The 72,089-nt window shown below is 42.5% G+C and overlaps 1 long non-coding RNA gene and 1 pseudogene across 1 annotated transcript; both read left to right on the top strand.

Moving 5' to 3' along the window:
* The first annotated feature begins 26,805 nt into the window (after positions 1-26,805).
* LOC140480232 (large ribosomal subunit protein eL39-like) lies at positions 26,806-26,961 on the top strand (annotated as a pseudogene).
* Positions 26,962-41,298: 14,337 nt separating this feature from the next.
* Positions 41,299-52,317, top strand: LOC140480231 (uncharacterized). The gene is made up of 3 exons (XR_011961222.1): positions 41,299-41,369; positions 51,724-51,880; positions 52,001-52,317. It is a non-coding gene; the product is annotated as an uncharacterized lncRNA (long non-coding RNA).
* Positions 52,318-72,089: the final 19,772 nt, after the last annotated feature.

Raw genomic sequence — 72,089 nt, 5'->3', positions numbered from 1 at the left:
GCTTAAATAAGTGCAGCTATGCCAAGGGTACCCAGCTGACTGAGTCATGCTATCTTCTGGCAGCCTCCATAAACAGGCCGGTGGTTGCCATGGATAGCCAACTCTACTAACCTCGGGGGTCTGATGGAGAGTCGCACACTGCTGCACACCATTTCACCAGTAAGTTGTCCTCAGGACCGAAGCTATGTCAACGGAGAATGGGGAATCTGGCATGCACTTCTTCACAGGGACACAGAGTGGTCCAGGAGGCAGCTGGCTAGAGGTGGAACCACATGCAGGCTCTTCAGGAGTCTATGGTCAGGACTTTTCAGAGGTGGCCAACCCTTCACCTCCATGCTACCAACCCTCCTTTGACCCTTGGAAATTCAACCCAAGGAGGCTCTACTTGTCTCTAGCAAGTAAGCTCTCAATATATCTGGGGGCAATCCAGGCACAACTGCTCCATGGGTCATCCAGCTAGGCCTGCAGGGTCAACTGGCTCCAATGTCAAACCAGCTCCCTCCACCCGAGCTGCAGAATATGGGACAGCACTAAGATGTTGGGGTGGAAAAAAGAAATCGAGAAAAAAATACCTTTAAGGGCATTTTCTTCATAGAATCACTACAGTATGGAAACAGGCCCTTTGGCCCAACAAGCCCACACTGACCATCCCAAGAGTAACCCATCTAGACTCATTCTCCTGCACTATTATCATATATTTACCCCTGACTAATGCACCTAACCTACATATCCCTGAACATTATGGACAATTTAGCACAGCTATTTCACCTAACCTACACATCTTTGGATTTTGGGAGGAAACCAGAGCACCCAGAGGAAACCCACGCAAACACAGGGAGAATGTGCAAACTCCACACAGACAGTCGCCTGAGGTTGGAATTGAACTCAGGTCCCTGGCATTGTGAGGCAGCATTGCTAACCAATTAGCCATCATGCCACCCTTGGCATGGGTGATGATGCACTATATATCACATGTAGATAAATCTAGTTGGTTTTGAACTCCTTCCCTTTGTTTGAGCCTCTGCATAGCCCTGAATGTAACTATGGCTGCACAATGCCTAACTTTCTGCCCATGTGGTATATACCATCGATCAATGTCTATGTTGCGAGCTTGCTGCAGTATGTGGGACCAAGGTGAACAAGTGTATAGAGAGCAATGGATCCTGCTGGCACCATTGTTCCTTGTGATCCAATATCCCTGTTCTTACCCTGGCCTCAATATCCAAAAGTGTTGGTTACATGAAGTAGTCAGTGATTTCTAGGGCAAGGAAGTGTGTAGCACACTTGGAGCCAATGCATTGGGATGACCTGCACGTCTGTGTCCTGTACAGTGCATGGATCTGTGTGTAATGTTGGGTCCTCTAAAGGGTCTCACAGAGATGGGTCCTGCAGCCCCCTCCCTCACAGGTTAGACCACTTAGCCATCAGCCATTTTCCTTCCCAGTGGGCTGTTTCAATTTCCAGCACATTTCAAGGTGACAGTGATTTATCTTCGGTCAATCATTTCTAGCCTCTGCCTCTACATACAGGCGAGATCCTGAATATCTAGAACTAATTGTCCTGGAAGTGGATCAGAAAGGTGCCATGAGGATGTCGATGAGTTGGAAAATATAGGATGCCATAGGTGAGGAGCGTGCTCAGCTGGTGCCCATCGATTGTGCCATGAGGTGCTGTTAGGGGCAACCTGGGGGCTCTTCACAGCCAATGGTGAGCTAAAATCACCAGCTACCCATTCTGACTGCCTGGCTGAGATTACTTGGCATGTAGTTTGCTCAGCGCCTTTGATGAAGATTGGAAGTTGCATATTAATAAGCTGAGATGTGCAGTTAATAAAGCTGTTAACAAATGATAATCCATTTAATAGATAACTTGTCATGTCCGAGCAAGATTCTTGTTTTGACACTGGCAAGTTACATGAATGTTGGAGTGAGTTATTCCCAATGACAGTGTAGGCCTTGCCAGATTTCTTGCATGGGTCTGCCACAAATCATCCCACATCACTCAAGCCCCTAAATGATTCCTCCCCTTTATTATATTTAGAATTATAGCCCTTTTTGAAAACTGAGAAGCCCTGTTCCTCAGCCTATCCCCATGTTTCCACTTTAAGCTGTCATACAGAATATGATGTTTGGAATTTTCCATACTACCAAAATGATTCCTGTCTCCAGCATTTTTGAAGATTTATTTCATTGTGCGATCAAGAAACATCACAGAAATATCAAAGCTTCATTGAGTAAAAGCCAAAAACATTCAAATCATGGAAATTTATATTGAAGAAACCTATTCGGCATTGATTCCTGTTCTGTCTGGAAAAACATTAGCTTGTGATGAAGATGTTTGCCTCTGTGCACTTACATATCTGATGTAAATATAACAGAGTGGAAATTGCACTTTTAGGAAGTCATGGGATTGGGCACTGGGAGGAGAGGCTAATTCTGGTGGAATTGTGGGATAATAAGATGGTGCTACCTCATTCAAGTTCCTACATGGAAGCTTGGATCTGTTTGACCTTAAGTGATAAAGAAGCAAGGCAACTGTTGCACCCAACTCATGAAGTAACACTGCCATCTTTCAAAATCATAATAACGAACAATTGTCTTCAGAATCCATTTAGTGGTGATTCAATACATTTTTCTTTCTTTGCTTTTGTTTTCTCACATTTTTCATACAGCTTTTCAAAAGGCTGTGCATTATCAGTACTGTTTTCACCCTTTCTAAAGCGTTTATAAATGTTTAGATTCCTATAGGTTTGTGATTTTTGTCAACGGTTTAATCTTATTGACTACCCTATCAATCCACCTTTGTCCCTAGTTATGAATAATGGAATATAATACCAAAGAAAGAAAGTTATTTTAAACCTATATAAAACACTAATTTGGCCTAAACTAGCACTGGGCAGGATGCGAAGACATTAGTGAGAATGCAGCAAGGGTCTTGAGACTGGTTCCAGGGATGAAGAACTTTAATTACTTTAAAGGTTTGGGGAAGTTGGGAGAGTACTCCAAGAAGAAGAAAAAGTTTAGAGGAGATTTGATAGAGTGTTCGAGATCATGAGGATCGTGTCAAAATGGACAGGAAGAAACTCTTCATTTTGGTGGAAGATTAGAGAATTAAATGATCTAAGATAATTGGCAAACAAAACATCAGTGTCACGAGGAAAAACTGAGCTGTTAGGATTTGATTCACTGTCTGAGAGTAAGGTAATTCGAGCCTTTTAATACCGTTGTTATCTGAAAAGGAAGAATGTGCAAGGCACAAGAAGAAGGTGGGGAGATGGGGAGGGAATCAAAGGTCCAGTACAAATACAATGGCTAAATAGTATTTTTGTTTGCTGTAACCATTGTGACTCCATGACAGGACCCTCAGACAATTGCAAGTGGAAAGCATTCAAATTATTTAGATGCTTTGACATAAGCACACGCAAGATCAGCTCTGTCCATACAGTATCTGTCATGCGCAAGATGACTTGAACAGCAATGAGATTAGTAATTTAACATAACATTTAATACTTCGGGAAAAAAAAACTTGCCATTCTGCTTTTCCAGCCCCTCAGGGAATTGTTCAATTCATGTTCTATCAGTAAGTAGTTCTATAAAGGCTAATACAGATAAACATTTCGCTGGTTCCGAACACACATTCAGAAGCAGTGGAGCATTAAAATTTCAGTATCAGCCAGCTCCCAATATGAGCCTGAAATGTTGAGGTTGTTGGGCCCAGATACGCAAATGCTGTTTGGAACCCTAAAGTTAGCCTGCATAACTTATAAGTGGGTCGGATGCACGTCCTTAATAGGGCCTGTGGTTGAAGCATCTGAATAGTTTTCACAAGAATTTGGAGTCCCAATAAAAGATCTCTGTGGAATTCTTTCAAATATAAATTTTAAAATGTTTAATAAAGGACAGAGTAAGTTGATGTTAAATGTATGCCATTACAATTTCACCTGCCTTTAAGAAACTAAGTGTAAAATTGAGTCAATAAGGAAATTGTGCTATAAACACCAAATATAATAATTTTTGTTCAAATATTGGAATTATGGTGTGTATAATGAACTCACTTGCTTAATACCAACATCTTGAAAATAATTCAACATGAAATAATTATTAAGATAATTTCTACGATCTTGATGTCTGAAGAAAATTGTCATTTCTGCTGTCATCTGACTGGACATTAACAATATTCATTCATTGGTGTGCGCTGTCAAAGGCAAGTCCTTAGTTTATTATCTGCTGATATTTCAGCCTCAGCCATTTTTCATGGTATTTATTTCTCTCAGCATTAGTTTGCCATTGTGTTCTATTTTCAAGGACAGGGAAGGGAGTTTGGTCCCAAGTGTACTTCACCTGGAACAGAAATCAAACCCATTATTGTAAACCACATCCCAGCCATGTAACTAATGGGGCTAACACACCCCAGCAAGAGTCAAGCCAATAATCTCAGCTATATTTTCTTGTGTGTGTATTTTCACAGAAAAAAAAGACATGATAAAGAACAGTGGAAAATTCTAATAGATTACCTATTAGTGGTGAATGTTAATCTGGGTATTTCCATTGTTTTTAAATTTAGATTATGAATATTAGTGAAAAGTTCAAAATTATTTGCGGCTATAAATGTTTTGTTGTAGGTTGTCAAGGAGTATTTCACAGTTTCACAGTCACTTTCAAAAGTGAACTTTTACTCCAGGTGTGATCTCATATTTGCAGAATGGAAAGGAATCTGCACAATGGTAAAATTTTAAATGAGAGCAGTGACAGAAGTGATGATGACAAGCCTTTTTAGCACAGCTAATGTGAAATAACAGAGGGAGAGATGTAGGAAGAAACTGATTACTCTCTTATTTTGATTGTCTTGTTTCTCTTTAAGTTAGGGCCCAAGCCAATAGAAAATCTTGTGCATGCATCGTAAATGCCGTACATTTGAACTTCTGTTTATGTGCAAGATCTTGTCAGTGAGAAAACCACACATCAGCTGCTAAACACTACATTTGGTTGCCCTCAGGTTTATAGACTCAGTGAACCCTTACTGTAAATATTTGTGGAAATGAACAAGAATGCTTAAGTAACATATAATGAGACAAAACATTATCTGTTTTATAAGAAATACAATAAGTAAGAGAATTCAGTAAAACAACACACACTCAGATGTGAATTGGTCTATTCAGAGGCATTTCACTATTTAACAGATACATATTATTTGGGAACTTTTACATGCTTTAACATACTTCATACATTTCAGCTCAGCTCAGTCACTGATAGCCTAGAAATTCCTTTCTGGTTAAACACTAACTTTCCTCTACATTGGCTGAGTAAATGTTGAACAGAGACTCAAAGAGTAGAATGGCTTGCTTCTATTTCTATGTAAACTTCACCTTAAACATTTTCAAAGAGCCTGTCTTCACTGCCTTTTGAAGACGAGAGTTCAAAAGACTCACAAAACAACTTTTTTTACCTCTGTCTTGTGGCAACCCCTTATTTTTAAACAGTGACTGCTGATTCTACCTTCTCTCACCACAGGAAAAATATACATCTGCTAAGTCAATGCCCCTCAACATCTTGTATGTTTGTTAAAAACATACGAAGTAGAAGCAGGAATAGGCTAATCAGCCTCCAAAACCTGTCCTGCCATTCAGCCACATCATGGCTGCTCTATCACAAGCTTCTACTCTGTTTTCAGGCCAGCTCATCATAGCCCTCAACTTTTTGGACACTTCCAGTGATCTAGCCTCTGCAACTCGCTGGGGTAGACAATTCCAGAGAGTTTTAAATGAGTTTAAAATGAGTATTCCCTTATTCTGTAACCATATTATTTAGTTCATGACTCCACCATTAGTGGAAACATCTCTCCACGTCTATACTATCAAGCCTTCTCAGAATATTCTTTTCTTCAATAAGGTCACCCCAATTCTTCCCAACTTTACTGAACAAAGGCTCAACATGTTTAGGCGTTCTTGATTAGTTAACCCCTTAATCGCAGGAATCAGCACAGTGAATCTTTTTTGAACTGCCTTCAATGCCAAAACATCCTTTCTTAAATATAGGAACCAACAGAATACACAGTACTCCATATGTAGTCTCAGCAACATCCTATATAGTTGTAACAAGACTTTCTTGTTTTTAAATTCCAACCCCCTCGTAATAAAAGGTCAAAATTCCATAAGTTTTCTTAATTACTTGCTGCACCTGCATGCTAACCTTTTATGTTTAACGCTCAGATCTATCTACACTACACTTTTGGAGTCTGTCTCTCAATTTAAATAATAATCTACATTTTGATTCTTTCTACCAAAGTGTATGACCTCATACTTTCCAACATCAAACTCTATTTGTCAAATCTTTGCCCACATTTAAAGATTCCTTGTGTCCTCATAACAACATGCCCTCCTACTTATTTTCATGTCATCAGCTAATTTATATAAATTATACACTGTCTCCTCCACCAAGCCATTAGTATAGATAACAAATAATTGGGACCATCAAACTGATCCATGTGACATTCCGCTTGTGATAACTTTCCAACCTGTAAAAGACCATCGATCCTGACTCTGTTTTCTTTGTGTTAACGAATTTTCAATCCACATGAATACATTATCCCCAATACTGTGAACTCTTGTGCAAAACACATTTATATGGTATGTTATCAAATGCTTTCTGGAAAACCAAATGCACTATCTCTACCAGCTCCCCTTTATCAACTGTGCTTGTTGTATCCTTAAAGAATATGATTTCCCTTTCACAAAGCCATTGGAACATTGGTTGATTGCATTAAGCTTTTCCAAATGTCCTGTTATGTCTTCCTTAATAATGCATAGTAACAATTTCCCAATGACTATAGCCTAATTGGCCTATAGTTTCCTGCTTTCTGTCTTCCTCCCTTCTTGAACAGGGGCATTATCTTAGTAGTTTTCAAATCCTCCAGAGCCCTCCTATAATCCAGTAACTTCTGAAATATTTTGAGCAATAACTTAAATAACTTTGCAGCATAATCTTCCTTTCATTCTCCCTTTCAATCAAGTCCCCTCTTACTCTTCTCAACACCAACAGAAACAAGGCTAGCATGTCCAACATTTCCTCATAAGATAACTCATCCATTCCAGGTTGTCGTTGAAAAATGTGGAAAAGCACAGGAGGTCAGGCAGCATCCAAGGAGCAAGAGAGTTGATGTTTCATGCCATTCCTGATGAAGGGCTTATGCCTGAAATGCTGATTCTCCTGCCCCTCGGATGCTGCCTGACCTGCTGTGTTTTTCCAGTGCCACACTTTATGACACTGACTATGCAACAGCTGCAGTCTTCACTTTCTCTATTCCAGCTAATAGTCTAGTGAACATCCTTTGAACTGCTTCTGAAACACTTACATCCTTCTTTCAGTACAGAGACAACATCATTCACAGGATTCCAGATTTGGTCTTACCAATGTCCTGCATAACTGAAAAATAAGATCTGCATTCCTGTATTTGATTCCTCTAAAAATAAATAATAACATTCTATTTGATTTCCTAACTATTTGAGCTGCCAATTAAGTAGGCTGCTTTGTTAAGGATTGTACCAAACCATGTGAAAGTTGTTGCCATTGCGTCTGTCCTGATTAATGAAATGTATTTGTGCTTATTTGATTATGAAGATTCTTTAGTAATTCCCTCACCAGAGAATTTCCAACCTCTGATCTGCTCTCATAACCTCAACATTTATACAGCTGAACTAGTTAAACTTATTGCTGGAAAAGCTCAGCAGGTCAGGCAGCATCCAAGGAGCAGGAGAATCGACGTTTTGGGCATGAGCCCTTCTTCTCCTGAAGTAGGGCTCATGCCCGAAACATCAATTCTCCTGCTCCTTGGATGCTGCCTGACCTGCTGCACTTTTCCAGCAACACACTTTCGGCTCTGATCTCCAGTATCTGCAGTCCTCACTTTCTCCTAGTTAAACTTATGTCAAGATTAGAGTGGTGCTGGAGAAGCACACAGGTCAGGCAGCATTGAAGGAGCAGGAAAATTGATGTTTAGGGCAGGAGCCCTTCACCAGAAAACCGCCTGGTTAAACATATGGTCAATTATAATCACCTGGATGTTGACAGTGGCAAAAAATTCAGAACTGGTAAAGCTCTTCACTTTCAAGGCCGTGTGACTAAGTCCTCTTTAGTTGAAGACCTTTGAGATGGACAGTTCAGTGCATTGGTTAAAAGATAGAGAAAAATAAACCAGGCTAATGTCTGGTGCTAGTGACCCAGGGACAGAACGATCTAGAGAGTTGGTTCGTCCATGTCAGTAAGCGCCAGAAAGTGGATGCTGAAAAGTTAAGTACTCTGGTAAGAAATCTGCTTTTATGTTTTTATGTTTGCTGTAAAGTTAGAGTTTAATTTGTAGTTTGGTTTCAATGTTTAGGGAAAGATAACAGCTGAAAAGAAAGAGCATCTAGTGAATGAACAAAACTTTGCTAAAAGGAAACCAATTATGGCTATGCCAGTCTGAGTGAGAAACCTGAGTGTGGAGATAGACGTCACTCTTGGCTGAAGTTGGGGTGTCTTTAACGATGTACCGAGATAAGAAAAATAGTGTGTATTTGAATTTTTTTCTGGTGTTTGTAAAGAAGTTTTTTTTCCAACCTTCTTGTCTAATGGAGTAGTTTATGTTTTTCACTTTGTTTAGTAAATATTTTATTCTTTAAGTCATTTGTGCACTGTCATCATCTTGAGAGCATGCTCAGTAACTGATCCGCATGATTTTTTGAAAAAAGGCTAAGATCGAATATTGGAAAGGAAGTGAGCCAAATGTCAGTGGGGGGACACGTGGGAGACAGTGATCATTGTATTGCAGTGTTCAGGATGGTGGCAGAGAACGACATGTCATAATCCGGACAAAGAAAAATCAATTGGCAGCGAGCTTAATTTAGTTGGGTAAGAATCGAGTTGGTAAGGATTGATTGGAACAAGAGGCTGACAAGAAAATCAATAAGGAGAGGCAATGGCCTAGTGGTACTATTGTTGGACTATTAAGTCAGCAGCTTAGTATGTTCTGGGGACCCAGACTTAAATCCTGCTAAGGCAGAAATTGGCATTTAAATAAAAAGTGAATCTGGAATTACATGTCTAATAATGACTGAATCCATTTTCAATTATTATAAAAATGCATCTGGTTCACTGATTCCTTTAGAGACAAAAATCACCTGGTCTGGCCTATATGTGACTCCAAGTCCACAACAAAGTGATAGACTCTTAAATTAGGGATGGACAATAAATGCTGGCCCAGCCAGAGCTGCTCACATCCCATGAATATTTTGTTTTAAAATTGAATAATAGGCTATCTTTAAAGGGTAGATGGCTTGGGTACAATCAAGGCATATTCTCTCAAAGGGGAAAGGTCAGACGGACAGACATCCCTAGAATATAACAGAGAAATTAAAGTGCTTACGGGGAGAAAATATAATTGAAAAGGTTTCGAGAGAAGGTGGAAAAGCAAATAAGATAAGAAAAAAAGAACTATGAGACTAGCAGCTAGCAAAAAGAGGAATCTCAGAGTCTCTGAGAAATATTTAATTGTAAAAGAGAGGTTAAAGGAACAGCTGGGCCAATTAATGACCAAAAGGGAGAAATACAGATAGAGGGAGAGGTATGGCTGTGGGGTGAATTGAATACTTTGCATCTGTCTTTACAAAAGAGGAGGATCTACCAGGCCTTGGTGACCGAGGAGGAAATCCTGTCTTGAGAAGGATTCAGTAGAAATAAGGAAAATGTTTTAGAAAGGCTGGTGGTACTTAAAGTTGAAAAAGCACCTGGATTGGTGAGATTCAGCCAAATGTTTTGAAGAAAGAAAGGGTTGATATTATAACGATGCTGCTCCTAATCTTTCAGACTTCCGCGCAGCCAACGATCCCAAAAATTACAAACATTATGCCTTGTTCAAGAAACGTTCTAAGGAAGATCCTAGCAATTAGAGAGCAGTCAGCTTAAATTTGGCAAGGGAAACATTCTAGAAATTAGTATTTGGGATAGAACTAGTAGTCATAGAATCAAAGAGTCACTGAGTTATACAGCATGGTAACAAGCCCTTCGGTCCAACTTGCTCATGCTGACCAAACATGCTAAATTAATTTATGATTTGGAGATGCCAGTGTTGGACTGGGGTGTACGAAGCTAAAAATCTCACAACACCAGGTTATAGTCCAACATGTTTAATTGGAAGCATTAGCTTTCGGAGCCGCTGCTCCTTCATCGTAACCTGGTGCGTGATTTTTAAAATTAATTTAGTCCCATTTCCCAGCACTTGGCCCAAATCCCTCTAAATATTTCTTATTAATTTGTCCATCCAGATGCCTGTTAAATATTGTAATTGCACCTGTCTCCAACACTTCCTCTGGCAGTTCATTTCGTATAAGCACCGCCCTCTGTGTGAAAAAGTTGCTGCTTAGATTTCTTTTATATCTTTCCCCTCTCACCCTAAACCTATGCCCTCTAGTTTTGGACTCCTCCATCCTGGGGGAAAAGACCTTGACTATTCACCCTAAACATGCCCCCTCGTGGTTATATAAACATTAATAAAATTACCCCTCAGCCTCTGATGCGCCAGGGAAAACAGCCCCAGCCTATTCAGCCTCTCCCTATAGCTCAAACCTTCCAACCCTGGCAACATCCTTGTAGATCTTTTCTGAGCCTTTCAAATTTAACAACTTCTTCCCTATAGCAAGGAGACAAAAACTGAATGCAGTATTCCAAAAGTGGCCTAACCAATGTCCTGTACAGCTACAGCATGACCTCCCAATTCCTATACTCAATGCACTGACCATTAAAGACAATCATACCAAATGTCTTCTTCACTACCCTGTCTAGATGCACTCCACTTTCAAGGAACTATGAACCTGCACTCCAAGGTCTCTTTGTTCAGCAACACTCCCCAGGACCTTATCATTAAATGTATAAGTCCTGCCCTATTAAAATGTAGCACCTCACATTTACCTAAATTAAACTCCATCTGCTATTCCTCAGCCCTTTGGCCCATCTAATTAAGATCCCGTTGTACTCTGAGGTAATCTTCTTGGCTGTCCACCATACCTCCAATTTTGGTGTCATCTGCAAAGTTACTGACTATACCTCCTATATTCACATCCAAATCATTTACATCAATGAGAAAAAGCAGTGGACCCAGTGTCTATCCCTGCAGCACACTGCTGGTCACAGGCCTCCAGTCTGAAAAGCAACCCTTTACCACCACCCTCTATCACTCACTGTCCAACCAATTTTGTATCCAAATGGCAGATTCTCCCTGTATTCCTTGTGCTCTAACCTTGTTAATCAGTCTACGATGTGGAACCTTATCAAACCCCCTATTGAAGTCCATATAGACAATGTCCAATACTCTACCTTCATCAATCTTCTTTGTCACTTCTTCAAAGAACCAATCAAGTCAGTGCGACCTGATTTCTCAAGCACAAAACCATGTTGACAATCTCTAATCAGTCCTTGCCTTTCAAATACATGAAAAAGTGGGTTGATGAGGAAGAGTCAGCATGGTGTTCTAAAGCGAAAACATGTTGAGTGAACTTGTTGGAGTGTTTTGAAGAGCTAACAGAAAGGCTTGATGAGGCAATGTTGTTGATGTGGTATGTATGGATTTCCAGAAATCATTTGACACAGTGCCCACACAGGCTTGTCAGGGATGCTATATAAAGTATGTCACAGTACAATAGGACAGTAGCAATATGGATAGAAAAATTGATTGTATAGTGGGAAGCCGGGAATAGTGATCAGTGGATAACATTTGTGCAGGAGAAAAGCTTGTATTTGAGTTCCCCAGGGGATAATATTGGGACACTTGTTTTTCCTAACATATATTAATTATCTGGATATAGGGGACAATGTCAAAATTTGCAGATGACATGAAACTTGGAAGAAGGATAAATTGTGGTGAGGACAATGTAGAACTCCAAAAGGACATTGACAGGTTGGTGGAATGGGTAGATAGATTGCAGATAAGGTTAAATACAGAGAAGTATGAGGTGATGCGCTTTGCTAGGAAGAACATTGAAAGACAATATAAAACGGGGGTACAATTCTAAAAGGGGTGCAGAGCAGAGGGACATTGATGTGAATGTACACAAATAATTGAAGGAGGCATGATAAGTGGAGACAGCAATTAATAAAGGATACACTGTCATTGGCTTTACTAATCATGTCATGGAGTACAAGAGCAGGGAGGTGATATTGAACTTGCATGACACACTTGTTAGTTCTCAGCTGGAACTATTGTGTACAGTTGTGAGCACCACATTATAGGAAAGATGCATTGGAGGGAATACAGTAACAATTATAAGAATGGTTCCAGCAATGACAAGCTTCAGTTATGATAATAGATTGAAAATGTTGGAACTATTCTCATTGAAGTGAAGAAGGCTAAGAGCAAATTTGATACAGGTTTTCAAAGTCACATGTGGGCTGGAGAAGGTAGATAAGAGAAACAGTTCCTGTTCATAAAAAGAACAGGGGGAAAATTAAATATGTTTAAAGTGATGTGTAAAACAAGCAAGGTGATGTAAGAAAAAAAAGTTTTCACACTGTGAGTTATTAAGGTATGGAATGCACTGCCTGGAAATGTAGTGGAGGCAGGTTCAATTGAAGTATTCAAGAGCACATTGGATGATTATTTGGACATAAATAGTATGCAAAAGTATTAGGAAAAAGCAAGAGATTGGCACTAGGTAATAATGCTCATTTGGAGAACTGATCCAACCACTTTGGGCCAAATGGCCTCTGCGACTCTGTGATAATAATCAAGGTTTCACTTCAGCATCTACATGTCCAGTATGCTTGGATCATAACACAGGTGATGCATGTATCCTTGAATCTCACCAAGTGTGCCTGCTCTCTTCCAGGATGGTTGCACAACATTATATTTGGGTGAGTCCATGCTAAAGCTTAATAATTGGCGAATGTGAGAGCAGTCAGATCAAGGCAGCATTTTATCTGGGTGAAGATGTAATGGAGTATCTGGTTGTTTTAAGTAACTCATGAGTGTCAGGGATTGCTGATGTGTGAGTTGAGAACTGAACAGCATAAGAGCTTAGTGGAATAGTGAATTGGAGATGTCAGGTGAACATAGAACATAGAACATAGAACAATACAGCACAGAACAGGCCCTTCGGCCCACGATGTTGTGCCGAACTTCTATCCTAGATTAAGCACCCATCCATGTACCTATCCAAATGCCGCTTAAAGGTCGCCAATGATTCTGACTCTACCACTCCCACGGGCAGCGCATTCCATGCCCCCACCACTCTCTGGGTAAAGAACCCACCCCTGACATCTCCCCTATACCTTCCACCCTTCACCTTAAATTTATGTCCCCTTGTAACACTCTGTTGTACCCGGGGAAAAAGTTTCTGACTGTCTACTCTATCTATTCCTCTGATCATCTTATAAACCTCTATCAAGTCACCCCTCATCCTTCGCCGTTCCAACGAGAAAAGGCTGAGAACTCTCAACCTATCCTCGTACGACCTACTCTCCATTCCAAGCAACATCCTGGTAAATCTTCTCTGCACCCTCTCCAAAGCTTCCACATCTTTCCTAAAGTGAGGCGACCAGAACTGCACACAGTACTCCAACTGTGGCCTAACCAAAGTCCTGTACAGCTGCAACATCACTTCACGACTCTTGAATTCAATCCCTCTGCTAATGAACGATAATACTCCATAGGCCTTCTTACAAACTCTATCCACCTGAGTGGCAACCTTCAAAGATCTATGTACATAGACCCCAAGATCCCTCTGTTCCTCCACCTGACCAAGAACCCTACCATTAACCCTGTATTCCGCATTCTTATTTGTTCTTCCAAAATGGACAACCTCACACTTGGCAGGGTTGAACTCCATCTGCCACTCCTCAGCCCAGCTCTGCATCATATCTAAGTCCCTCTGCAGCCGACAACAGCCCTCCTCACTGTCCACAACTCCACCTATCTTTGTATCATCTGCAAAGTTACTGACCCACCCTTCGACTCCCTCATCTAAGTCATTAATAAAAATTACAAACAGCAGAGGACCCAGAACCGATCCCTGCGGAACTCCACTTGTAACTGGACTCCATGCTGAATATTTACCATCTACCACCACTCTCTGACTTCGACCGGTTAGTCAGTTTTCTATCCAATTGGCCAAATTTCCCTCTATCCCATGCCTCCTGACTTTCCGCATAAGCCTACCATGGGGAACCTTATCAAATGCCTTACTAAAATCCATGTACACTACATCCACTGCTCTACCCTCATCCACATGCTTGGTCACCTCCTCGAAGAATTCAATAAGACTTGTAAGGCAAGACCTACCCTTCACAAATCCGTGCTGGCTGTCCCTAATCAAGCAGTGTCTTTCCAGATACTCGTAAATCCTATCCCTCAGTACCCTTTCCATTACTTTGCCTACCACAGAAGTAAGACTAACTGGCCTGTAATTCCCGGGGTTATCCCTATTCCCTTTTTTGAACAGGGGCACAACATTCGCTACTCTCCAGTCCCCTGGTACCACCCCCGTTGCCAGTGAAGACGAGAAGATCATTGCCAACGGTACTGCAATTTCCTCTCTTGCTTCCCACATAATCCTAGGATATATCCCGTCAGGCCCGGGGGACTTGTCTATCCTCAAGTTGTTCAAAATGTCCAACACATCTTCCTTCCTAACAGGTATCTCTTCTAGCTTATCAGTCCATTTCACACTCTCCTCTTCAACAATACGGTCCCTCTCGTTCGTAAATACTGAAGAGAAGTACTTGTTCAAGACCTCTCCTATCTCTTCCGACTCAATACACAGTCTCCCACCACTGTCCTTGATCGGACCTACCCTCGTTCTCGTCATTCTCAGGTTTCTCACATACGCATAGAATGCCTTGGGGTTATCCTTGATCCTATCCGCCAAGGATTTTTCATGCCCTCTCTTAGCTCTCCTAATCCCTTTCTTCAGGTCCCTTCTGGCTATCCTGTATCCCTCCACTGCTCTGTCTGAACCTTGTTTCCTCAACCTTATGTAAGCCTCCTTCTTCCTCTTTACTAGACATTCAACCTCCCTCGTCAACCAAGGCTCCCTCACACGACCATTTCTTTCCTGCCTGATCGGTACATACATATCAAGGACACGTCGTATCTGCTCCTTGAAAAAGTTCCACATTTCCACCACATCCTTCCCTGACAGCCTATGCTCCCAACGTATGCTCCTCAAATCCTGTCTTACAGCATCGTAATTTCCCTTCCCCCAATTGTAAAAACTTCCTTGTTGTGCGCACCTATCTCTCTCCATAACCAAGGTGAAAGTCACAGAATTGTGGTCACCGTCACCAAAATGTTCACCCACTAACAAGCCCACCACTTGTCCCGGTTCGTTACCGAGTACCAAATCCAATATGGCCTCCCCTCTGGTTGGACAATCTACATACTGCGTTAGAAAAGCTTCCTGGACACACTGCACAAACACCGCCCCATCCAATCTACTTGATCTAAAGAGCTTCCAATCAATATTTGGGAAGTTGAAGTCGCCCATGACTACGACCCTGTGGCTTCTGCACCTTTCCAAAATCTGTTTCCCAATCTGTTTCTCCACATCTCTGCTGCTATTGGGGGGCCTATAATAAACACCCAACAAGGTGACTGCACCTTTCCTATTTCTGACTTCAGCCCATACTACCTCCAGAGGCAGATCCCCCTCAAACTTCCTTTCTGCAGCCGTTATACCATTTCTAATTAGCAATGCCACCCCCCCTCCTTTTTTACCACCCTCCCTAATCTTACTGAAACATCTGTAACCAGGAACCTCCAACAGCCATTCCTGTCCCTCATCTATCCATGTTTCCGTGATGGCCACAACATCGTAGTCCCAGGTACCGATCCACACCTTAAGTTCACCCACCTTATTTCTGATACTCCTTGCATTGAAGTATACGCACTTGAGCCCATCTCTGTGTCCGCAAGTAGTCCCTGTCAGTGCTACCTTCTCCACAGCCTCCCTACAGTCTTGGACATCCTGACACACAGCTAGCTTACTTGCTGGACTACAAGTCCGGATCCCATCCCCCTGCCAAATTAGTTTAAACCCCCCCGAAGAGTGCTAGCAAACCTACCCCCAGGATATTGGTGCCCTTCTGGTTCAGGTGCAACCCGTCCTGTTTATACAGGTCCCACCTTCCCCAGAATGCAGTCCAATTGTCCAAATATCTGAAGCCCTCCCTCCTACACCATCCTTGCAGCCACGTGTTCAACTGCACTCTCTCCCTATTCTTTGCCTCTCTGTCACGTGGCACCGGCAACAACCCAGAGATGACGACTCTGTCTGTCCTAGCTTTTAGCTTCCAGCCTAACTCCTTGAGTTCTTGAATGACCTCCCCACCCCTCTTCCTACCTATGTCATTGGTGCCAATGTGTACCACGACTTCTGGCTGCACACCCGCCCCCTTAAGGATTCTGAAGACACGGTCCGAGATGTCTCGGACCCTAGCACCCGGGAGGCAACAAACCATCCAAGAGTCTCGCCCATGTCCACAGAACTGCCTGTCCGTCCCTCTAACTAGAGAGTCCCCTATAACTAGCGCTCTCCTCTTCTCCCCCTTTCCCTTCTGAATCTCAGAGCCACAGACCCCTTCACTGCAGCTTACACCTGCAAGGCTGTCCCCCCCACCAGTTTCCAAAGCTGTATACTTATTTTTTAGGGGAACGACCACAGGGGAACCCTGCACTGCCTGCTTCTTCCCCTTCCCACCTCTAACTGTTACCCAGCTACCTCTGTTCTCTGGCGTAACTATGTCCCTGTAGCTTCTATCGATCACCCTCTCAGCCTCTCGAATAATCCTCAGCTCATCCAGCTCCAGTTCCAGTTCCCTAACTCATTCGGTGAGGATCAGGATCTGACTGCATTTCCTGCACACGAAGTCGGCAGGAGTATCGGTGGTCACCCCTACCTCAAACATCCTGCAGGAGGAACATTCCACCGCCTGCGCTGCCATGACTGTACACTGTCTCCAAAAACAAGAGCACTGAGTCAATAACCTGTGGACTTTAAAGTTAGGTTAGAGGAGGAGGGTGGGAGGGAGGCCCTACGAAGGTAGGACCTGGGGTCTAGAACACACCCACTCAAATACTAATCACTTGCCTTCCCGCCCAGCTATGCGCTCCAACCTCACTTCCGCTGCCCGCTACAGGTAAGTAATTTTGAAACAAACTGTCTTACCTTAGCTGTAGTCTCCCGGGTTCGTTTTTCCTCGGCCGCTGCTCCCACTCAAAAAAAAAGATGAATTCATTAGCCTTGCCCACCTGCAAAACTCAGGGCAAGATGTTGGACATTGATAAAGCAAATCATGTTGCACATAGTTTGTTTGAAATATTCTTAGTTTACTCCATTTATCGCAATGAAGTCAATTAAATAAGTATAACTTTAAGCTATTTTTACATAATTTATAAGGGTTCATGTAACATATGATCACAATCTAGATTGTTTAGGTATACAAGTTAATTTGCCACATAAACTGAAGTTATCAGATTCCTAAAATTCTGCAGCATAAGATCACTGTAAACACTATCAATCCTTCCTTAGGAATTTCAGATTTTAAGATATCATAAAGTAAATGACATGAATGATAAAACAACACAGCATCAACACAATCTAATTAACTGAGAATAGTTTCGCAATTGTATTCATGTTCTCTATTTGTGTATTCCCAAAGTATCATATGGCAATAAGCAACTGCAAGAGAACTATGAAACGTATAAACATAAAGTATAACGCAGAAATTGGCCTTTCAATTCTTCATAACTTGTCCCAATTGAAAAATAGTGATGTAATCTACCTCCACATTCTTCATCTACAATCCTGTGGATTATATTATTTCAAGGGCACATCCAACTGTTTTTCAAATGTGATGTGATTCTGTCAGTCTTTCAGACAGACATCTATCGCAGTGTAGGTGAAAGTATTTCTCCTCAACTCCCCTTTAATCATTAAGCTCATTACTTTAAAGCATTACTTTGATTATTACTACCCCTTTCAACAGAAATAGTCTTATCATATCTACTTTAACAGGGTCCACAGAATTGTATACACTTTACTTGTTCCATATACTTTATTGAATTAGGTTCTGTACTAGGCAGTGGCTTGACCTAGTCAGGGGCCCTGATCCATCTATTGTCTTTTGGTCAAGGTAATTAACTTTTTGATTTTCTCAGATGTAAGCTTGAATGATTCTCATTCTGTCAGGTTTTTAATAAGATAGGAAGTGTTATTTACAACTTCTAAGAAACCAGAGTTCAAAGGGTTTCCGTTTACCACTGGAAATATTCATTGAACCAGCTGAATCCACAGGGTAGTCATCTGACTGCTGGGAGCCATTTTGTAAAACTTCTCATGTCAATTTTAAATATAAATTAACTGCCTTTACAAAATTTGCAAAGTTGCAACTGTAGAGGTTGCAACCTTACAGTCAAAATGAATCTTGCTTTGGAACATTAAACCTAAAGCTAGTTTAGTCCCACAATGCTCTCCAGGAATTAATAAACACTCATCTCAATGACATCCATTAATTTCTAACTGGATCAAGTTGTGCTTTTTTTTCACATGTTTGGTCTTTTCTCAAGAAAGATGTGAACTAGAGAATACTATGAATCAATATCCATGCTAGACTTATGAAAATACTTCAACTTTAACATTGGTTGGCGGACTTAAATTGCAAAGCAATGCAGAAAAACTGATTTATTTCAAGTTTTCTTTGGAATACCTTGAGTTTTTTTTTCAAGGAAACCTTTGAAAGGTCACTGTGGGTAGTGAAGATTTTATTTAACAAGGTTTTCTAGAAATCATACAGAGTCATTGAGTTGTGCAGCAAAGAAATAGACCCTTCGGTCCAACTTGTCCATGCTGACCTGATATTCTTAAACTAATATAGTCCTACTTACCAGCCCTTGGCCCATATCCCTCTAAACCTTTCCTATTCGTATATGCGTCCAGATCCTTTAAAATGTTGCAATTGTTCCAGCCTCCATCACTTCCTCTGGTATCTCATTCCATACATGCAGCACTCTGCATGAAAACTGACCAATAATAAATGCTTGCTTTGCTGTAGACCCTTCGTGTTCTTGAGGAGTATGTTTTGGAGATATTTAGAGTGATAAGCCTTTGTATTTCTACATCACTGATTATGTGTATAAAACAATCTTTGCATCAAGTTGAGTAAGTTTTATTTGTTAAGAATAAATGTGTTTATTAAGAAACCTGCTTGATGGATCTTTCTGTTTAAAACCTGATACAGATAAGGTACTTAGTTGGTAATCTTGGTAAGTGCAAGAAGTATTTTAATTTAACATTGTGAATTTGCAAGTAGCAGTGTTAGAGTGGCAGTACATTCCTTCAGTTTCAGTGGCAACCTTTGTTAGGAATGGAAGCTCCCCAATACATGTGGCAGTATGGGGTTTTAAACATTTTCTTTTCCTGCTCCAGTTTTGCTTTTTTGTGAAGAATCAATCTCTGGCTCATTTTAACATCAGGATTATTCCTTTTGGAATAATTTGCCAATGAAAATGAACTTTCCAGCTCATCAAGCAAACCTACATCCATAATTTAACTGCACAGTTAGACTTTTAAGGCTGTTAACCTGGTGGCAGTAACAAAGTAATGCATGTGTTTGGTTAGCAATCACAGCAGTGTTTATTTTAACTTTAGGCTTTGTCTTTTGCCAAAGCAATCAGTATTGGAATAAATTGTTCCCTCTCACCAAATTGTTGTGGAGTCACCATAGTCTTACCAGACCATAGGGGCTACTCTCATTAGAGAGAGAAGCAACTGTTGGTGATTTAACCTGAGGGCTGCTAGACCTCAGGCAAGAGAAGAGGTTGAGAAGGAGAGTCCTTCATGGTAACCTCAAACCAGTGATGTGAACTGAACCCCCGCTGTTGGCATTACTATGCTCTATAAACCAACAATCAGCCAACTGAGCTAAACTGATTCCCCGCAAAATTATATACATATTTCTCACCCATTATTATACAAATTTGACTTCTAAATATTATAATCATGGTATGTTGCTTCATGACTTGTTATACACAGATGGCAATAAGTTTGACAGTTCAACACAGCCAATCGATAATTCCAATATTGTTATTTTCTCCACCTCATATATTGTCATGCAACAGTTTGTAAATTAGCTTCTAATCTATAAATTGATGATAAACCATATTAACCACTTACTTCAAATAGACAACCTATATTTCCCCTGGATACTCTCAACAATAATTTGTAATTTGAGAAAGCACAGTAGACATGTTTCCAAATAAGTACCTCTTTATTGTTTCCAATATAAATCAACAATAGTGTGAACGTGACGAAAAAGGAAATTAACCCAAGTTTCTTCAGAAGATCATTCTAAGAAAAAAATGATCTAAGTCACTTAAGGAGATATAAGTTCATATGACCAAATTCTTGATCAAAGCAATAACTGTGAAACAGTATCTAAAGGAGGAAATGGGCAAAGGGGCTTTTAGAAATGAATTCCAATTTTAGCTGACATGATGACCACTAGCAATGGAGAAAATAGAATCATTGATACTAAAGATGCCACAATTAAAAGAGTGTACATATCTTGGAGGTATTTGGGCCTAGAATTGATTTTAAAAACGAGGAGGAGGAACAGAGCCTCAGGAGGATTTGAAAACAAGAATTTTAAAATCAAGATTTTGTCCAACCAGGCAGTAATATTTATCAGCCAGCACACAGTGGTGTGGGCTTAAAGTGAGTAAAACTCAAGCACCAGAGTTTTTGATGACCTCCTTTACAAAGGGTAAAATTTTGAAAGCTAGACAGGAATGCCACCAAAGGGAAAACAGAGATTGGTTAAGTGTCAAAGTGAAAGCAGAATAATGATTTCAGCAGATGAACTGAGGCAGCATTGGAACCATGCAATAATACAGAGGCAGACATAATTGGTCTTAAAGATGACACAGATATGTGGCTGCAAGTTCATCTCATAGTCAAATATAACAAAGTGTAAAAGTACGGTTTGGCATCAGATAGTCATCAAAGAGAGAGATACAGTTGCTAGTTACAAAATGGAGTTTTAAGCAGAGGTAAAAGACAATGATCTCTGTATTTGATTGAAATTCTGCTCATGCAGTACAGGATGCCTGATGAACAGTTTGATAAATTTAGTAAAAATGGAGGAGTTGAATGAATTGGCAGTAAGGGAGAGTTGAGTGTCAACCTTCACGTGTAAACTGATACTGATTTCAGTGTTGCTGAGAAGGATAATGTAGATGAGAAATTAGGCAATGCCAAGGTTAGATGCTTGGGGCAGATTAGAGGTAGTTCTGTAGGTGCAGAAAGATAATCCATTGAAATCGCTGTGCCAAGAGAAGGCAGACGAGTTTTGCCTGCTGGAATGCTAGTTTGCTCAGTTCATGTCTTTTCATTGCATAAATGTATGAACTTGCATTTTGTTTGTTGCAATTGAATGAATGTATGTGATTTGGCAATGGACGCAGTGTTAAAATAAATAACTCTAAATGCAATCATTATTAAATTAAATGCAATTATTAAAGAACAACCCCATGTTCCAATCTTAAACATTGATTTGCTGGTCACATGAATGGATGCTATCAGCATGGATAAATAGGTTTTATATACCTTACAAAAATTATCAAGTAAAATCAATCATGTTCATGATTTGAATTGGAATGGTGCTGATTCTTTTTCTTAGTGCCTCATCATACATTTTCCCTTTGGGGAATAGTGGAGAGTTGATAATTAACATCTTGTGAACCATGTTATGAGTATTCCAAATGTTGCCAACAAGTCTTTGGTGAATCTTAAACTGTATGGTTCAGAGATGGAAATGTTGCTACTGTACCAGAGACCTCCTTTTAATGCTGATGTTACATATAAAGAACACCATGATTTTGTGTGTTGAATGACGATTCATCTTTCATTATGAATGTACTTAATATATAGATCTTTTTCAGAAATTTACAAAAGTACAGTACAATAATAAATGAAATTTGCAACCCACCTCCTGATGGGTCCTCGGATGCTGCCTGACCTGCTGTGCTTTTCCAGCACCACTCTAATCTAGAATCTGGTTTCCAGCATCTGCAGCCCTTGCTTTTGCCTGGGTCAGAAGTAAATAATACCTGTGGGCTGGGCTCTCACTTGCCAGAGGGACAGGTTTGGGAGCAGGCATGTATGAAATTTCCATTCCCTGAAGGCACCAATGGGTTCTCCTGCCTCCAGGATTGAATGTGACTTTCAAAGGAAAGGCCAGAGGTAGGGGAGCATTGTTTGACTACCTCAATCCTTTCATAACCCCCTTACAAATCATTAAGAGCCATGTTTGGGACACAGCTGCAATCTATGCCAAGGATCTCTGCAAGACCAGTAACACTGAGCTGTCTATGTCACAGAGAATTGCATCTGTTCTATACATAGGAGCATAATGTTGTTGCATCTACCCAGGATGGTGCTGCAGATGCTTCTCCATGAAGGTGGTCACTCTCTCATATATTCAAATCTTTGCGTCATCATATGGACTCCACTATTTTCTACACACGGCTCTGCAATGCCTCAGGGATCTCTGACAATCAATAACTCATCTCCCCCTGATTTTCTAGAGAGACCTTGTTGGGTACAGCAAGGTTCAGCATCTCTGTCCAACAGAGTGTTGCCGTTGTCCATCATTCTCAGTGGGGGACTACCATAGCTGACTCTGTTCCACTGTCCTCTTGCTCACTTAAGAGGTTCTGCTCACCCAATACCACACACTCTCAGCTGGACTTCATTCAGAATGGTACCCATGTGCTTACAGTGATGGATTGTACGTGGTGGAGCAGTGTTTGGCGTTTCTCCTGCAATGAGCAATGATTGTGCTGGGATACTCTGCGCCTCTTCCATAGCCAATCTTCCAGAAAAAAAAAAGTGGAGTCGCGAATTCAGGCTACTCCATCAGTGCCTCTACACAACCTGACCCATTGATGATGGTGGTCAAAGTGCCATGATGCATGTTAGATAGGGGTTTCCTCCATATCTTTCACCTGCAAATGGTAGGGAGTGGGGTCGGCCAGCTTGTGACTGAATTTACGAAGAGCTCCCTGTGTGGCCTTCCATCCTCATCCAAATCACATGTTCATAATCAAAATGGAAATGGCTGCCACTACATCTGGATTGTGGTCTAAGTACCCTGGCTATAAGCAATTTTGAACACGTCAGTCAACATTTCAACCTAGCCCTGCTAATGACTGTGAAACACAAGTAATGTTATACAAGTTATAATGATTTAACTTGCTTGCCAAAGTTGCAATCAAAGATTTCCTAGCAAACTGCGGAAGCTGTTCACTTCACATCTTGGAATATAAAATGTCCCCTCCACCACCTGATATTCAGTGTGACCTTCTGAGGTAAAACGGGATGGGAAGAGAAGCGGCTTCCATTATTTCTGGCACACATAAAATCTGCTACTGTATGTACGCCAAAGGCTTCAGCAACATACATCTGAATGAGGACAATGATGTGCAACATCCATACAGAGACATCTCATTCTCCTCCTTGTCAAGGAGTTCCATGTCCCTACTTATGGAGGAGGCTGATCAAATGCTATTTATGTGTATGGACGGTGTCTGCTGAATGCTGAGGAGCTGCTTGGTTTCTGATATTGCCCACACAGGCTCATTTGAACTATTCCAGTGGATCCAGGGACTGTGGGTTGCTGCATTTTGGAAAGGCATATCAGGGCAGAATATATACACTCCTGGGGAGTGTTGTTGAACAAAGAGACCTTGGAGTGCAGATTCACAGTTCCTTGAAAGTGGAGTTGCAGATAGACAGGATAGTGAAGAAGGTGTTTCCTTTGTTGGTCAGAGCATTGCGTATAGAAGTTGGAAGGTCATGTTGCAGCTTTATGGGATATTGGTTAGGTCATTTTTGGAATATTGGTTCAATTCTGGTCTCCTTCCTAGAGGAAAGATGTTGTGAAACTTGAAAGAGTTCATAAAGCCAGGGTGTTGGAGGATTTGAGCGAAAGGGAGAGGCTGGATAGGCTGGGGCTATTGTCCCTGGAGTGTTGGAGCTGAGGGGGTGACCTTATAGAGGTTTATAAAATCATGAGTGGCATGTCTTGGTAAATAGACAAGTTCTTTTCCCTGGAGTAGGAGTGGAGTCTGAAATTAGACGGCATAGGTTTAGGGTGAGAGGGGAAGGATATAAAAGTGACCTAAGGGGCAACTTTTTCACATAGAGGATGCTGCATATATGGAATGAGCCACCAGAAGAAGTGGTGGAAGCTGGTACAATTACAATATTTAAAAGCCATCTGAATGGGTATATGAATAGTAAGGGTTTAGAGGGAGATGGGCCAAGTGCTAGCAAATGGGACTAGATTAATTTAGGGTATCTGGTCGGCATGGATGACTTGGACTGAACAGTCTACTTCCGTGCTGTACAGCTCTATGGCTTAAGCTGTATTGTCTCTGTGGCTTCTGCACTCAGGGATGCTACATGAATGGATGAAAAATATCTGCTTCTGAAAGTTCAAGATCAGCATGAACCTCCAGCAGGTATGGAGTCTTCTCTTACTATGAAACTTCCAGCCATAGATGCCCTCATGATCCAGTGGAGTTTCAGGAGAACCTCAGAGTCAGTCATTTCCCATTTGATACTGTGCAGATGTGAGAGGAGCACTACGCGCTGTCCAGAGTTGGAGGTGAGTCTGCTATATCATGATATGTGTCTGCAATGTAACACCTCCTTTCACTGGGGCCACTGATGACTATAGGAAGGCCCTTTACATAAGGATTCCATACAGATCATGTCTAGGTTTTTAGCAGTATAGTCCCATCAGAGGGAGCACAGGTTGATCCTTGGAATCTCTACTCTGGATAACTGGAGGATGCACCACGATTATGGGAAGGATAATGGGAGAGCTGTGAGATTCACAGCATAGTGCTCAGCGAGAACAGAAGGACGCTCTTTAAATGGAATAGCTTCTTCATGACTCAAATAAAATCAAAATCCAATAACCTTGTAAAGAAAAACACTTGTGTATGCACTTAGTGCGCAATTACCTACAGAGCTAGGAGAAAAGGTTGGATGATGTGAATAGTCTGGATAACACATGGTCAGTCACCTGAGGACACCCTTGGTTCCTTTGTCTCTTCCCAAAGTTGCACCCACTGTTCTTCTGTACAGAGAGAAAGCAGAGTATCAGTGTATGAAATAAATCACACTTGTGGACTGTCAATGAGGGATATGTGCAAGATATCAAGGTGTATATGAATGTGAGTCTTGACTGTTGCTGGCAGATCAGGAGGTGCCTGGAGGCAGAAAATAACAGAGGTACAGTTCACGAGAATACTGAGTAAGTCAATGGAGGAGTTGGCACTTGAAAGTGTGACGTGGGTTGAAAAATGTGGTGCTGGAAAAACACAGCAGGCCAGGCAGCATCCGATGAGCAGGAGAATCGATGTTTTGGGCATATATGTATATTATATATATATATATATATATACATATACACAGCACACAATATCTTCAGATTTGAAAGAGCACACACCAGACGCTCACTTAAAGGCACTGGGTGTTACAGCACAGGAAGAGGCAATCTGGCTCATCATCCACATTGGATGATCCCATTTCCCAGGATTTGACATGTGCTCCTTTATGTAATGGGTTTCAGGTACAGCATGCTTTCAATGCTCAGTTTTGAGGCACCCGACAAAGCAAAACTGTGAGTCCTAAGTAAGCTACAAGTGGCTTGGTGAGGTGCCATGAGAATCAAAAGGAGTTGCCAAACGTTGGATGCCAGTGTCAATAGACTAGGGATGCATGCACTTGATGCCAGTAAGGCATGTTGCTTGGTGCTGATAGAATCTGCTACTTGGTGCTGAGCAACATGGAAGGTCCTTGTAGTGAGAAGTGAGCTGAAGTCATCAGCCTATGACTTCCATATTGGTAATTCTAAATGCCCAGCTTGTTTGGCATGTTCGGTAAGATAGGAATATTAATCAGGTGAGTTACACTGTTCATAAGACATTTACTAAACAATATTCTCTTTTAATTGACATTCACTGCTGCCTCACAAGAACCTTGTCTCTCCACCTAGTAGACACATAAAAGATGCAGCAAATTGTTCCTGATATCAAGATAGGTTTCGTTGGCTTTCTCTCGTAATTCTACCTTAAATCCTGCCAGAGCTCCGGTCAATCCAGCTTCCCTGAGACTTTTCAAAAATTCTTATAAATGCTTCTTAAGTGTTGTGATGGTTCCATCTTGACCACCCTTTCGGGCAGTGAGTTCCAGGTAACCATGACTGTCTAGGTGAAAACACTTTGCCTTAAATTGCCTCTAAATCTCCTGCCTTAAATCTTAAATCATTACAACAAGGAAATTGAGCTGAATCTGCAGAGAGGGTAGGGTGTGTATAGCAGTGAAGGAACAGGACAGTGCCCAGAAATCCCTACCCACTAAGGGTTTTCATGGGGTGCTCGTCTTTCCTCTACCTCAAATAGGAAGAATAACTGAGATGCTAAGATTTATGAAAAATGAGGTTTCAGAATTTTACCACATCCTTTAAAAGGACCTGCAATTTTGCAACAAGTTAAAGTTGCCATAGTCTCACCAGACCTTAAAACTGCTCTCTCATTTAATGTGAGGGTTATTACACCTCAGACAAGGGACATGGTCAAAGAAGGAAAATCCATCATGGTAACTTCAGCTGATGGAGGAGTTTCAACTGGCATCAATCTGCACTGCAAGCTAGCCATCCAGCCAACTGAGCTAACCAGCTGGGCCGTTGTAGCAGCCAGAGGGCGGTGTTGGTCATGTCATCCCAAAAATCTTTCAGGATCAGGCGCTCCCCCTCCAAGAAGATGAAGTCGAACCAGCCAATTTTTCAGTAGATCTGCATGAAAACCAGCAATAAGATTAGGTACAACTCCAAGAGGAGACATTGGAGAAGACCCAAGCTGGACCTGTAAAGGAACTGAACATTGGCACATGACCACCAATAGCTGTCTTCTCTGATCCCTTTCTCTCTCTCCTACAGAGAAAAGTAGTGGCAGTGTGGATTTGAGTAAAGGTTGAGCACACACAAATGCAGATTTTTTTTTTACCCCATTAGATGTTTTCTATTGTGGAAAATAAATATTGAGATTGATAGAACAGCACTGCCAGCACTTGCTGCACAAGCAAAAAAAAATTGCAAACATTGACATGTTCACCGCACCTAGGAGGAGACAGATGTCATGTGTGCAGAGAGAGAGTGATAATTGCTCTCATTATTTAAAGAAAAGCAGGATGAATGGGTACATGACTTTGGCAGGCTTGTAAGATGGCAAATTATTTAAAAGACATTGACTGAGCACACATACATGTCTGCAGGCTTTACAGGTCAATGGGAAGAGGTAAAGGAAGTACAAATGGTGTCAATCCAATCATATGTAGTTGGTGCCTACACCATCATGTTGGCACATGCTATCTTGGCAGCGACCATGATGCTTGCAGTTTGATACTTCTCCAATGACTCCAATTGTAATTGTAATCAAATCTTGTGGCTGGTTTTCATGCAGATTCACTGTGGAATCATTGGTTCTACATCCACTTGCCACTGGGCATTACATTGGAAAATGAATCAATACCTCCAACAGATGGATAGACCATTCTACCCATTCAGCCTACTTAAACACTGCACAGAATTGTAAATTTTACTGTATCTATTTTAATCTCCTCGGAGTATCAGCAATTTGAAATTCTCTGTTCATTAACTAAGAAATTCCACAGGATTAATATATCTACAAATGTCCATTATTCAACCTGCTGTTTGCCACTTAGTATGGGAGCCAAAATCTGTGTTATCGTGCTCGATTATCTGCCCTACACCTTCTGACCCTGTTATAATACTAATATTTTAGGACAAATATTTTGAGTGCTAGCACTTCAAGAAGTGATTGTTGTCACCTGATTCAGTATGTGGATGTACCTACAAGAGAAGGTGCAAAACTTGACCTACTCTTGGGAAATAAGGCAGGGCAGGTGACTGAGGTGTCAGTGGGGGAGCACTTTGGGGCCAGCGACCATAATTCTATTCATTTTAAAATAGTGATGGAAAAGGATAGACCAGATCTAAAAGTTGAAGTTCTAAATTGGAGAAAGGCCAATTTTGACGGTATTAGGCAAGAACTTTCAAAAGCTAATTGGAGGAAGATGTTCACAGGTAAAGGGACGGCTGGAAAATGGGAAGCCTTCAGAAATGAAATAACAAGAATCCAGAGAAAGTATATTCCTGTCAGGGTAAAAGGGAAGGCTGGTAGGTATAGGGAATGCTGGATGACTAAAGAAATTGAGGGTTTCGTTAAGAAAAAGAAGGAAGCATATGTCAGGTATAGACAGGATAGATCGAGTGAATCCTTAGAGTATAAAGAAAGTAGGAGTATACTTAAGAGGGAAATCAGGAGGGCAAAAAGGGGACATGAGATAGCTTTTCAAATAGAATTAAGGAGAATCCAAAGGGTTTTTACAAATATATTAAGGACAAAAGGGTAACTAGAGAGAGAATAAGGCCCCTCAAAGATCAGCAAGGTGGCCTTTGTGTGGAGCCACAGAAAATGGGGAAGATACTAAATGAATATTTTGCATCAGTATTGACTGTGGAAAAGGTTATGGAGGATACAGACTGCAGGGAAATAGATATTGACATCTTGCAAAATGTCCAGATTACAGAGGAGGAAGTGCTGGATGTCTTGAAACGGTTAAAGGTGGATAAATCCCCAGGACCTGATCAGGTGTACCTGAGAACTCTGTGGGAAGCTAGAGAAGTGATTGCTGGGCCTCATGCTGAGATATTTGCATCATCGATAGTCACAGGTGTGGTGCCGGAAGACTGGAGGTTGGCAAACGTGGTGCCACTGTTTAAGAAGGGCGTTAAAGGTAAGCCAGGTACTATGGACTGGTGAGCCTGACTTCGGTGGTGGGCAAGTTGTTGGAGGGAATCCTGAGGGACAGGATGTACATGAATATGGAAAGACAAGGACTGATTCGGGATAGTCAACATGGCTTTGTGCGTGGGAAATCATGTCTCACAAACTTGATTGAGTTTTTTGAAGAAGTAACAAAGAAGATTGATGAGGGCAGAGCACTAGTGGGCGGCACAGTGGCACAGTGGTTAGCACTGCTGCCTCACAGCGCCGGAGACCCGGGTTCAATTCCCGCCTCAGGCGACTGACTGTGTGGAGTTTGCACGTTCTCCCTGTGTCTGCGTGGGTTTCCTCCGGGTGCTCCGGTTTCCTCCCACAGTCCAAAAATGTGCAGGTCAGGTGAATTGGCCATGCTAAATTGCCCGTAGTGTTAGGTAAGGGGTAGATGTAGATGTAGATGTAGATGTAGGGGTATGGGTTGGTTACGCTTCGGCGGGGCGGTGTGGATTTGTTGGGCCGAAGGGCCTGTTTCCACGCTGTAATGTAATGTAATCTAATCTAGATGTGATCTATATGGGCTTCAGTAAGGCGTTTGACAAGGTTCCCCATGGGAGACTGATCAGCAAGGTTAGATCTCATGGAATACAGGGAGAACTAGCCATTTGGATACAGAACTGGCTCAAAGGCAGAAGACAGAGGGTGGTGGTGGAGGGTTGTTTTTCAGACTGGAGGCCTGTGACCAGTGGAGTGCTAAAAGGATCGGTGCTGGGCCCTCTACTTTTTGTCATTTACATAAATGATTTGGATGTGAGCACAAGAGGTACAGTTAGTAAGTTTGCAGATGACACCAAAATTGGAGGTGTAGTGGACAGCGAAAAGGGTTACTTCAGATTACAACGGAATCTGGACCAGATGGGCCAATGGGCTGAGAAGTGGCAGATGGTGTTTAATTCAGATAAATGCGAGGTGCTGCATTTTGGGAAAGCAAATCTTAGCAGGACTTATACACTTAATGGTAAGGTCCTAGGGAGTGTTGCTGGACAAAGAGACCTTGGAGTGAAAGTTCATAGCTTCTTGAAAGTGGAATTGCAGGTAGATAGGATAGTGAAAACAGTGTTTGGTATGCTTTCCTTTATTGGTCAGAGTATTGAGTACAGGAGTTGGGAGGTCATGTTGCGGCTGTACAGGACATTGGTTAGGCCACTGTTGGAATATTGCGTGCAATTCTGGTCTCCTTCCTATCGGAAAGATGTTGTGAAACTTGAAAGGGTTCAGAAAAGATTTACAAGGATGTTACCAGGGTTGGAGGATTTGAGCTATAGGGAGAGGCTGAACAGGCTGGGGCTGTTTTCCCTGGAGCGTCGGAGGCTGAGGGGTGACCTTAGAGAGGTTTACAAAATTATGAGGGGCATGGACAGGATAAATAGCCAAAGTCTTTTCCCTGGGGTCGGGGAGTCCAGAACTAGAGGGCATAGGTTTATGGTGAGAGGGGAAAGATATAAACGAGACCTAAGGGGCAACTTTTCCATGCAGAGGGTGGTACATGTATGGAATGAGCTTCCAGAGGATGTGGTGGAGGCTTGTACAATTGCAACATTTAAGAGGCATTTGGATGGGTATATGAATAGGAAGGGTTTGGAGGGATATGGGCTGGGTGCTGGCAGGTGGGACTAGATTGGGTTGGGATATCTGGTCGGCATGGACGGGTTGGACCGAAGGGTCTGTTTCCATGCTGTACATCTCTATGACTCTATGACTCTATGACTCTATTTGCACAGGTAACTTGTTGATTTTATTTTCTGACAAATTTCAAGACATTCCCCATTGCCAAGAAATTGTTTCAATACATTTTCTGATGTATATTTCATTCTGGTGACGCAAATGTAGATCAGAGGTGGGCCATTCATTTAGTTTTAGATTAGATTAGATTACTTACAGTGTGGAAACAGGCCCTTCGGCCTAACAAGTCCACACCGACCAGCCGAAGCGCAACCCACACAGACCCATTCCCTTACATTTACCCCTTCACCTAACACTATGGGCAATTTAGCATGGCCGATTCACCTCGTGTTGTGCTGCTGTCTGGCAATTTGCCTGAACCTTGATTTTATGGTAATTATATTTCCTGTACTCATTCTTGCCTAGAACTGCACAAGTTAAAACAAATTCTAAAATGTTGGTTGTAAAAAATTTAGAAATATGTGCAAAGGGATTGGAAATTTATGGAAACAAAAAGCATTGCAGAATGGAATTTCCTGCATGATCTGCTGCATATTAACAGATCAAATTGTTTCCTACCATGTCTTTCTTTTTATTATTACATTACTATGGTAATAATTTCTCACTTAAGAATACTTCCATTAGGAAGTAAGATAACTGTCATTTGTGAAAATGTACAAAAACACTGAGCTACTTTCATGGAAGGTGCCATCATTTCAGATGTCATGGGGAAATCGTGGAGACATATTGTTGGCTGACAGGAACAATAATTAATTCCATTAATGTTGGAATCTATTCAAATAAAACAATGTTTAATTTACTTGTAACAATAGGGTCTATTTATTAAAGCTTCGATTTCCTAGCCAGGATGCTAAGGAATACATGATAAACATCTGTCTGCATCTATTTTGCAATCGTCCTGCTTTTTATAATTTATGAAATATAGTGAGGCATAGGGAGGAAACATATCCATCAGCCATGAGGGACCAATTAGGCCCAATAACGAGGCAACTGAGGATATGTTTGTGGAGCCACCAGTAACTCCCTGATGGTGGTCAGACTTTGAAGTAAAGTTGGAGCTCTGCTGCTATGTGGAGATGGCATTGAAACAGCAGGCCATCAGTGCCTGCCTTCAATTCCCTGCTCCCAAAGTGCTTCGATTATCAGGTACCAATAGTGATAACAGGACACCCTGTGGAGATATGTCCCCTCCACAGAATGGTCTACCATTGTGATCATGCAGAAATTTTAAAATATCATCAAGTTCCAGAGGACACCTCTATCTTAAGGCATTGGTGGGCCCTCCAATTGGGACTGCGGGTTATTAGGGAAACCATTCCTGAAGTTGGATTCCTAATCAACTTCCTGCCACCAAGGAGGTTTTGTCACTGGCCAGGCAGCCACCAATACTGGGATTGGCTAAGTTACTGTCAATGATAGAACAATGTCAAAGATGGAAGGTTCATTCAAGCTTTCTAGCTACCTGCATAATTTTAAAGAATAAAATCATAATTGACTGGACTGTCACAAAATTCAGTTCCACAACATGACTGCGCAGTCCTTAGGGAATGCAGGAACTCATAAAATGGCAGCTGCACACTTCATTAATAATGGAAATATCCTCAGAAGCTGGGCAGTGCATCAGAGAAGTGTCCTGAGGGGTTGTCAGATTCCCGATGTCAATGTCCGTGGACAAGGAGTGCTTGTGGCTGGTGCCCATGGATCATACTGTAAACTGTAATTTGGCCATAGGCAACATGGAGGTGATTTGGAGCAAGTGCTGAGCTGAACCCCTCCATGGACCTGCACTGGTTTCCATTTTGAGATTTCCCAATGTAAAGCTCGCTTGACACATCTGGTAAGATAAGAATCTGAATATTAATTAGGGCTGAATTGTTTTGTTTATAAAGCATTTAACAAGTGTTCATCACCATGAATTCCAACTTGCTGCTGTCTAGTGAGAATCTTATATACTGCCTGTGAAAAAAAAATGACTTACGTTGGTCCCAATGTTGACATGGCCTTGCTGCCTTTGTCACCCTATTCTGACGCACTGTTCGCCACAGCTCACATCACCCAAACCCTTATAAGATTCCAACATTAGTCTATAAACCCTGTGCTATGTGTATGGCCCCTGCAAACTGCACCTTTTCCTGTTCTCCTCTTTCCTGTGGAGCTACTGCTGCTGATGCTGGTGCAACCGTTGGTCATCGTGGTGCTCAATGGCGATCCAATCTAAAGCAATAGCTGATGAACTGCTTGAGTCTGTTGCACATCAGACTCCCAAGTTCAGATCAGATCTTCAAGCATCTGAAGTATAAATCACCTGTCCAAAGTTTTGAAGCAAGCTGCAAAGTTTAATCTCCGAGGACAAATAACGATCAGATATCCTTTGTGAAAAGCTGACAAGAAAGCTGCTGTGAGGACCAAATGTTTCTTGACATTTTCCCCAAGAATCAGAGTAGGATTGAGTTTATTTTTCAACAATTAGTCTCTTGTAATTAGGTGTAATGTGTAACAAAGTTCAGACGTATTATATGTATAAAACTATATAGATTCCATTTTATTTAATTGTTGTCAATGTAATTCTCTGGTGTCACAACATGTCTTTGTCTGTGGCTGCAATCCTAACTGAGATTTACTACTTAGTGGGCGGCACGGTGGCACAGTGGTTAGCACTGTTGCCTCACAGCGCCAGAGATCTGGGTTCAATTCCCGCCTCAGGCGACGAACTGTGTGGAGTTTGCACGTTCTCCCCTTGTCTGCGTGGGTTTCCTCTGGGTGCTCCGGTTTCCTCCCACAGTCCAAAGATGTGCAGGTCAGGTGAATTGACCATGCTAAATTGCCCCTAGTGTTAGGTAAGGGGTAAATGTAGGGGTATGGGTGGGTTGCGCTTCGGCGGGGCAGTGTGGACTTGTTGGGCCGAAGGGCCTGTTTCCACACTGTAAGTAATCTAATCTAATAGTCCCAGGCTAACGTACATCAAGGATGGAGCAAGCCCAATATTATGGTTCATTGTGAAGCCACCTTTAGGTTTCAGGACACAGAAGTATCTGAGACTGGCTGAACTTTTTAATATTTAAATGGCTTAAAGACAATTAATCATTTTCTTTTCAAGTATTAACAGGTTTATATGTTACTTTGGAATGAAATTCTATAATAGTGTTTAAACTTTTTGTGACTTGTTGTTTATGTGTGTCTTTGAATGGTATCTTGTTACCTTATTTGCCTTCATAATACTACCTATAGATCCAGTACAGTGATAAGGTTTGATTTCTGATAATTTGGTGCAATATGTACAAAACCCAAAAGGCACATCTGAGAAGCCAGGACTGAGAGCAGGCCAGAAAATGTGTTCAAGTAAATCACAGTAATATAGCAGGAAAAGGTCAAATAACTGCTCACAAAGATGTTAATGAGATCAAGCAGCATGTCTTATTCTTGATTCCCTTCAGGAAGATATCCTGGAAAGGATATATCAGGGCACTTAAGAATTATGAAGAACAGAGTCAGTGGTATGGTGGCCAGTAGTCTCCAACAATATTGATCTCATATCTTATTGTATCTCCAACTGAACAGGATTGGCAGAAATATTTTCCACTCTCATCATCACTGACAGAGGTTCAGATGACAAAAATCAACAATGTTTACAATGAAATGCAATGATAAGAAAGAGGGTGGTATTGCCCAGCTCATCTATCAGTAGCAATGAGTGAAACTATATTAAGTAGTAAACCCCAAGCAACTTGACAGAGTAAGTGAATTTATTGGGTTCATCATGATAATCACCATGGTGAGAATGCAAGCATCCAAAGCAATTAACCAACAAAATGCATATATTTAAACAGACCCACATTGAACATAGGCGGCAAACTGTTCAATTGTCACAATTGAGTAGGACAGCCAATGTCTATCAATTCAGGCCATGGTCAAGAGGTAATTGATTGGTTCAGGGATCCAATAGATAAAATACCACTATCAACACAGCAGATGTCGACCAAGAAGGACATTCATGAGCTTAAAGGTGCCGTAATTGATGCAATTGCTTGCTTAGTAAGAACAATGTGCTCTGTGAATGACATCTAAGAGGTAAAAGGTCTCCAGTTTAAAGGACATACAGACACATGCAATCATGAATATAGTCAACATCAACTAATCAAACATGACTACCAACATTCCAAGTCAAAAGAAAATGTTTTCTGGAAAAAAACCACCAGACTACATGATTATGTGAATTCGAAAATACAGGAGGAGATAGGTTATTGGTAAATATACTTCAATATGTGATTATAAAAAGGATAATATAGGAAAAAATAATCTTAGAGAGAGATGTTGCATAGGTTCTTGGTTCTGAAAAGGTTAGTGGTGTGAAGTGCAGAAAGCCCTAGCTTATCTGTTGTTCTCATTAGGAGTTGGGTGGAGAGAATAATTCTTCAACTGAAGAGAATATCTGGATCTCCTCTTGGTCATTCTACCAACATCTATCACAGCAATGGGCTGAATCTTATGATGTTTTGGTTCATTGACAAATTTGTTAAGTTTCACAGAAGCCAAGCAAGATTTCCTGCTATATCACCCCAAACTCCCCTTATTAACAAACCACTGGGCTCCTATGGCACTCTGCTCATCTGAAGTTAGGAGGTAAAAACAATGACTGCAGATGCTGGAAAGCAAATACTGGATTAGTGGTGCTGGAAGAGCACAGCAGTTCAGGCAGCATCCAACGAGCAGTGAAATCGATGTTTCGGGCAAAAGCCCTTCATCAGGAATAAAGGCAGTGAGCCTGAAGCATGGAGAGATAGGCTAGAGGAGGGTAGGGGTGGGGAGAGAGTAGCATAGAGTACAATGGGTGAGTGGGGGAGGAGATGAAGGTGATAGGTCAAGGACGAGAAGGTGGAGTGGATAGGTGGAAAAGGAGATAGGCAGGTCGGACAAGCCTGGACAAGTCAAGGAGACAGTGCTGAGCTGGAAGTTTGAAACTAGGATGAGGTGGGGGAAGGGGAAATGAGGAAGCTGTTGAAGTCCACATTGATGCCCTGGGGTTGAAGTGTTCCGAGGCGGAAGATGAGGCGTTCTTCCTCCAGGCGTCTGGTGACGAGGGAGCAGCGGTGAAGGAGGCCCAGGACCTCCATGTCCTCGGCGGAGTGGAAGGGGGAGTTGAAATGTTGGGCCACAGGGCGGTGTGGTTGATTGGTGTGGGTGTCCTGGAGGTGTTCCCTAAAGCGCTCTGCTCAGAGGCGTCCAGTCTCCCCAATGTAGAGGAGACTCCATTGGGAACAATGGATACAATAAATGATATTAGTGGATGCGCAGGTAAAACTTTGATGGATGTGGAAGGCTCCTTTAGGGCCTTGGATGAAGGTGAGGGAGGAGATGTGGGCGCAGGTTTTACAATTCCTGTGGTGGCAGGGGAAGGTGCCAGGTTGGGAGGGTGGGTTGTAGGGGGGCGTGGACCTGACCAGGTAGTCACGGAGGGAACGGTCTTTGCGGAAGGCGGAAAGGGAGGGAAATATATCCCTGGTGTTGGGGTCTTGTTGGAGGTGGCGGAAATGTCGGTGGATGATTTGGTTGATGCGAAGGTTTGTAGGGTGGAAGATGAGCACCAGGGGCGTTCTGTCCTTGTTACGGTTGGAGGGGTGGGGTCTGAGGGTGGAGGTGGGGGATGTGGACGAGATGCATCGGAGGGCATCTTTAACCACATGGGAAAGGAAATTGCGGTTTCTAAAGAAGGAGGCCATCTGCTGTGTTCTGTGGTGGAACTGGTCCTCCTGGGAGCAGATACGGCAGAGGCGGAGAAATTGGGAATACGGGATGGCACTTTTGCAAGAGGTAGGGTGGGAAGAGGTGTAATCCAGGTAGCTGTGGGTGTCGGTGGGTTTGTAAAAACTTCACTGGCATCCATATCATCTTTGAAACACTGTTCCATACTTGGGTGAACACTGGCATTCTGATGCTGCCCTGTACAGTTCCTGACATTTTCCCTGGATGTAGCAGACAAGGGGAAATGGCACCCATTTTGCAAATGGGGACCTGAATGTCCAGGTCAATGGGTTGGCACAGAGAAGAAATGGACGTGCTCTTCACAAAGACTGGCAGAAGGGCCACACCATCAACCTATGCCAGCTTGGTCCAAGGTTGCCATCTAGGTCCATGCAGAGGAACTGTCCAGAGAAATGCCCATTAGTGTTATAAGAAGAGCAATGACCTTCTCTGCTCTGCCACAGTAAAAGCTACCAATTTGTCTCTGCTATCTCACACCCATTTTAACCCTGCTACTGTGCTAACCTGCTGCCAAAACTAACGCTCTACCCTCTCACATGCAGCATCTTCTTTCACTCAGTCTCCTGCATATAAACATATACATGTGCATATGCAAAACATACACACACACACACGCATGCACACATGCACGCATATACAGAAAACACACATATGCATACATGCACATGCATACATTCACACATGCACACAGAGAAATACACACACACACACACACACCGCCTCTGTACTGTCTACTCATTCACTTGGCACACCCTGCCATATTCACTCCATCTGCACCAGCACTCACAACTAAGCCACCAAACTTCATCTCATTAAAGACCTCCTCATTACGGGGAAAGATTGCCCACAACAAAGCAGTGAGGGTCTGGAGAGGTGGTGGGAGGCTCACTAATAATATCCTCACTGCCCCCCTCCCAGGAGGAGAGAATCCTGTCCCTCGCAAGAAAACACCAAGACTGCTCTTGTGGAAATGCTAGTGAGTTGTTTAATTATTTACCACCATTCATAACTGGATAAAGCAGGACTACAGAGCTTAGATCTGATCTGTTGATTGTGGAGTTGCTTATTATTTGCTGCTTATGCTGTTTGACATGCAAATAGTTTTGGTTTGTAGCTTCGCCATTAGGTATGCCTGGTATTGATTCTGTCAGGCCGTTGCGTACTCTTCATTCATAACAAAAATATATTACATAATATGGGTCTCACAATAGTTGTCTGAGGATTTATTTTAGCCATGTCATTATAAAATCACCTATACGTGTTTCTTGGCATCAGTGTGGACAGAGTTAGTGGAGCAATCTGAAAATACAAGTATTTCAAGTCCTTTGCCAATCTTATTTTGTGTAGCAAATAGGTATAAATGCATTAGTTTAATGAGTTTATTTTAATTGAATACAATTAAATTTCCTTGCCTAACACTTTAAGAAAAGATATATTGGCACTTCTTTTACATTTCCTATGATGTGGTGGTCTGTAGTTTAAAATTAAATAGTTCAGCCTTCAGGATATTACCTAAAAAATGGAAGTTTCACACGACACTCATCTTAAACTTCTTTCTCATAGCTTGACTCTTCTTTCCTGATCCTCATTTATCATCAAGGTGGAAAACATTGTCATCCTCTTCCCCCAGGAGAAGGCATTCCATCCTAAAGGCCGCTTAATTATTATCTTTGAACATGAGATCAAGCACTACCAGCACCTTAAATCTAAGACTGCCTCAAGCCATGCTCTATCTAGGTAAGGTCATGTCATAGTAAACTACGTTTTCTCAGGCTGATTTCAGACTAATGGGAAATTTCCAATATCCAAACATATATGTCATATTAGCTATTTGAGTTAACAGATAAAAATGGAACAAGAAGTGGAGTCACAAGTAGATAGGATAGTGAAGAAGACATTTGGTATGCTTTACTTTATTGGTCAGAGTATTGAGTACAGGAGTTGGGAGGTCATGTTATGACTGTAAAGGACATTGGTTAGGCCACTGTTGGAATATTGCTGGCAATTCTGGTCTCCTTCCTATTGGAAAGATGTTGTGAAACTTGAAAGGGTTTAGAAAAAATTTACGAGGATGTTGCCAGGGTTGGAGGATTTGAGCTATAGGGAGAGGCTGAACAGGCTGAGGCTGTTTTCCCTGGAGCATCGGAGGCTGAGGGGTGACCTTATAGAGGTTTACAAAATTATGAGGGGCATGGACAGGATAAATCGGCAAAGTCTTTTCCCTGGGGTCAGGGAGTCCAGAACTAGAGGGCATAGGTTTAGGGTGAGAGTGGAAAGATATAGAAGAGACCTAAGGGGCAACTTTTTCACGCAGAGGGTGGTATATGTATGGAATGAGCTACCAGAGGATGTGGTGGAGGCTGGTACAATTGCAGCATTTAAGAGGCATTTAGATGGGTTTATGTATAGGAAGGGTTTAGAGGGATATGGGCCGGGTGCTGGCAGGTGGGACTAGATTGGGTTGGGATATCTGATTGGCATGGACAGGTTGGACTGAAGGGTCTGTTTCCATGCTGTACATCTCTATGACTCTCTGACTCTAAAACTCATATCTAGTTGTAAAATCAAAAGAACTGCAGATGCTGTAAACCAGAAACAAAAACAGAAGTTACTGGAAAAGGTCAGCAGGTCTGGCAGCATTTGTGAAGAGAAATCGAAGTTTTGGGTCCAGTGACCTTTTCTCAGAACTAATGGTAGCTAGGAAAATGTTGGTTTATATGCAGAAGGTAAGATGGAGGGAGGGGATAAGGAGTAAATGAAGGATGGGATAGAGCTCAAAGAGAGAGAAGAACAATTGGATAGACAAAGAAATGGATAACGATCTGGCTGGGAGAAAAACAGGTGTGGGTGTAATGGCAAAACTTTGTGGGTGACCATTAGGGAGAGCTGTAAATGGAACGCTACGTTACAGAAAACATTGAGATTCATGAAATGTAAAAAGAGCCAACAAGTAAATGAACAGCTCTTCACCCTCCCAGGCAGATTGCTCTTCACTCCTTTGTCCAACTGTTCTTCTCTTTCTGTGGGCTCTATCCCTATCTATCATTTAATCCTTACCCCCTCAGCCCACCTTATCTTCTGCACATAAACCAACGTTTTCCTGGGTACCATCAGTTCTGAGGAAGGGTCACTGGACCTATGATGTTAACTTTGATTTCTCTTCATAGATACTGCCAGACCTCCTGAGCTTTTCCAACAACTTCAGTTTTTGTTTCAAACTTTGTTGCGCTTGACCATATGATGAGATACATTATACGTTCTATTATATTATTATAAATGGTACAAAAATATAGGCTTGATGCCTTTTATCAACAAACCATCCTCCCTAATTCTCTGCCTCAACCTCCACATTGAATAAGTCCTCATGCTTGGTGATTTAAATTTCAATCTTAATTTACTTATGGTCTGTTTTGACATTTCATGACCCTCCATTTTCCCCAAATCTATTGTTTCATTTAAAGCTCTCCTTAGTGGTCACCCATGATGTCTTGCTATTACATCGACACCTCTTCTTCTCCCTTCATCGAGATTAGATTAGATTACTTACAGTGTGGAAACAGGCCCTTCGGCCCAACAAGTCCACACCGACCCGCCACCCACCCATACCCCTATATCTACCCCTTACCTACACTACGGGCAATTTAGCATGGCCAATTCACCTGACCTGCACATCTTTGGACTGTGGGAGGAAACCGGAGCACCCGGAGGAAACCCACGCAGACACGGGGAGAATGTGCAAACTCCACACAGTCAGTCGCCTGAGGTGGGAATTGAACCCAGGTCTCTGGCGCTGTGAGGCAGCAGTGCTAACCACTGTGCCACCGTGCATTAGGTCTAACCACTAATCTTCTACAAATTATTACGGAGGTGGATACATTATTTTTATTATTTTTAACATATTTTGGAAAATTATACATGCTCAGAAATATAAAAGTGGCCCACTATATCTCGCATTAGATCAACTCGCTCTCTGCATTGGCTCAGTAGTTATTGTATTTGTCTAAGTCATAATGTCTTGAGTTCACTTCCTACTCTGGAGAGTTGAACACATAATATAGGCTAGCTGAGGGACTATACTTTCAAAGGGGCTATGTTTGAAATGGACATCAACCTGAAGGGCTATCTGCCTCCTCATGTGGATATTAAAGATTCTGTAGCTCAATTTGAGTTTGAGAAAGGAATTCTCCTTGTGTCCAATCAATATTTATGAATCAATATCACATCCATTTTGCCATGCATCTGATATGTTGGTGAGATCCTGTTATGTACAAAATGGCCACTGAATTTCCTCATACAGGTGGTTCTCCTGTACTGCAGTAGTTGCGTTCTAGCGAAATCTAGTTTAATAGAAATTCGCTTAATACAGATAATGGGGCCGATGGGAAAGTAGGGTTAGGGGCTGACCAGCATCAAATATCACTCAGGACAGCTCAAAAATCACCCAAAAGTCTAATGCAAAATATAGCACAGCCTGAATGAAGATGTAAGTTATATTTATTAACAAAACAAAAATAAAATTAAAAAGTACTTTTAAAAAATATTGTTATTGCAGGGATGGAGGGTCATCATGGTGTGTAAAGTAAACTCGCTCATTCCCGTTAAGTGAGCTATATCACATATTCCCTCCTTTATAATATTTAGCTTCTCTTCCAGTATTATAGCTTTTCTTTTGTATTCACCACCAGCAATTTTATCACCAGGATGCTTTTTGTTAACATTCTTGTCACTATGCCACTTCATTTTTTTTTTAAGAAAAGGGATAATCTAGGAGTAGAGTATCTTTCACAGGAATCTGCTCAATACATCTCTCTCTGAATGCTGCTGTCTGTACAGTAGCTCCCACAGAAAGCTGCTCCGTTGGGAGCTGACATGGGCGCATGCGCAAAATGGCATAAAGACCGGCGCAGACATTGCGCATGTGCAGAACAAAACATGCAAAACTATCACTACTAGTATTGCGCTATCATGAACAGGTAAGCATTCTCAAAAATACTGTTCCTTAGTTCCTCAGTGATGTTATAAGCAAATCAAGCTGCCAGAACGTGCCTTATCCGAGATCTACCTGTATTACAATGGTAACATACTCCATAGCTGTTTTAGGTCCTAACTTCATGAAAGACAATGTATAATGGACCATATGATGCTACCATAAGTGATAGTTTCCCTACCATTGTGCCAGTCTAAATTCAATTCCCATCTTCCCTAGAGATGTGTTACAGCGTGTCCAAACAGATTAAAATAACTACAATGGGTTTTGTGGCACCATGGTAGAGTCCCTATGTCTGAGATCAAATCCCACAAGTCCCGGAAATGTGTCATAACATGTCCAATTGGGCTGATTAAAATATTTTATAATCACTAGTCCTTTGCTTTGAGTATTGTGCAGCAGTATCATTTCCACAGTGTAATAAATACTTGTGGCTTAATTATATTAATTAAGTTGAAAGGCTCTCAACAAGACATTGATTATTGCTTAAGAGCCTATCCCAATGTGATTGAAAGGAAAGGGAAACCTGCAATCAGATATTAATAATACTTCTAATCAATGTTACCAATCACCCCCTCGACCAGGAAGAGAACCTTAATTTAAGTGTAATAAGTAACAACTGAAAAGGCATCCATTCGTTTCTTTAATAATAAGGTCAACCGCTTTGCTCATTGTCAGTGCCTTTGAAAATAAATTATATTTTGAGTGTTTGAACTTGTAGGATGATCTTTGCATATTGAATCTTTGAAGGTTATTTCAATCAAAGAAAAAAACTTTAAAAAAAATCTTTTCTTGAAGAACCTGTGCCTGAAGGAATGTGAAAGAACTCTTGTATTTTGTCACTTTTTAAGTAAATAATCGACTCAATAAACCTTTGTATAAAGTTTAACTTCACTGAGAGTTGTTTCTTTAAGCAATTCAAGTGAAAATTTTCACCTGCCAAAACATGCATACATTCTTGATGGGAAAGTAAACAATTGAAGAAAGCAGTTGTAGTGTCATTACTCATAAATCATCGAGCTTGCTGCGAAACTGGTTTGTGGGCAGGTTATGTAAGAGGGTTATGTTAAGAGGTTTACTTGCTCTGAAGCAAATATTTCTTCTTTTCAGGTTCACTGATGGATATTTCCCCTTCCAAGCGAACATTTCTCAAGCACTAATCGAGCCTTGCCATTGTTTTAGTCTTTTTACAGACAGCAGTGACTTTTTATTCCTCTTGCTTTATGGGCAAGTCAGGTTAATGCATTTGATTGACAAAGAGATGAAGTTTTCCAGTTTACAGCCAGCAATGCAACAGAAATACATACTGACCTTGGAAAAAAACACACATTTTCAGATCAAATTAAGAGAGCTGATGTGGTGATATTTTGACATATTTATAAACTAGATTGCTTGCTCCTTGCGTGCTGTGGAACGAAGCCTGAGATCTATTCAGCTTCCCCTGGCCACAGCACACAATGCTCTATCCCGCACATGCACTCCTCTTAAGCTGTGTGATAGACTCATTAAGCCTGGGAATAAAGTATAAATGTTGGCCAAGCTTTTGGTACTTGCAAAGTGCTTGGATACTTTTTAAGGTATCGCACAGAAGATGTATTCTTTGGAACTGAAGCTTTACTGCTTTAAATTTTAAAAGATGATACTTTTTGTATATGTTTCTCAAGGGTGGGTTTCTGATCCAAAACAAGAAGATATATTTGGGGGACAAGGAGAGGAGTATATCTGCTTCCTTGGCCACAATCTTTACTTTCTCTCAGCTGCTGATTTTCCCAAGGCCTGGGGAATTGACTTTTAAACCTGGAAAGGCTACCAATCTCACACAAATACTTAAAAGCACAAATTATCTCTTGCGAGGGGTCTGGCTGTCCATCACTATCTTCTGCTTCTGTTACATCTGGAAGTGGGTGTGACAGAGGCAGAGGTCAGGGCAGTGAATTAAAATTTTTAACATTGTTCTCCAATGAGATTGTCACTAATGAAAAACTGAAAGAAATGCAGATGCTGTGAGTCAGAAATGAAAAAAAACTGGAATTATTGTAAAAGCTCAGCACGTCTGGCAGCATCTGTGAAGAGAAATCAAAGTTAACATTTTGGATCTGGTGACTCTTTCTCAGAACTGCATAGAAGCTGTATCCTTTGAAACTGGGGCTTTGTTGCTTTATTGAAAAAAAATTGACACTTTCTGAGGAAGGGTCACCGAATCTGAAACATTAACTTTGATTTCTTTTGACAGATGCTGCCAGACCTGCTGAGCTTTTCCAGCAACTTCTGTTTTTGTTCGAGGTCATCACTGAGTTTTGTTGAATTCCCCTTTCAGAGGATTGAAAATTGGCCAGTTGTTAACGTGAGGAAGATGGTCTTAGGTTACAGCAGGGTAGAAATTGATTGGTCAGATGGGCAGATCAATGGAGGATGGGAGTTAACCCTGATAAGGGTGAGATGATACGCTTTGGAGAAGGTAACAAGACAAGGGAGTACTCAATGAATGGCAGAACACCGGTGGTTCAGAGGAATGGAGGGATCTTGAGGCGCTTTTTCATAAATCCCTGAAGAGAGCAGGACAAGCCAGCAATCTGACTGACCAGCCTCAGACAGCAACCAGCGAGTGGGTTGGATTTGATAGCTGGGGAGCAGGCTTCATAACAGAGACTGCAGATAATGGCTTCCGATTGCAGGAAACCTCCACCCATTGAGTCAAGCTGTCTGACTATTTAGAGTTGGAGGAGGTGTCAAGAGAGTTGGTGGTGAGAATCTTTGATCTCACCCCCTGCCATTCTTCAGTGTTGCTGCAAGTTGCCTGTTAGTCAGCTAGAACCAACTCCTATCTCCAAGCAGAGATGATGCAGTCTGAAGCCAGGCCTTCTCAGGCCTGTAGTGTAGCTTGATTACAGTTAAAAGTCACACACCAGGTTATAGTCCAACAGGTATACTTGGAACTACTAGCTTTCGGAGCGCTGCTCCTTCATTAGGTAACTAGTGGGGCAGTATCATAAGACACAGAATTTATTGCACAAGAACACTGTGTCATGCAACTGATGCAATATATTGACCAAACCTAGATTGCTATTAAGTCTTTCATCGTTTAGAATGGGTTGCAGGTTTCGGTTCATTAATATGTATATCCCAGAACTTCTTTCAAGTCACATTCCGGAGATAAACTTAAGGTTTTTATATTAAAAAAAGGTGACATCTCAGCCCACTCAATGCATTAAAGGTGAAGGTTAAAGTCGGTATGTATTCCAGCCTTGAGTTTAACTGGCTCTATTTCCAAAATATGAATTTATAAAATGTCACATGGATTGACTATTTGCATTGACTGCCTGTAGTTTGTGCGCTTTTTGAGCAAAATAGAATGTATCTACAAATATAATTCTGAAAATACAAATTCAGGACATTTGTTTGACCACTTTTGGATTATTGCGTGCAATTCTGGTTTCCTTCCTATCGGAAGGATGTTGTGAAACTTGAAAGGGTTCAGAGAAGATTTATAAGGATGTTGTCAGGGTTGGAGGATTTGAGCTATAGGGAAAGGTTGAATAGACAAGGGCTGTTTTCCCTGGAGCGTTGGAGGCTGGGGGGTGACCTTATAGAGGTTTATAAAATCATGAGGGGCATGGATAGGGTAAATAGGCAAAGCCTTTTCCCTGGGGAGTCCAGAACTAGAGGCCATAGGTTTAGAGTGAGAGGGGAAAGATATAAAAGAGACCTAAGGGGCAACATTTTCACCTAGAGGGGGTACGTGTGTGGAATGGGTTGCCAGAGTAAGTGATGGAGGCTGGTAAAATTGCAACATTTAAAAGGCATCTGCATGTATATATGACTAGGAAGGGTTCAGAGGGATATGGGCCAGGTTCTGGCAGATGGAACTAGATTGGGTTGGGATATCTGGTCGGTATGGACGGGTTGGACTGAAGGGTCTGTTTCCCTGCTGTACATCTCTATGATTCTATGACGTGTGTGTGTGACACAGAAAGAAAGTGTGTGTGTGTGTGACACAGAAAGAAAGTGTGTGTGTGTGTGTGTGTGTGTGAGAGAGAGAGAGAGTGTGTGTATAAGAGAAAGCATGTGTATGAGAAAGGGTCTGCGTGTGTGTGTGAGTGTGTAGGAGTATGTGTGTGTGAGAGGGTTCATAGTGTAGTGGGGTCACCTGTAGTGTGACATGAACCCTAGGTCATTGTTGAAGCCATCCCCATGGGTATCAAACTTGCCTATCAGCCTCTGCTCTGCCAAGCTGCATTTTTATATATCACAAAGTCCTCCTTGGAGGACAGTCACCCGAAGATCCAAGGCCAAATGTCCCAGACCACTGATGTGTTTCCCGACAGGGAGGGAACAACCCTGTCTGGCGATTGTTGCATGGTGTCTATTCATCCATTGTTATAACGTCTGCTTGATCTGGCCAATGTACCATGGCTTGGGGTATCCTTGCCTGCAGCATATAAGATAGAGACATGAGTACCTGCTGCGCACATGGTGGGTGGTGTCCCCACTTGTAATGGTAGTATCCATGTCGACACTCTGACATGTCTTGCAGTGGTTGCCATGACAGAGTTGTATGGTGTTGTGCTGGATGTTGTCCTGAAGGCTGGGCAGTTTGCTGTGAATAATGGTCTGTTTGAGGTTTGGTGGTTGTTTAAAGGTGAGAAGTGGAGGCTTAGGGAAGGTCTTGGTGAGATAGTCATCCTCATCGATAATGTGTTGCAGGCTGTGAAGAACATGGTGTTGTTTCTCTGCTCCTAGGAAGGTCTTTTCCCATATCTGCCTCCTGAGGAGGTCATTACAGATTCTTGCTGTGGCACGTTGGAACTGGCAATCAATGAGTTAAACATTGTACCTTGTTCTTATGAGGGTATCCTTCAGCATCTTCAGGTTTCTGCTGTGTTCCTCCTCATTCAAAGAGATCCTGTGTGTGCATAGGGCTTGTCCGTAGCAGATAGCTGTTTTAATATGTTTAGGGTGGAAACCAGAGAAGTGCAGCATTGTGAGGTTATCCGTGGGTTTATGGTAGAGTGAGGTGCTGAGGTGCCCATTCTTGGAGGAGATGTGTGTGTCCAAGAACAAGACAGATACTATAGAGTAGCCCATGCTAAGTCTGATGGTGAGATGTAACTTGTTGATATCACTGTGTAGTTGTTTCAGTAACTCCTCATCATGGGTCCAGAGGAAGAAAATGTCATCAATATATCGGGTGTATAGTGCTGGTTGGAGGTCCTGTGCAGCAAAAAAGGTTTGTTTGAACTTGTGCATGAAAATGTTGGCATAGTGGGGTGCAAATTTGGTCCCCATGGCTGTTCCTTGTGTCTGGATGAAGAACTGGTTGTCAAAGGTGAAGACATTGTGATTGAGGGTAAAGCGGATGAGTTGTAGGACGGTACTTGGAGATTAACAGTTATTGGTGTTGAATACTGAGGCTGTTACCACGATGCCGTCATTGTGGGGGATGCTGGTGTAGTGCTGAAACGTCCATTATGGTGAGGGATGTTCCCAGTTCGACTCGTCCGTGGGTGCTGAGTTTCTGTTGTGGCATGATAGAAGCTAGGAGTAGCTTGAAGTCATTCTCCACGGCCATACACAGTATCTGCCTTTGAAAATCAGCAGCCTTTCACCAGCCATTATGCAGCCAGTGAGAATTTTGACATACAAAGGTGATTAATTGAATTAACATGTAGCATTACGTGATTTAACTCATAAATTTGGATTGAAATGTATATGTTATATTCATGTTATTTTAATGTTGTAGCCAGGAGGACTGTTGTGCCATGTGTCATGGTCAATATGACTGTATGTGTGTAAGAGACATGCTCATAACATCATCGCTATCCCATACCATGTAACCTGCGAGTATAAAGGTCTCATACACCATCTAGCATTGGATCACTTGAAGCATAACACTCTACTGAAGATATGATGCTCAGTTACACAATAATAGCTTCATGTTAGCCCAGACATTTAAGTTCTTGAGGAATGTAATATTTGCATATATTAGTTAGTTGTACTAAATTAATTAGGTGGACAGTTCAATACCATGATATCCATACCCAGTTTCTTTAGTTACAGGAGATAGAAAAACCATTGTCTCATCAGGTAAATTGGAGGCAAACTCAGGCCACAAGGTCAATTTATTCAGTTTTTCTTAGTGGTTCCAGATGAAGCAGGAGTGCTCATCTAAATGCAGCCAATAAGATTTTACTTCCTTTATCTCTTGCTTCTATGGTTCAGATTGTTTTCCTCCCACATGACCAAGCCACAGAATGGCACCCTGTCTCTCTCCCTGTCTCAACTTGAGTGGCAATGGTTGGTGGAGTACCACCAAATTTCCAACCTGCGAGAAGTGTGTCCTTCTTACTTTATCTGCCCCTCTGAAATGGGAAATCAGTTGGAACCCTGTCAATGAGGCTCAGTAGTTAAAGTCACAATAGGCAAAAGTGAGGACTGCAGATGCTGGAAATCAGAGTCAGATTAGAGTGGTGCTGGAAAAGCACAGCAGGTCAGGCAGCATCCATGGATCAGGGAAATCGATGTTTCGGGCAAAAGCCCTTCATCAAGAAAGAAGGCAGGAAGCCTCCAGGGTGGAGAGATAAATGGGAGGGGGGTGGGGCTAGGGAGAAGGTAGCAAAGAGTACAATAGGTAGATGGGGGAGGGGATGGAGGTGATAGGTCAGAGAGGAGGGTGGAGCTGATAGATGGGAAGGAAGATTGGCAGGTAGGACAGGTCATGAGGATGGTGCTGAGCTGGAAGGTTGGAACTGGGGTAAGGTGGGGGGAGGGGAAATGAGGAAACTGGTGATGTCCACATTGATGCCCTGGGGTTGAAGTGTTCCAAGGCAGAAGATGAAGCGTTCTTCCTCCAGACATCAGGTGGTTAGGGAGTGGCGGTGGAGGAGGCCCAAGACCTGCATATCCTCGGCAGAGTGGGAGGGGGAGTTGAAGTGTTGGGCCACGGGGCGGTGGGGTTGATTGGTGCGGGTGTCCCGGAGATGTTCCCTAAAGCATTCTGTGAGAAGACATTCAGTCTCCCTAATGTAGACGAGACCGCATCAGGAGCAATGGATACAATAAATGACATTGATGGATGTGCAGGTAAAACTTTGATGGATGTGGAAGGCTCCTTTGGGCCCTTGGATGGAGGTGAGGGAGGAACTGTGGGTGCAGGTTTTGCAATTCCGGGGGTGGCAGGGGAAGGGGAAAGGTGCCAGGATGGGAAGGTGGGTTGTTTGGGGGTGGGGGGGATGTGTGTGTGGACCTGGCCAGGTAGTCACGGAGGGAACCCCAGGGCATCAATGTGGACTTCACCAGTTTCCTCATTTTCCCTCCCCTCACCTTACCCCAGTTCCAACCTTCCAGTTCAGCATCATCCTCATGACCCGTCCTACCTACCAATCTCCCTTCCCACCTATCCGCTCCACCCTCCCCTCTGACCTATCACCTTCATCTCCACCCCATCCACCCATTGTACTCTTTGCTACCTTCCCCCACCCTTGTCTCTGACGTATCGCCTCCATCCTTACCCCATCCACCCATTGTACTCTTTGCTACCTTCCCCCACCCTCCTCTCTGACGTATTCACCTATTGGAGTCTTTGCTACCTTCTTCCCAGCCTCAGCCCCCTCCCATTTGTCTCTCCACCCTGGAGGCTCCCTGCCTTCTTTCCTGATGAAGGGCTTTTGCCCGAAACGTTGATTTTCCTGCTGCTCGGATGCTGCCTGACCTGCTGTGCTTTTCCAGCACCACTCTGATCTAGTTAAAGTCACAATGGCAGAAGTCTGTGGGAATATAACTAAGGCCAGGGTTTTCTCTCTGATTTCCCATTCATAATCAAATCCACCCCAGCTTGCCCTATTATGCCTAACACAGCTGAGAAGTTGTGTTAAGATTTAGGGGAGTGGATTTTGCATGAAAGGGCAAAGGCAGCTTTGTTGAAACATACAGCGATCAAGGATTGTATAGCCTGTGACTGCAATGCCATCTTATTGTATGGTCAAGTTTCCTTGATGAATTTTCACTTGCTTGTTCAAAAACCACAGACTTTTGAGGAGACATTGTATAACATATTGCTATTGTGATACGGTAAGACCCATTCTAAGTGTTTGAATGGGTTTATTATGCACGCCACTATTAAGTAAAATAAACATGGTATAATATTAAAACATTTCCTCAGACCATCAGAAACTGGCTGCATAAATCCCATATTGGAACAATAGGAAAGCCTGCGCACAGTGTTACTAAATAGCTATCAAATGCCCTCAACATTTGGCTCAACCCCTCCCACCTCAATCACTCAATATAGAATTGTGTAACAGAGACACAAAGCCCTATTTGATGTTATTTTTTGTGCATAATCAGATAAAGGTTGCTGGTGCTAGGTCACGCAGCTTTTGCAAAAAGATTTCTGCTGCCAAGGATTGGACTGTAACCTGAGTTGGTTTAATGTCACTTATTCCTGTGACACTAAGTCTGATGTCTTCAGGCCTCTAGGCTTCTGAAGGAATATTTCAAATGAGTTTAAAAAGTACTCAGTTTTTCTTTCCTGAAATGATTTTACATTGAGCTCTTTTTGCTTTACATTTAATGACCATTGGCTTTATTACTGATGTACTTCCTTGGAAACAACAGAAACCTTTTTGTCAAAGACAAAGGTCTTAGCCAGATTTTAATGGCTGAATGAAGAAGAGACAAAGAAACCTATATGTGAAGACACAACTTATTGTGAGAGTGGATGGAAGAACATGATACTATGATGAATCTGCGTCTTTGCGTGACTGTGAGACAGACTTCAGGCAGCAATGCCAGTCACTTTTATAATCATTTTATTAAATAAAGTTATTAATTCCAGAAGCTTTCAGAACAATGCAACAGGAATCATCAAATAGCTGACTCTGACATAAGTTGCACTAATTGTTTTTGCATGTGTAAGCATTTGCAATATTTTTTATTTTCATCCTACATATTAGGCTAAAGACCTTGAAGCAAATTGCCAAACAATCTGTACAATGGGGTAATAGAGTGTCAGACTTTGAATTGGATTGTGATGCCAGGGAAATGCATTATGTGAAGAACAGCCAAACAGACATTGGTGTGTGATATGTTTAATTTTTCTCTGAAGATGCAAGTATAAAATTCCACTTTATCTGTGAAAATTGCATCACATTTCTTTACTGCATGCATATTGATCCCCGGAAAATAAATGAAACTACTGTGATAACATTTGAACAGGAAATATTAACAGTACCAAAACTTGTAACTATTTCAAAATGTTTGGAGAATCTGTGAGTGTGTTTTTTTAATGTTGGAAAGGGACTTTTAAGAGTTTGTCTCACTTGTAAAGGGATCAACTGTAATTTTTGGTTTTAAAAAAAATATTTGTTTATGTGAACTACAATTCATGGTTAACAAGAAATTGATTTTGTGTAGTGGTAATCTAGTATTCCAGATTGTCAAGCTAATGTTCTGAGGACATGATTTGAATGCCACCCATGGCAAATGGTGGAATTTGCATTCAATGAAATACAGGTTATGAAACCACTGTCAGATGAGCTTACAACCAATGCTGATTGTCAATGCCTTGTAGGCAAGGAAATCTGAGAAGCTGGATAAGCTGGGACTTTATTGGCAGGAGCTTTGGAGGCTGAGAGGTGATCGTATAGAGGTTCATAAAATCATGGGCGGCATAGAGAAGGTCTTTTCTCCATCCTTCAGAACACCTGACCAGCTTTCCTCCACATGCAGCGGTCTTTTCTCTAGGGTCGGAGAGTCCAAAATGAGAGGATATAGATTTAAGGTGAGAGAGGAAAGATTTAAAGGTGATATGAGGGACAATGTTTTCACACGGAAGGTGGTGCATATATGGAGTGAATTGCCCGAGGAAGTGGTAGAGATGGATACAACATTTAAAATACATTTGGATAGGGTCAATGCCATCTCCAGAGTGTGGAGGAACAGCCAGCAGTGCTACAAGATAGTCAATGACTTTATTCACTTTGCCAGGATAAGTGCCATACTCTTCTCTCTGCTACCTCACGTTGACTCTATTATTCTAATGTATTCAGATCCCACAATACTCTGCCAATCTTATGCCTTCCCTCACTCATTCCCACTCACCAACCTCCTACACCACTAACCCCGCATGCCCTCTGTGCTGCCTCTTCCATCCTTCGGAATACCTGACCAGCTTTCCTTCATGTGCACTGGCCCTCATAGCCAAGCCACATGATGAACTGCTTATGCCTGAAATGTCAATCCTCCTGCTCCTCGGATGCTGCCTGACCAGCTGTGCTTTTCCAACACCACACTTTTCGACACCCACAGTTGTCTCACTCATTTCCCTCTTTCTGTTGTTCCAGGAGAAGACAGCCTATAATGGAGCAGAGCAACACTGTACGAGCTGGGGTGTCCGACATTCAGATTCTCAATCCTTCAAAGAGAGAATCCTTGCCCTCACAGGGGAAGACCGGGACTGATCCTGCAGGAATTCAGAAACATCCAGGTCCTGCCAAACAAGTAAATCTCACTCTGCTTCTTATTGGAATCACCATACTAACCCCGCTGACAGAGCCATTTATTGCATACCACTTTGAACCACTGGCCTTGACGGTTTCTCTCAATGCTTTGATCTTCCAGGTAGAGCCAACCTTCCAATAACCTTTGCAGAGTGATGGCTGGCTCCCCAGAAGGAATGGACTCTGTGGTGTCTGCAGACAGTAGCTCCATCCAAATGCAAAGTGAGGAAAAGTAGGGGCAGACAGGTGTCTGGTCCACAATGGACTTCTTTCCCAGACATTGCATCAATGTCACAAATCATGTGTTAGTCTATCTAGCTTGATGGACAGGTTGGTAGCTGCTATGGAAAGCCAGCACCTGTACAGATGTTTGGACATGTACACAAATCTGCATTCCATCACCATTCTTCATCAAGGTTTCTTTTATCCATCTGTCATTTCCAGTCAAAATATAGATTAAAATTTTGCATGATCATCATTTTGCCTTTCTGACATTATTTATCCCATTCTCCCATTATTTGTTCTTTTGTGCTCCACCTGTTATGTGGTTACTCATAAGGGGCCTGCAAAACATCTCTACAAGTGACTTCTTGACTTTGTAACCTTTGATCTCTATCCAAACTGTTTGAACTTCATGATTTTCTGAATTTAAGTCATCTGTCTCTATTGTGCAAATATAATCATTAACTAACAGAACCACATCTCTATTTTTTCCTATTCCTGTCCTTTTCAAACGCCCTGTACCCTTCAGGTCCTAGTCTGTACCACATTGTAGCTATGTCTTAGCAATGGCTATCAGCTTGTAGTTGCCCTTGTTTATTTTTGATATCAGTTCATCAGTTTTGATTTTAATACATACGTATTCAGATACAGAAACTTTTGTAACACTGTATCCTATCCTGTCACAGCCTTTTTATCATTTGTGGTGCTAATGCCTTTCCCTTTGGTCTTGACTCTATTCTTTGATTTACCACATCTTCCCAAATTTGCCAATACCAGTTGGCTAAAAGTGCTTTCTGCTTTCCTGGTTATGCCATCAGCAAGAACAGCAGACCCAGCACATTTCAAGTGGAGACTGTCTAATTGGTACAGAAACCACTTTCCTGAGAATTGGTTCCAGTGCCCATGACCTAGAACCTACTTTTGTGCATGTGTCTTTGAACCACACACTTATCTGTCTAATGTGCCTGCGCTATACCAACTTGCATGTGCCTCATGTCTTAATGCAAAGATTATGGCCTTTGAGATTCTGCTTCTTCCTTTAGTGGCTAACTTCACATAGCAACTATGTAGAACCTCTTTCTTTATCCTGCCTCTACCATTAGTATGTGCATGGTCATCAACAACTGGATCCTCTTTCTCAGACTGAAAATTCTTTTCCAGTCCAGAGCAAGTATCCTGAATCCTGGCACTGAGCAGGCAGCACAACTGTCTGATCTATAACTCTTTGCTGCAGTGAACCAATCCCACTCACTCAGCAACACCCTCCCAACTGTGTTCCACTGTGCTGCTATCTCTGTTGGGCCTCTCCTACCTGGGAAGATAAGGATAGTATCTGGCATTCAGATGGGTTTGACAATGCCAGGCTATTGCTTGAATAGTCTGTGGGACACTTCTCCCAATTTTGGCACTAGCCCCCAAGCATTACCTATGAGGATATTGTAGGGACAACACTGTTGACTTCTGTTGTTTTTTCCCTTCTGATTGATTCTGGAGTCGCATGTAGGCCAGACAGGCAAGGACAGAAGATTTGTTTACCTGAAGCAACATGAATAAACTGTATGAGTTTTCACAACAATCCAGTTAAAGATGATGGTCCCAATGGTATTAATTTAATTGCTGGCAGTTCTGAAACCTCAGCAGTCCCACATGCTGAGATTTCAAGGTGGAGAATTAAATGGGTGCCTGAATATGCAGCAACACTCTTGAACGTAATTTTGAAATAAAAGTTTGGATTGGATCCGGCCCACAGGAAAATTTGAAAGCTGAAAGCATCCTGCTCTGATAAAGGGGATTGTCTGAAACATTAACCATGTACTTCCTTTATGGATTCCTATCAGGTTCAAAATATTTCCCGCATTTCTTCACAAACGCTTGAGCATCTGAATATGCACAGGACTGAATAATTTCTTCACTCCTTTTCCCAGCTGCCTTTCTTGTATAACAAGATGATGGGCAGTGCACTTATTGTGTACCTAGGCATTTATTTTGTATCTGAAAAGAGTTATGGCACCAGTTTTAACTCCTGGTACTGGCATATCAATTGGTTCTGGACATCTCACCCTCTTCCTCCTTTCTATCTTATTAAAGTGCCACTTATCATCAATTCGAATAAGGAAGGCACCAGAAATAATGTAATCTATTTTTAAACTTTATAAGTAAATTTATATGATTTAATGTTTTTATGTTTGCAACACTTATAGGCTTTCTTCTTCATTTTGCCATTTAATTATCAGTCACTGATTACAGATGTGGACATCTTGTGACTCAGCAGGGAGCATTTCTGCCTCTGAGCTACAGACTCAAGTGCATCGCTGGTTCAGAGCTCCAAGATTTTTGGCTGTGGATGGAATTTTGTGACATAATTCAACAGGTTGAAAATTAGCCTGCTAATCCTTCCAATGCCTAACCACTATTTCCCAAAGTGAAAAAAATGAAGTATAAATTAATGAAATAAACAGAGTTAATTTCCAATGAGAATCATTCACCAAAATTTCACATGAATATTATGAAAAATGTAGTAGCAACAGACAAATCCTTTATTAACAGCTGAATAATGTAAAATGACTACTTAAGTTTTTTTTATTTCAGCCATACATGTAATGTGTGTCAAACTAGGAAAGAGGAATTAAAGCTCACACAGCAGCTATTGAGTTCACTGTGAGAAATGTCAAGTGTCAGCAGAAACTAGAAAAGAGCAGGTCTTTATCAGATCAGATTGTAGTATCTTCTGACACGTACAACACTGTCTCAAGATGCTGTACGTGGTTCAGCAGACTCCCCTCTGGTTCACTTTTATTGTATAATGTTTAGACCTTGTATCCTGCAGTTCTGTGTAGCTCAAATGAAAGATCTTACTTGAAAACTTACAAGCCTATCAGTAACATTTATATAATTTATTATAAAGTAGATTACTTTGATCTACTCATCTCCAAGGAATAAAAAAGATCGGTCCAATTATTTTTGCCATGAAATTATTTCAATGAATTTATTTATTTTGCTAATTCAAAACAAATTTATGAGATGACCTGTTATGAAGGAAATACTTTAATGGGAAGTTATCAATGCTCAAAACTACTCATTGTGGACTTAAAACAAACTCAGTCCGAATCTGCTCCAAAGACCCCTGACAATGCTATTTGGAACTGCAGATGGAGATGTGCCAAGACATGTGGTCAGATGTCCTGGGAACCTTCTCACTTTTCCTGCACTGTGGTTCAACTGAGGGCTCTTTCATATACGAAATGTGATAAGTAATGCTCAAATTCTGGATTTGACAAAATAGTATTGGAGATAGAATGGCATCTGTGAAACTCAAATTAATAATTCACCTCCATTCTGAAATATGTGAGATTCCTGGATACATGTATGGTGATGTTGTGAATTAACTTTTACACTTAATTTGGGAATTTCTCTAATTGAAACCACATGCGGAACAGTACTTCTTGATTTATTCAATCCTGTTATGCAAATGGACAAAATGGAAAATCTTCTTTTTACTGCAAAAATCAATCCTTATTTGTAATGTGTACAAGGGTCTCTTTTAGATAAGCAAATGCTTTCCATCAGCACTTAAGCTTTTGTTTTCAGTATATTCCCACAGCTTAATAATATTTGTACTATTAAACTATGTTTTGCATTGCAATTAATCAAATATTGATATTTTAATGAGGTATTTCATTTGATAATTAAGTCCGAGTTTAAATAATTAAACATTGTCAACTTTTTAAAAATTTTTTAATGGGATGTTAGGGAGGGAGTTTCAGAATTTTGTCCGAGTGGCACTGAAGGAATGCCAATGTGTTTCCAAATCAGGATGGTGAGTGGTGTGGAGGGGAGTCTGCAGGGGGTGATGCTTTCATGTATCTGCTGATCTTGTCCATCTAGATGGGAATGGTCCCGGATTCAGAAGGTGCTATCTTAGGAACCGTGGAGAATTTCTACCACGTTTCTTGTAGATGGTACATGCTGCTGCTAATGAGGATTGGTGACAGAGTGAATATTTGTGGATGCAGTGCCAATTAAGTGGGCTGCTTTGCTCCGGATGGTGCCAAGTCTCTTGAGAATTGCTGGAGCTACACTCATTCTGGCAAGTGGGGAGTATTCCATCATATTTCTGACTCCTGCTTTGGAGATGGTGGACAGGCTTTTGGGTTGGGGGTGGGAACTGGGACCATGAGAGTGAAGAAGGTGAGTTAGTCAAAGCAGTATTCCTAGCCTCTGACCTGCTCTAGTAACCATATTATTGAAGTGGAATGAGGAGAATATTCTTAATACAGCAAGTTGTTATGATTGGAACTGCACTACTTTAAAGATGATGGAAGATCAAGCAACTTTAAAAAATAAATTGACAAATGTTCATGCCATCTCTGACTGCCTCTTTTATCTTCTTTTGTGGTGTGGGTAGAGATTTGTTTGAAGATTGCTGTTTAACTCTGTCAAACTCATATGTCAACTGTATGTTTGAACAGGAGACCATGCTTTTGGATTACATCATCCTGACTTTGCCTTGTGAAACTGGAATTGGCTTTCAACCCATTCTGGGACTGACTCCATCTTTCATATCACAGTGCATCGATCCTGCTTTCTCATCCGGAGTTGGGAAATTATCAATTTTGTTTCCAATTTCCACCCCACATTCACCTTTACATGATCTATCTCTGATTCTTCCCTTCTGTTCCTTGACATCTCCATTTCTATTTCTGGAAACAGTCTGTCCACTAATATCCATTACACACCCCTCAACTCCCATACTTACCTTGGCTATACGTCCTCACACCCTGCTTCCTGTAAAGTTTCATTCTCTCAGTTTCTCTGTCTTCATCGCATCCATTCCAATGGTGCTACCTTTTAAAAAAAGTACTCCGAAATGTCCACTTCCTCTTCAACTGGGGATTCCTTAGCACTTTGGTTGACAGGGCCCTCAACCGGGTCCAAAGCATTGCAGGAGCTTCGACCCTCACCCTATCTATTCCCTCTCTCAACAGCAAAAAATTCCCCTTGGTCCTCACCTACCATCCTGCCAGCATCCACATCCATAGGATCATTAGCCATCATTTCTGCCAACTCCAGCAGGATGTCACCACTGGGCAAATACTAACCCCCCCCCCCCCACCCCCTTGTTAGCCTTCCACAGAGACTGTTCATTACAGGATACCTTGTTCCACTCTTCCTCTATTTCAAACAAGCCCCAGACCCTCACGGCCCTTCCTCTACAATTAAGGAAGATGTAACACCTTCCTGTTTACTTCCTCCCTTCTCAATAGCCAAGCCCTCAAACACACCTTCCAGCTGAAGCAGTGATTTACCTGCACTTCATTCAATCCAGTCCATTGTATTTGCTGTTCACAATGTGTTCTCCTCTAGAAACAAAGCATTGATTAGGTGACTGTTTTGCAGAACACCCATGTGCTATCGGTAAAATTGACCCTGAGCATCCAGTTGCCTGCCACTTCAACACACCATCCTGTTCTCTAGCCAACATCTCTGTGTCAGGTTGCTGCAGAGCTCAGCAAAGCTCAGCACAAGCTGGAAGAATAGCACTTCATTTTCCGCTTGAGGACCCAGCAGCTTTCAGGACTTAACATCACACTGAATAATATTAAGATCTCAGTACCTTCTCCCATGTCCTAACCCCAACCCTCACACAGCAGGCCTTGTCATGACATGGGCTGCTACCACAAATAGTCCTTTAGCAGCTACTAATAGTCCCATTCACAGCTACTGGTTCTCCCAGGCTGATGTTTACTCATTGCTTTGTCTCTCCAATTGTTTTTTTTTTCTCTTTGGGCTCCATCTCCACTTATCGTTTACTCCCCCGCAAACCCTCTTCCTCAACAGCACCCCCCACCCCATCTTCACCAGAAACACCAACCTTTTTCCAGTTCCGATAACTTCTGAAGAAGAGTCATCGGACCCAAAATATTAACTCTGTTTTCTCTCCACAGACACTGCCAGACATGCAGAGATATTCTGGCAATTTCTGGTTTTGTTCCATCTTTGATTTTTGAATTAATCTTGTGGCACACTTTCACGGTACTTTTTCTGACCAACATTGGTCTAGTGTGGGTTACTTTCATCAGGCTGCCACAGCAGAAGAGGCAGTAAGGAACCTAAAAGGCAGAAGCTCCCAAAGATGGCAGGAAGGCTTCATCAGGCCCAGCTTGGTGATGGGGAGGCCTCTGTCTTTGCTGTAAATGCTTAGTGCCTTGACCACCCTCCCTTACAGTGGACAGTGAAGGAGGATCACACAATGATTGCATCAGAGGGTGACGGAAACACATTTTCACATGGAGGTGAGAGAGATTAGAGATTCTCAGTGTGGAAACAGGCCCTTTGGCCCAACAAGTCCACACCGACCCTCCAAAGAGTAACCCACCCAGACCCATTTCCCTCTGACTAATGCACCTAGCACCATGGGCAATTCACCTGGCCTGCACATCTTTGGACTATGAGAGGAAACCGGAGCACCCGGAGGAAACCCATGCAGACATGGGGAGAATGTGCAAATTCCACACAGTCACCCGAGGCTGGAATCGAACCTGGGACCCTGGTGCTGTGAGGCAGCAGTGCTAACCACTGAGCCACCATGCTGTCCAAGAACTGTATGCCTGGCCACATTGAACCATATTTCATTTTGTGCTGTGATAATGCTCCATTTCAAATTGGAGCATCAAGGAGACTTCTCCCAATTGACATTCAGTATTTCCTTCTTCATATATGTAGGCATTATTTGAGTGTGGGTATTTTATTCCCAACTCTATTTTTGGTGGTGATAAATGTCATGATATACAATGGAGGGATTCAATAAACAAGTTAGAAAATTTGAACTGAAGTGATTTCAGGTTTTATTTCATTGCCTTTAATAAGGGAATTGAAACCTTGGAGCATTTTATATCACAGACATGTTTGCTTCAGATCATTTTGCATTCTGGCAGCTTCCAGTTTCAGATTTCAAGCAGACAGTATTATGTCTCTCTTTTCTTGAGTATTCAATTTTGTTTTTGTTTTAGGTTATTTTCAGTACTGGAGATTGCTCCCTCATTTTCTTTATCATTGCAATATTTCACCTGTGTCTATGGGTTTTCTATCTAGCTGCATTTTCCCATATAAGTTTTATTAAAACAGCATGGATTTCAGCAGTTATGATTTGGAGCAGATGGACAGATGTGGCCAGCCAAAGTGTTATGTTTTATGGATACACATTACTGCCATCTAAGCGCAGTTATGTTACATATACCATGATGATTGTGTCGAATACCAAATGGATATAGAATCAGCCTACACCAGTATTTGTGTCATGAGCCAACTGGGGTGTAAAATTACACATGTATTAAACTGACAGCAATGACCTATAAGCTCATGGAAGTTGCAATCATCTGGGTCATGATATTTCCTTCTGGTGTGCAAAAATATGCAAGATGTGCAATGTGACAGTACATTAAATCTTTGTCTGGAATGGGTCCAACCTCCAAACTAGCTGTCAAAACTGACACAACCCTCTGATAAGTTCTGTTCTATCTATTTTAAGTCATTGACATTTACAAGAGAAAGTAATATCAAATTTTATGGTACAATATATATGCATCTACATGCAGAAAGTCCCAGACAACATTCAAGCTTGGGCTGATAAGTGGCAAGTAACATTTGCACCATACGCATGTTAGCTAAATACCACAACATAAGATGTAAGAGCTGGATGAGGCTTTGTAGCATGAAGCCTACTCCACCATTCAATGAGATCACGTTGATCTTCTATTTCAATGCCATTTTCTTGCATTATCTCTATATCTCTTGATGTTTTCAATATGTAGAAAACTATTTATTGATCTCAGTCTTGAAAAAAAATACAACAGCTGAGCCATCACAGCACTCTGGGCAGAGAATTCCAAAGCTTCGTCATCTTCTGGATGAAGGAATTCCTCCTTACCCTGGTCATAAACTGTCTGCCTCTTATACTGAGATCGCCACAGCCACTTAATCCTTGTATTTGAATGAGATCATCTTTAATTCCTTTCAACTGCAGACAGCAATGGAATCTATTTTTCTCTTAGAACAATCCGTCCATCTCAGGAATTAGTTTGGTGAACCTTTAATGCATTCCTTAGGTAAGGGAAGAAAATTATATACAATAGTCCAAGTGTGATCTCACCAATGGCTTATGTAACTGCAGTAAGACATCAATACTCCTATACATAAATCTTCTTTGTTTTAATTGTTTGCTGCATCTGCATGTTAGCGTACAATGACTTGTGACTAAAGACACTCAGGTCCCTTTGGAATTCAATCCTAATGAAGTGGATAAACTTGATACTATATTCCAGCTGCCAAATGTTGGATCACTCAGTTAACGTCTCCTGCTTCTAATACGCAACTCACAAATTCCAATCTCACCTAGTTTTGTCTCATTTGTAAACTTGGAAATATTACATATAATTCCCACATCCAAATCATTAACACAAATTGTGAACAGCTGGAATCCAAGACTGATCCTTGTGCTATCCCACTAGTCACAGCTGCTCAACTGAGTTGTAAGGAAGGGTCACTGGATCTGAAACATTAACTCTGATTTCTCTCCATAGATGCTGCCTAACCAGTTGAACGTTTTCAGAAATTTCCATTTTTGTTTTTGAAAATGACACATCTATTCCAACTCTCTGGTTTCCCTCTGTTAACCTGTGTATTGCCCCAATCCTATGTTCTTTAATTTTGTTTAATAAACTCTTGTGTGGGATATTATTGAAAACCTTTTGAAAGCTAAATATGCTTTTTCCACCATATTCACTCTGCAGGTTACATTATCACGAGGTTCCAATAGATTTGTCAAACACAATTTCCCTTTTAGAAATCCCATTATAATTTCCTACACCATCCTCAACGACAGCAAATCAAACCATCTCCATTAGCTCTTCAATTATATTACCAATGTTGAAGGCTCCACCAGCAACATCCAGAGGATTACAATTGACCAGAAATGTAATATGACCAACCATATCAAAACCATGGCTGTAAGAACAGGTTAGAAGCTAGGAATTTGGCAGCAACAAGCTCACCCCCTAACTCCTTGGGACTGTAATCAGATTACTCTTTGTGAATGGCAGAACGGGCTTCAAAGACCAAGTGGCCTACTCTAAGACCTAATGAGCTAATTGACTAGATGAGTGGGACATCAAAAACACTCAACAAACTCAACACCATGCAAGACAAAGTAACCCAGTGATTGGGACCCCATTTACCACTTTCATCATTCACTCCCTCCTCCACCACCAACACACCGTGGCTCCAGTATGCACCATATAGGAACATGAGAAGTTGGAGCAAGGTGTAGGCAATTCAGCCCTTCAAGCCAGCTCTGCTATATAATACGATCATGGCTAATCTCACCTCAGCCTCAACTCCACTTACCTGCCCACTCTCTATAACCCTTCAGCCCATTATTTCCTAAAAATGTGTATCTCCTCCTTAAATGTATTTAGTATCTAACATCCATGGCACTCTGTGGTAGTGAATTCCACTCATTCATGACCCGTTAAAAGAAGTAACTCCTCCTCATGTCTGTTATAAATCTGCTACCCCTTATCATAATACGATGGCCTCTCATTCTAGATTGCTCAAAATAGGAAACAATCCAACTCTGATAGTCAGTAGCAGTAATGTGAACCACCTACAAGGTGCACTGCGGAAATTCACCAAGGCTCCTTCGACAGCACCTTCGAAACCTACGGCGAACAAGAAGGACAACGGCAGCAAATTTGTGAGAACACCACCACCTACAAGTTCTCCTCTAAGCCATTCACCATCCTATCTTGGAAATATATCTCTATTCCATCACTGTTGCTGGGTCAAAATTCTCAAACTCCCTATGTATCAGCATTGTTGGTATACTGACACCAGTGATGACTGCAGTGGCTCAATAAGGGAACGCTTGGAAGCCAACGACCTGCTCAGTAATGCTAAGTTTAGGTTCTGCCAGGGCCACTCAGTTCCTGACCTCATTATGGCCTTCATCTAAACATGGACAAAAGACTATTGCTTACTCAAGGACAGCTAGGGATAGGCTATAATTGCTGATCCAGCCTGCGACACCCATATCCCATGAACGAATATTTTGAAAAGTTATCATGATGGACATATATAGTGAATGTGAATGGTTCGATATATATTTAAAGTGGGAGACAGTGAGGATTGCAGATGCTGGAGATCAGAGTCAAAGAGTGTGGTGCTGGAAAAGCACAACAGGTCAGGCAGCAATTGAGGAGCAGGAAAATCAACATTTCGAGCATAAGCTTTTCATCAAGAAAGCGATAGAACCTGGTGGTGCAGGGTTCCCATACTATGAGGTTGGAGGCTGTTGGTGGGAGATTCCCTGCGGTGATGAGGTTGTGGATGATCTGGGAGATGATGGTTTGGTGATGGGAGGTGGGGTTGTGGTTGAGGGGGCGGAAGGAGGAGGTGTAGAGGGTGGTGCGCCAAACTACCACTGTGCCCCTTGTTTGCTGGTTTGATGGTGAGGTTGGGTTTGGACTGGAGGGGGTGGAGGGCTACGCGTTGCGAGGTTGAGACGTTGGAGTGGGTGAGGGGGTGGACAGGTTGAGTTGGAAATGAAGAGATTGAGGGCAGGTAACAGACCAACATGGGATGTCCAAGTGGAGGGGTCATGTTGGAGACAGGAGAAGGGATTCTCAGAGGGTGTGTGGGAGCCCGGAGGCGACGGAAGAAAAGTTCAATGTCACAACGTGTGTGAAATATATTGATGTGGGACCATAGTGGGATGAAGGTGAGGCCTTTACTGAGGACTGATCGTTGTTCCTCAGTGAGGTAGAGGTCTGGAGGAATGGTTAAAAACATGGCAGGCTGGGAGCGAGGATCTGGTGTGGAGCTGGAGCTGGGAGTGGGGACGGAGACTGTCTCTGAAGTGGGTGTGATTATGGGATTATGTATGACATCACCAACAGAGTGATGCTCACCTGGGGAGGGGTCTGGGGTGTGCGGAAGAGGGGCCTTCAGTGGCATCCGCAGGGGGTGGAAGTGACATGTTGCATGAAGTTGGCGATATCATTGTCCGTGTTCCAGTGAGTGGTGTCACTGGGGGTGGAAATGGCTGAGGCGGTGGCTACTACAGGGGCAGAAGTGACGTGCAGGGTAGACTTTGCTGTAGTTTCGGCAGTGGTGGATCTTGTAGCAGTCACAATGGTGGTACTTCTTGTGGCGGACATGGAGGTGGTGGATCTTGTGGTGGTCACAGAGGTTGTTGTATTGTCAGTGATCGTAGAGGTGGCCTGGTCCCACACTCGCAGCAATGCACTTGCACCTAACCTCTCTACAGTCATCCCTGCTTCAGCTGAGGGCCACACTTTCTCAGAAGTGCAAAGGACCCCTTCTGTACTACATCCTTAGGAGAGTTCATACTTTCAACAAACAGTATTTCAACTCCATCTCAAACATCAAAAACTGTAAGTACAACAAACTTTTATCTACCCACCTCCATAACCAGCACTCTTCAAACATTCCAGTAGATTCCCCTGGCCTTTGGAACTGCTTGGACGCCATTAGCCATGCGGCTGGTGCAGCCACCATCCCCACGCTGATTGATGATGTCACTTCCGCTCCCATCATGGTCGTCCACAGCCACTTCCGTCCCTCACAATTCCTCATGCACCACCACGTGACATCACTTCCGCCCCTCACATCATCACTGATATCACACACTCAGTGACTTCCGCCCCCCCACTGCCGTGTCTGCCACCACTTCCACCCCCACCAATACCACTCACCTGCATTCTGCTGACACGCCCCCCACAGATCCCACTGTCACCATCCCTGCCCCCTCAGAACCCTGAGGGGAACACCACCCCTGCTCATGACTCCACCCCCATTCCCCCCACCACCACATCCACTCCAATTACAGGCTCGACCCCCACTCCTAGCTCCACAACCAAACAAGATCCCAGTTCCCAGCCCTGCCAAGTTTTCACCATCCCTCCAGACCTCCCCCTCACTGAGGATGAACGATCAGTCTTCAGCAAAGGACTCACCTTCATCGCCCTCCGCCCACGCATCAATGAATTTAATACATGCCGTGATGTCAAACACTTCTTCCGTCGCCTCCGCCTCCGAGCTTACTTTTACAATCAGGACTCCCGCCCACTTTCCGAGGACCCCTTCGCCCACCTCCAACACACTGCATCCACCTGCACACCCCTCGCTGGCCTATTACCCGCCCTTGACTTCTTCATTTCCAACTGCCGCCGGGACATTGCCCGCCTCAACCTGTCTGCCTCCCTCCCCCAGTCCAACCTCTCACCCTCACAACGCGCAGCCTTCCAATCCCTCTGCTCCAATCCCACCCTCACCATCAAGCCAGCAGATAAAGGGGGTGCAGTGGAAGTCTGGTGCACTGACCTCTACACCTCTGAAGACAAACGCCAACTCGAGGACACCTCTTCCTACCGGCCCCTCGACCATGACCCCACCCCCCCCCCCCCCCATCACCAAACCATCATCTCCCAGATCATACAGAACCTCATCACCTCAGGAGATCTCCCACCCACAGCTTCCAACCTCATAGTCCGGGAACCCCGCACTGCCCGGTTCTACCTCCTTCCCAAGATCCACAAGCCTGACCACCCTGGCCGACCCATTATCTCAGCATGTTCCTGCTCCACTGAACTCATTTCTACCTAACTCAACACTGTCCTATCCCCCCAGTCCAGGAACACCCCATATACGTTTGAGACACCACCCACGCCCTCCACCTCCTCCAAGCCCTCCGTTTCTTCCTGTCCCGACGTCCCCAACAGTACCGTTCCACCGACACTATCATTCGTTTGGTCGAACTGGTCCTCACCCTTAACAATTTCTCCTTTGAATCCTCCCACTTCCTCCAGACCAAAGGGGTAGCCATGGGCACCCATATGGGCCCCAGCTATGCCTGTCTCTTTGTTGGCTTCGTAGAACAGTCGATCTTCCGTAATTACACCAGCACCACTCCCCACCTCTTCCTCCGCTACATTGATGACTGCATTGGAGCCACCTCATGCTCCCGCAAGGAGGTTGAGCAATTCATCAACTTCACCAACACATTCCACCCTGACCTTAAATTTACCTGGACCATCTCTGACACCTCCCTCCCCTTCCTGGACCTCTCCATCACCATCAATGATGACCGACTTGACACCAACATTTTTGACAAACCCACCGACTCCCACAGCTATCTGGATTACACCTCTTCCCACCCTACCTCCTGCAAAAATGCCATCCCATATTCCCGATTCCTCCGCCTCCGCCTTATCTGCTCCCAGGAGGACCAATTCCACCATAGAATACACCAGATGGCCTCCTTCTTTAGAGATCACAAATTCCCTTCCCACATGGTTAAAGATTCCCTCCAACGCATCTTGTCCACATCCCACACCTCCGCTCTCAGACCCCATCCCTCCAACCGTAACAAGGACAGAACCGCCCCTGGTGTTCACCTTCCACCCTACCAACCTTCACATAAACCAAATCATCCACCAACATTTCCACCACCTCCAAAAAGACCCCACCACCAGGGATATATTTCCCTCCCCACCCCTTTCCACCTCCCGCAAAGACCGTTCCCTTCGTGACTACCTGGTCAGGTCCACACCCCCCTACAACCCACCCTCCCGTCCTGGCTCCTTCCTCTGCCACCGCAGGAATTACAAAACCTGCACCCACACCTCCTCCCTCACCTCCATCCAAGGCCCCAAAGGAGCGTTCCACATCCATCAAAGTTTTACCTGCACATCCACCAATATCATTTATAGTATCCGTTGCTCCTGATGAGGTCTCCTCTACATTGGGGAGACTGGACGCCTCCTAGCAGAGCGCTTTAGGGAACATCTCTGGGACACCCGCACCAATCAACCACACCGCTCTGTGGCCCAACAATTCAACTACCCCGCCCACTCAGCCAAGGACATGGAGGTCCTGGGCCTCCTTCACCGCCGCTTCCTCACCACCCGACGCCTGGAGGAAGAACGCCTCATCTTCCGCCTCGGAACACTTCAACCGCAGGGCATCAATGTGGACTTCCACAGTTTCCTCATTTCCCCTTGCCCCTGCCTCACCCCAGCTCCAACCTTCCAGCTTAGCACTGTCCCCATGACCTGTCCTACCTGCCTATCTTCATTTCCACCTATCCATTCCACCCTCCCCCCCCAACCTATCACCTTCATCCCCTCCACCACTCACCTATTCTACTCTATGCTACTTTCTCCCCACCCCCACCCTCCTCTCATTTATCTTTCCACTCTTCAGGCACTCTGCCTGTATTCCTGATGAAGGGCTTTTGCCTGAAACATCGATTTTACTGCTCCTCAGATGCTGCCTGGACTGCTGTGCTTTTCCAGCACCACTCAAATCTAAACTCTGCAGTCATTATTTTTACCCAGTGGTGGTTGTGGTCTGTGGGATGGCGGGGGCGGAAGTGACGTCATTGTTCGCTGCGGTGGTAGTGGCTGGAACGGCCGCATGGCTAATTGTGTCCAAGTGTTTCCAGAGGCCGGGAGAAAGTTCTGAGATGATCAAGGAACCCTGAATTCGGAGGTAGGTAATGAAAGTTTGGTGTACTTACGTTCCTTGATGTGGTAGGGAAAAAGTGTTTGTCGTGTGTGTGAATTCTTCTAAGGGTGAAGAACAGCAGAGGTCCTTTGCAGGTCTGGGAGAGTGTGGCCCTGAGCTGGGGCAGGGCTGGCTGCAGGGACAGTCGGTAGCTGCACATGGCTGCGAGTGTGGAACAGAAGATCCAGAGGGAAAACTGTCTTTTTGGAGGCTTTGGGTTTGTTGTAGGTACTTGTTGTCCTGGTCAGGTCCAAATTGTGGTGGTCAGAGTGTAGTCAGGAGTCCATGTGGGCAGGCACTGAGGAAGGAGATGTGGCTGTGGTAACGAGTCTGCTTCAGGACGTGGCTGAAGAGCTTCAGGGCAGAGGAGATGACCTGGGGGGTGCAGTAGAGAGGGACTCACTGAGATCCTTGTAGAGGGAGGAGGAGATCTTCTTCAAGGTAGGCATCCTTGGAAGAGGCTTTGCAGTAGGATTATAATCAACTAGGAGAAAGTGAGGACTGCAGACGCTAGAGATCAGAGTTGAAGAGCGTGGTGCTGGAAAAGCAGAGCCGGTCAGGCAGCATCCGAGGAACAGGAGAGTCGATGTTTCGAGCATAAGCTCTTCATCCTGATGAAGAGGTCGTGCTTGAAATGTCAATTCTCCTGCCCTTTGGATGCTGCCTGACTGGCTCTGCTTTTCCAGCACCACACTGTTCGACTCTATATATTTAAAGTGCAGACACGTATGTACAAGTGTTGAATCTATTCCTTCACTACTGATAGCTGATCATGAAGATGTGATCTTACCACCTGCACAGGCTACTGAATGGTCATCAATCCTAGAGACACCCTATCACCCACCCGGCTCGCCCCAGGCACCCCTCCCCAATTCCCTACTATAGAAATGGATTAGCTACCACAGTTACAACACCATTGGCACTGCCCAGGAAAAGGAACATCAGCATTCATACATCCTAAAAAACTGACAACTATTGATTCTCTCCTCTCCTAGATGTGGACATTGCTGTCAAGCACAACTCTTATTGCCTGTCCATCTTGACCCTTGAGAAAGATGCCTCTTTGAACCACTGCAGTCTGTATGGTAATTGTACTCCCACATTATTGTACAAATAGGAGATCTATCACATACATTCTCTACATGCCTTCCTGGTGGAGATAATGAGAGCCACAAGCTGGATATTTTTCTAAGAGTACCTCACAGAGATTTTAGAATCATGAAACCTTCTTTAAAATGTGCACGATGAGTTGAACTCTTTGATAATAAGTGAATTGATGACATTCACTATATTTGCCACTAAATGTTGAAGCTGTCTTATGTGTTTTGATGTCCAGGCTGGTTTAGCAGCAGTTTCTGTATATTCTCATTGATAAAAACATTCTGGGAATAGTATGGATCCATGATGTCATTAAGAAGAATGCAGTAATTCATGTTATTACGAGAAGGGTTAAGTTTTAAGAGCAGTGGTGTAGGAAAGTCAGCTAAACTGTTGACCTATGGGATTCCTCCTGAGTTCTGGTTGCAAGGTGCTGGGTTGACACTCTTTCTTCTGCTGCTTTCTCTTGAGCCTTCCCACTGTGCCTTTATTCAGGCTTCAACTGGACATGTGCAGCCTGAGCAAGAAAAGATGGTGCAGGAGTGTTATCAAACAATTTTGCGGTTATATCTCTTGTTCCCCAGGAGCTATTCTGATACACTCCTTCTAAGATCAAGATCACAGAACCACAGTATGTCTGAATGTAAGAGTATTGCATTTCCCCTGCACTTAAGTTCTATTCCCAAAAAATCCATTTTGTTTGTGTATATATACTTTCATTTCCTTGAGCTTCTCCAGCTACTGTAATACTTGTTACCCAATTCAGAAAGGTTACACTTGTACTACACAGTATCTGTAAGGAGGTGGTGACATAGTGGCAACGTGATTTAGGGTCCCAAGCTAGTATTATGGGGCATGGGTTTGAATCCATCATTTGATGGTGAAATTTGAATTTAATCAAATCTGGAATTTAAAACTAGCTTAATGTAAATCATGTGACTCCTGCTGGTTATTGTAAAGACTGAAATCTGCCGTTCTTACCTGGCAGGGCTTACATGTGACTCCAGATCGACAGCAACGTTAATGATTCTTAACTGACCTTCGACATTGGCCTTTCAGATCAATCAATTCAAGGGCAGGTAAGGCTGGGCAACAAATGCCAGTGATATCTGCGTCACATGCAAGAACAAAAACAAAATAATTTAGATGGGATGAAACAATTTTTTTAACCATCTATACCATAAAATAGTGGCAACGTTTTTCATGTCGATGGCAGCCATTTAAAAAAATGGTGACCAATCACCTCCCTGCTCTTCTTTTGTTCCTTGATGAATGCTCTGTTTCAGATCTAGTATAAACTGGGACAGTTGTGGTGCATATGCAGCAAACTCTAGTAGGTTTGGTCTGCTGTGATTTCAATGATTATTAGGCTGACTAACATTCATGATATTACCTTGAAGCAGACCTGTTGGATTGCAGCAATTGTAGGTGTGAATTCAGAAATAAATATTCAATACTTAAAATTCCCAAAGGTACAATAGCCTGTAAGGAGGTGTTGGACTGTTTTCATTTTCCACATTTGGATAAGGTATCAGCAAATAATATAGCCTGAAGAACCGTCTGCTAACACCATTTTAGGTATTAGCTTAGGAGCGCATTTTGTATAGTGCACATTAGTCTAATATCTCACAATCTCTAATAGTCATTGGTAGTTGTTTACACTTGTTCAATGTATTTCAGTTCAAAATTTACCACAATGCTGAATTATACCTATTTAATTTGAGACTATATAATTGTTCAATAAATCTGTTTCTCAGAGGGAGAAACAATTCCTTTAAATTGTTGTTGGTAGCACATTTTAGCGAGACCGCTCGTACTTTTATCTTTATGTTGCTGTGAGTGAAATAGTTAAAACTAAGAAGTAGAGTAATATTTCCTACAAGAACGGAGGATATCTGAAAAAAAATTAAATTAGAAGTAGGAGAACATTTTAAGACTGAAACCAGAGAGTGTTTTCTTTGCTCATGCTTTCTATGGGTCCTAACTATTCAGTGTCTTGAATGTGGTCCAGATAGACAAGAATAATCTCGTGAATGCTAATACCTTTCGCTGGCCTCATTGGAGATCTGCAAGGTATTATTTTGGCACAAAATTCTCACTATCTTGAGGTTGTGTTACAAGGCTGTTTTTGATTTATAAATTCTCATGGCACTGTACATAAGAGAGGAGGAACCCAGATATGAACAGACATGAAGTAAAGTGCAACTGTCACAACAGAATTGAGAAAGTTTGCAATATCAGGAGTTATGCTGCTCCATGGCACATGCACACTTGTGTTGGTAGCAGGAGTGAACATATGAACAGAAATAGACCATTCAGCAATCGAGTCTGTTCGCCATTCAGTCAAGTTATGATTGATCTGTGAATTTATAAACTCATGAGAGGCAAGAAGAGGGTGAAAAGCCAAGGTCCTTTTCTGAGGCTGAGGAGTCCAAAACTAGAGGGCATAGGTTTAAAGTGAGACGGGAAAGATTTAAAAAGGACCTGAGGGGCACCCCTTTTCATGCAGAGGGTAGCGTGTGAATGGAACAAGCTGCCAGAAGAATTGGTGGAGGCGGGCAATATTACAACATTTAAAAGGCATGTGGACGTGTCGTGGAAGGGTTTAGAGAGATATGGGCCAAATGCTGGTAAATAGGACTATGTCAGATTAGGATGTCTGGTTGGCATGGACGAGTTGGACCAAAGTGTCTGTGCCCGTGCTGTATGACTCTATAACTCTACAACTCCAATTACCTGTTTTTGACTCAAATCTATCAATTGCCTTAAAATATATTTATTCTATTTGAAAATCTATTTAAGAATTTAAACTGAACACAACATCTACTCTCTTGCATAAGTAATTTCCTCAGCCTTTTACTTGTATTTTCTTCTTCTAGATTCTCAGGAAATAGTTTTTCTGTTTATACTTATTGACCCCTGAAAGAACTAAACAGAGTCCTTTGAATGAAGCCTAACTAAACATACTAACTAGAAATAGAAAATCAGATAGTAAGAGTTTCCATAGTTTTTCAAAAAGAAATGAGTTAACAAAGTTAACAAAGGTGATTGAGTCACTGACACTGTTTGAGCTTCAACAGGGCCACTCAGTATCTGCTTTCTCCCAACTTTGGTTCAAATAGGACAAAAAAGCTGGAATTTCAGAGGTGAGGTAAGAGTGACTGCCCTTAACATCAAAGCTGTCTTTAATTCAATGTAGCATCAAGGAGTTCTCACAAATGGGAATCAGGGGAAACATTCTCTGCTTGTTACTGTCATCACTGACTCAATGGAAGGTAGTTGTGGTTGTAGGCATACAGCCATCTCAGCTCCAGGACAGCCTGGCAGGTAATCCTCAGGGTAACGTCCTTCATCAAATCCTCTTCAGCTGCTCTATCAATGGCATTCTGTTCAAAAGTCAGGGTGTACTTTGATGACTGCACAAAGTTCAATACCATTCACAACTCTTCAGATACTGAAGCAGTCCAAGTCCGACAGTATTCTGGCTTGGGCTGACAATTGGTAAGGAACTCTGGAGCAACACAAGTGCAAGGCAATGAACATCTCCAACAAGAATTAAGCTAACCATTGCCTGTTGACTTGGCAGTATCTCACCATTTGCTTGCTGTCTCTAGTTAAAATCCCAGACCTCCCTCCTGAACAGCAATGTTGATGAAACTACACCCCAAGGGCTGCAACAGTTCAAGAAGGCAGCTCACCACCACCTTCTCAAGGGTAATTAGGGCTGGGAAAAAATTCTGACACAGCCAGCAGATCCCACGATTGAATAAAACAGTATAAATCTCTTCGTTAATAGAGCCATTGCAGCTAATTGACATCTGCAATATCAAGTGCAAGTTGTTGAGATCTCCACCCTGAATGTGTAGATGGTCCCTTTAAGCATTTCAACTTTAAAGATAATTGCACCTGAATCGGTGCTCAGCATAAAGGAAAGATTAAGAGAAAGTGTGGTTTGAGAGAGAAACTGAATGATGTAAAAGGTGTGCAAACTTGCCTGATGTAATGTGAAGTAGAACAGGTTTGAAGCTTGGACTGATCAAGCACTACAGTTTATAAATGAAGGAAGGCTCCTGGTATGTGTATGAATAGCCATGGCTTAGTAAAGATCCCTGGGGAGTACCAGGGCCTGGCTTTTCTGCTTTGAGGCAGGAATTGGATCATTTCGCAGAGTCATAATTGCCCTCCTGAGAGGTTTTACTAACACGTTGTGTTTCATGCTGCAGGTTCGGGGATAGGACGGAAGGAGATCAGCATCCTGCTGAAGCAGCATGGAGACACCGATGGGATTGGAAATGTTAGACACAAAG

This window comes from Chiloscyllium punctatum, chromosome 8, assembly GCF_047496795.1.
Source record: "Chiloscyllium punctatum isolate Juve2018m chromosome 8, sChiPun1.3, whole genome shotgun sequence".
Lineage (NCBI taxonomy): Eukaryota > Metazoa > Chordata > Chondrichthyes > Orectolobiformes > Hemiscylliidae > Chiloscyllium > Chiloscyllium punctatum.
This window is presented reverse-complemented; position numbering and strand designations above follow the sequence as displayed.